The 72089-nt window shown below is 42.2% G+C and overlaps 1 protein-coding gene across 1 annotated transcript; it reads right to left on the bottom strand.

Annotated features, from left to right (window-relative positions):
• Positions 1 to 56822: 56822 nt before the first annotated feature.
• On the bottom strand, positions 56823 to 62895 carry LOC129532531 (mucin-20-like). The gene is given in 8 exon segments (XM_055382149.2): positions 56823 to 57018; positions 57177 to 57516; positions 58165 to 58724; positions 60796 to 61036; positions 61417 to 61899; positions 61902 to 62056; positions 62058 to 62265; positions 62268 to 62895. Coding segments are annotated over 8 exon segments (2619 nt in total). The 5' UTR covers positions 62704 to 62895.
• Positions 62896 to 72089: the final 9194 nt, after the last annotated feature.

The raw sequence follows: 72089 nt of genomic DNA, 5'->3' as shown, positions 1-72089 counted from the left end.
TTTGATCTCAAGGAAACATTGAAAGACACTCTTCGTAAAGGTCAGCAAATAGCCAACAGTTCCTGGGAAATGGAAAGCCGGATTGTGCTTTTCCCCGGGCTCTGACCTAGTTCCTCTTGGGACTGTTGCCAGCTATTGTGTTAAACCGCCTGGAAATGTGCTGGTTTAGTAGTCTGTGGCTCAGCTCTTTCCCATGTATGACAAACCAGCCTAATTCCAGACACTCTAATTCAGACCGTTCTCATGCAGTGATCAATTCATTTATTTACAGTTTAACAGAAAAGTGGCTTTGAAAAGTTGCAAATTTAGGGTGTGGGAGGGTGGGGCCTCAATCCATGAAAGCAAGAAAATTCAATAGAGTCAAATACATTCAATGCACATATCATGTGTGTGTGTGTGTGCATGCGTGTGCGCATGTGTGTGTGTGTGCATGTGTGCACGCGTGTGTGTGTAGTACTGCCCTGTGCATTTTTTCACACTGTGCAATCTTAATGCCTTTTGTGTTCTAAGCACTCACGTGGAGAACACCAGTCCTTGCACATGGGTGCTTAGAATTCAAAAGAAAAGATGGAGTGAGATAAATCATTATGTATCTATGTCTCTATGTGTATCTGCACTCAAGTACATTCACACACACTATGACCCTAGAGAATGAACTAAATTCCAGTGAAAATCAAGGACAGTAACTGCTGCAGACCAGGGACTGAATCAACACTCTGCTTCTGTGGGGCAGGTCAATCTTGATCATTTGTGTGTCTTGAGGGAGAACCTATTGCAGTAGTTGAGTAATGCCCAGAAGGGCCAGGCTGGGGCAGGGACAGGCCTGTGCAGGTGTGGAGTTGGGGCACTCCTAGAACATCAGGAGCTCACGCGTCTGCAGCCCAGGGTTTGAGGAGTGAATGTTGCAACACAGGCACAAAGCTGTTTGGCCCTGGGAACCTGCAGAGAACAAATATTAACTGCAAGAGATATAGCAACAGACAATGCTACCAGGGAGTTAGAGCATTTTATGAAGAGGCTGTCATGGAATTTACCCTTTCTGTCATTGTGTTTTGAAGCAGGTAACTTTTGTAATATAAGAAGTTTCAGCTTTTCCTACTATCAAGTCTTGGATAAAGGAAATCTTATCATGGGTTTTAAGCATTCACTCCAGTTTATAATCATGTAAAAATGTGGCATATCAGATACCTAATGAGACTTAAAGATCCTTAAGACTACACAAGTGTTTACATGAAAATATCTGAATATGAATCCAACATTTTTTGTATCCATCGTATCAAACTTTGATGCAGTTTTACATGTGTGTATGTATATTTACATTTATATATATTTATATGTTTATTTATATGTAAAACCCTTTTTAAAATAATCATGCAGATGTTATGATACCCTTTTTTAACAGACAAAAAAGCCAAGGTTTAGAAAAGATAGAGAATTTGGCCAATGGTTCTCTGAAAATCATTGGAGATCTGGAATTCAAAACCAACTTTTTTCTACTCTGGAGAATATTGATGATCAGTGTGTGTATATGCACACACACGTCATACTGTCAGTATGATATATATAATGTATGTATACACTGATCATCAATATAGATTTATATGTATATAATTATATATATTTACCTTTTTGTTAGAAAATGGTGCTGTTACTGGTTTTGTGCTGACTGGCTCACAGTTGTGGCTACTTTGCAAAATAACTGTTAACTCGTGTTCAGAGATAGAATCCGCTTTATAGACCTGTCTGGAGCTCAAAAGCAAGGGTACAACCACGTAACATAATTCTCTGACCCGCTGAGTCAACTCACAATGTCAAAGAGAAAAAAGTTTAGAATACAAATATTTTTATTTGCTGGCTCTGCACGTGTTAAAGTTGTCAGGGAATTTGTCACTTATTTTTAAGGTAAATGTGTGACTCCAGCACTCAGCACTTTGCTATTACCTTTAGACTGCAGAGTTAAGGGCGCTGGTTCTCAGGATAGATTCCTTCCTGATATCAAGCAGGATATGAATGTGGGCTGCTCACAACTGCTGAAGGAGAAAAATCATCTTCCTTTTGTTGTCCTGGACTAATTAAATTCAAAAACATCTGCTTCCAATATCTTGTCTAAAATATTTTAGATACATTTTAGGAGAACATTATCAGTAAATGTCCTGAATATTGGAGTATTTAAAGTTTTACAGCAAAAAAACATTTAAAAGGCCAAGAACAGGAGGCATTTGAGTAGATATGAGTTACATTAGATTGAATTATTTCAGGCCTGGGAGTCAGCCTCCTGTGATAAGCTGACATTTCAGTGACCATAAGCCTCCCCATTGTCGCTGAGTTTTCAAAGAATTCTGTCCCTCAAGTGACAGAATTGATATCTGCCTGAAACTGACCAATGACTTTCTTAAATCTATTATGACAGAATCAGGGAGAATATTCTCCAGAGGGGTTAACCTTACGAAGTTAACAATGTCAAGTTTCTCTTGCAAGGAAAAACAAAGCAAAAATTCTACATATTTGCTTAAAATTAATAGAAAAAGCTAAGATAATGATTTCTCTGATCTTCCTTATAATGTGTAAAGTATAACATATCTAAAAACAAAACATTACAGAAGGACAAGGAGCATGAGTCCTAAATTGCAAAAGAAGAGAATAAATCCTGTAACACAGAAAAACAAAACCAGTAAGTCATTTACATGATTTGAGGTTGTTTTTGTTTTTATATATTTCTTATTTGTTTCAATGAGCATTACTTCAGAAATTAGTGCAGCACAGGTAAAACTTGCTGATATCAGAAGACTGACTTGGGATTTCTGCATATCTGAAACAGTAATCCCTCAGCTATTGCCGGGTTCCCAGCCCCCAACACCATGGGATTCAAGAGTCCTCCTTTCTCTATTAGAAGCTCTAACAGCAAGTCCACTGGGAAAATGGTGTACATTATTAGGAGAGATAGTAGTTGTTAACAAGATGATGGGCAATTGCAATTTGAATTTTCAGATTTAGTTCAGAAGATGTGCGGAGTGAGTAATTCTCCGTTCACTTTGAACTCACAGACTTCTGTACTCAGCATTTGCTGTCCTAAGCAAAAGCTTTCACTTATCATTGGCCCAGTTTGCTTTTCTCCTCTGGAATGTGGTTTGATTACTCAATCATTTGGTTACCATCACTTTCATAAATTCAACATTCTATTTGGAAAGACTTTTAAAATGAGCCAAGGTACTTCAGAAGGTCTTCCTACATTTGGGTTGGAATATTTTAAAATGTACTTCTATAAAATTAAGAAACTCCCTACACATCCATAATTTTTTAGGTATGTTTCCTGGTCTGCATATTTGGTGACTGCAGGGTGACTGAGGACAGCTGCACCATGGAGACCTTTTATTTTGACAGTGTCAGAGCACAAGGGTAACTGTGCAGCCAATGAAAATATTCACCTGCCCAACCAACCTGAGTGGGATTGTTGTCAGGGCCCCAGATGGAATGTGGTATTGGTTAGGGCTGCCCATTTGCCCTGTCTTTCCTTCCATAGCTGTTCAAGTGAAACTCTTTAACATGGGAGTTTAGAACAACACCAAAGGGTTGCAATCAGTTAACCTCAGGGGAGAAACAGCAAAAAACAAAAGGAAAACCAAGAATTCATACGTGTATGTAAGCACATAGATGTATACAGATGGACTCGTAGACAGTATAGAGTGGTTCTTAAGTGTCCTGCTGAGGCCCTTAAAAGATTATTCGCAGGTTAACCGGTAGATGCATAGTTCTGAACCCAGCGCCGTCTCGTCTCTGGCATCATCTGCCTTTGCATCGTTCTGCAATCACAGGCCGCATGGATTGGGAATTTCTAGGACTACGCAGTTCAGATTTCAGTATTGTGCTGATGGAGTGATTGCAGACAACACTCTGGGTTCTTAGCATTTCCACCTCCATATACACCACTTTGTGTTCTTTATTTCTTGTATAAGTGGAGGCTTTCTAACATATATTTTTAAGTCTCTGAGGCTCTTGCTTTTACAGTTTATACGTGTTTAACTTTTAACTTTTTATTTTTTGGCACCATACTCTAAAGGTAAGATTGATGACTTCATTTATGCAGTCCCCCGCAGCTCCGTAGAACAGCAGTGTGGAAGTTTATGAGGAAAAAAATTGAAGAGTCTCCCAGTGTGAATGGCAATTTCAGCACCCTTTTTCCATCATCAAAATGATGGACATACTTATCCCCATTATCACCGTGGAAACTGTATATTTTGAGCTCTTACCACCTGCCAGGTGATGCTATTCTGTTTATACATTCTTTGATTTGATCCTTCAACACTTCTATAAGATATCCATTTTTAATCCATTTTATAGTTGATGAGACTAAGGCTTAGAAAAGTTAAGCAACATTTGGAGACAAAAGGATAGTGAATTTGATGCTGCTTTGAACAGGCTACAGAGTAGTTGGCTGACTAGGCACAGGGAAAGTGGAAGGAGATGGGTGGTGGAGGAATGCTGCCAGAATCTAGAAGTCATGAGGCATTCATTTGGTGAAGGTTTCATTTGGTAAAAGACATTAATAAGATACAAAAAGGATGAAGACTATGACAATTAAATGCATGCCTACTGTTTTCTATCTGTATGCTAGAGACTATATAATCTCATTTAATCCTCACCCTTCCCAAAGGTAGTGGCAGTATATGCCCCATTTTACACACATAAAAACCAAGGTATTGGGAAAAGTAAGTAATTTCCCCGGAGTCAGAAAGCCAGCGAGTAGGAGTCTGGATTAACCCAGATTTCTTGGATTCTAAAGTGCATGCTCACGTTATTACATTATATCTTCTTCTGGAAGTCATAAAAAATGAAAATAAATGAATGAGAGTTTAGACAACTGTATTAGGAAGTAAAATAAATGAATATCTTTATTCACTATTGTTGTTGTTGTTGTTGATTTTTTGTTAGAAAAGTCTCCATGCCTGAACTGGTTCCCAGTACAACTAAAACTTAAATAAACAGAAAAGAAGGATGTTCTAAGGGAGCAAGATGTGGATACAATCAGGAATTTAAAGTAGCCTTCCCAGTACTATCATAAGGGAAGTGGCTGGGAGATTAACTCAGGAAGAGGTTCTAGTTTTAAGGAGGGGAGAAAGCAAGTAAAGTCCCAAAAGAAAAGGAGAGGTTTTGTTTCTTTGTTTGTATTTAAATAAGCAGACTGCACTGGTTTATTCTGAACCCAAGAAAGTGAGGTTTTTTTTTTTTAATTGGGGGATGGTTTTGAAGAACATTTTGATTGATTGATATATGCCATGCCTTAAACTGTACTTCAATTTGTTCACAAAGGTTCTCATAATGGCACAATCCATAATGAACAGCATTGAAGGCTGCAAGGAGCACTGTGGAAGAGGATTGCTGGAGGCTTAGGAAGGGTATATTAGAACTGAGTGGTTGCATTGCCAGGCTTTAGAAAGCAGCTTCAGGTAAGCGATAGGAGGTGAGGCGTGAATGCCAGGTTTTATGACTGAACAGATGTTGAAAATGGGAGAAAGTGAGTATAGCTCCTTCATGTAATTCAGTAGAGATTATAAGTATAGAGGTGATGAAAGTAACAGAACAAAGAAAGATACTTGAAGAGGGAAGGAATTAGAAATCGTGTGTGTGTGTGTTTGTGTGTGTGTGTGTGTGTGTGTGTGTGTGTGTATATGTGTGTGTTCAGATAAATAAGACTTATGCATGGTTGGGGGCTGAAAGAAGGAATCCACTGGTAGCAGAGATGGACAAAAAAAGAAAAAAACAGATGGAAATCATGTCTAGAATGAAGAAGAAAAAAACAGATGTGTCACATGCATCCACATTTGTTATTAATTCAGATGAAGAGTTGTTTGGAGTCTAAGAGAGTTCGTTTGTATTCTTACCTCTTTGAAAATTGTAAAACAGTTTTAACATTTTTTCTGTGTTGTATCCCAGTCTCTAATACTGGTTCTAATCCACAGTTGGTCCTCAGTGCATTCTGGACGGGAATAAATGAATGAGTGAGCAAGATTTATGGCATAGCCTTAGGGATGAGAAGAGACAACTTTTTATGACATTCTCTTCTTATTAGTAATGACTGCAATTCTATCCCTGTCTGACAAAGGAGAGCAGAAGGGATAAATATTGCTGAACGGAAAGAAACTTAGAGTAGGTGCTACAGAGATGAGAAATTTTATTTGCCGTAAGACAGTGGAGAATTAAAAACCACCAATATGTAGAAATGGGGTATTTCACTACCTTCACTTATTTGAACCTTAGAGAGGGTGTTGAGTTCCCAATCTTTCAGGCCAAATCCACTGACTGAATCCACTTTCTCAGCTCTCTGTGGTTGACTTCGCAGCTGGGTAACTGGCCTAAAACTAAAACACAGGAACTAGACAACTTCCAACATGGAACAATATGTGTGCGATGCATGTTGCACATATTATGTAACATGACCCTGAAAAAAATGACAAACCCATTTTGGAAAATTAAATTTTGTAGAAAAAAAAAGTGAAGATCAACACTATTATGATATGCATTTATTTCTCAGTGTGATACTTTATGAAGTTCTTGTTCCAAATTACTTGCCTTTTGTTCTGATGCCATTACATCTGAAGCACATTGTATTTATTGTAATATAATTAGATTCTATTCAAAGTATGTGTATAGAATTGTGTTGAAATTAGCTTTATTCTAAAGCTGCAAAACATGTTATTCTAATTTACAAGGGTTTTATATGAAATCTGATGAGTGAAAGATCATCTTAATTCAGCCTTTATTGTTGAGATATTTTATTTTAACAAGAACTTTAAGCGAGCATTCTGTGTGCCTGAACAAAAATTATATGAACTCATGCAAATCACTCTTTACAGAGTTCATTTCCATCTGATCCACAGATTCTAAAAAATAAGAACATATCATGATCAAACAGAAATTAATTTTACCTTCATATTATGCTCTTTTTCTTCCAAATATTCAGCTGATTAAGCCCCATGGATAGACGTAGTCACACAGTAGTGTAATAGAACGTTGTCTGAAACAATACACAGGGCAAACATAACCCACCCACAGCATTTGTAATCATGCTAAAAGTAATGTTCGTACTTACCCAGAATTTGACAACTACATTGAATTTGTTTTTTAAGTATTAACCTTATGTTGAATGTTCTTTCTGAATTCCAAGGACTAAAATTCACTGTCTTAAACAAGAACATCTTTTAAAGTTTTTTACTTGAATCCCTATGTTGCAGATAGCTTATTTCCAACATAAGCTAATCAATCTGGGTGTTACTAGAATCATATTGCACTGAGCAGTCCTCTGACTTTCTGTCTTGAGGTGAATCTGAACACACCAGGGGCAACAAGACATTCACAGGGAATCTAAATCTTTCTTAATTGGCACAAATTATTACAACCCCCTTTAATGAAAGATGCTTTATTTAGCGTATATGTATACAACATTCATGTGTGGTCTGTTTAATTCTTATAACACCCGTGTGTGGTAAGCATTCTTCTTTTACACATTTTATAAAGGTGTCAACTGAGGCAAATTAAAATAAGTGTTTCAGTATCACCCATTTTATAAGACAGAGCTTAGACTGTAATCTAGTTTTCTGATTTCCAGTTCTGTGTACTACAAAAGGGACTTATCTCCTTCCAAGCTAGTTGATTCATTCAATCAGCAATTGCTTATTGAGCATATATAATGGTAAGCATGACAGAAAGAAATGAACAGCTCGTTGCAGCTCAGAGTGCAGAGAGGGGAAGGTATAGCTGTGCTTCTTTTTGTAGTACATAATGAAAGAGTAAACATTTATGAATGAGGCATCAGTTAATTAAAAAAAGATGGGGGTGGAAAAATAATTTTCAAAGATTTTATCTCTGCCCATCCCTTTGAATTTACTCACTGGCTCACACATCTAAATGGCTTTTGTTTTTGGGGTGTTTGCTCTGCAATTATGTATAAAAGTGAGGCAACTGAGAGCTTTAAAACTGCAAGATGGCTTTGCAGGAATCCTTTACCTGAGACACACACCTCCATTAAATATATCAAGAATGATGGGTCAGAAGACAACATCAGAGTGCAGCTCCGCAAGTGCCTTCTAAATTGTAGGGAAAAAACTCATACAATGTTCTTTTTATTTTCTCGGATGATTACCTAGGGATTAGTGAGTGACGCTTTTGGAAAGTCTGAATTCGTTGCCTTATGTTCTTATCTAAACATCTTAGTAAAGATTTTTAAGATATCTTTAATTGTAATTGATCAGATTACACAATACAAAGTTAAGAAAAGGTATCCTTTAGTGGCATGCATTATCAATCCTTAAGAAAGGATTTAACATTCTCAGTTTTTTCTAAATAGTCATTGGCTGTCTCATAATTTGAGCCTATGGAGATTGCCTCAAAGATTCTTACGTTTTAGATGGGGATCATCTGGTTTGCATTTATCCTTCCTGTTTTCACTCTACGTCTGGATTAGAGCCATAGGCATCCACTAGGCCATGTCTGGGAGCTCCATATGGAAATCCAAGCTGTCCTATTCCTGGGATGTTTGCTCTTCAGACAAATGTGGTGATCCGAGCACAATGGCATCCCAAGGGCCTGCTTGCTGTCAAGAGCTAGCAGGGAAAGTCGGTTGCTTTTTATTATTATTATAATTATTAAGAGTTTCATCTCATTGGTTCCATTTTGAAGAGAAAAACTGATCTCTGAGTCAGTCAGCCCTCACCTATTGTAGAACATCTAGGACCCTGGATGTTTTTGAGGAACCATCCAACAACAGTCTTGTGATAACATATAACATAAAACAAAACTGTAGTTATAAGAACAAAACACACCACACATTATACCCATGAATTATTATCATTTACTATGTTTCTGACCACTCTGGGATTTTGGTCAAGAAATATTTTGTCCTTCTTTTAGGCATGAATCTTTTTAGGAATGATACATTTATATAACTGAAACAAAAATGTGTGTATAAAGTTTCTACTCTTATCATTGATAGTTTAGGTTTCAACACTTTAAAAAGTTGTAAATACGTTCCAATGCAAAAACAAATGAATAAACATTCATACAAATACACATATAAAAACTTAGAAATGAATTCACCTAATAGGACTATTTATAGAAATAAATCTACGTGACTTGAACAAATTGAAGTACGGATGCACCTCATCATAGCTTTTATAACCTTTTAATTTTACAAGAACCCTCAGTTGTTGAATGTGGATGTTTTCTCCTCTATAACCCACGCATCTCTGCAGGTGCACATTACTTTGTTTCTTGGTTTTCTTTGACTTTCCCAAATACATTTATTCCCCTTTCCTTAAAAGTTGCATGTTTACATTGTTACTAGTGGGGACATTCTTTCAACTTCAAATTTCAGAAAATAGGAAAAACAACACAAAAATACAAAATGCTCAAATTGCAAGAAAGAACTACAATCACTAGCTGCACTATTGTCGTTTTTTTTTTTCTTTTTTGCTTATTTGTTTGTTTTAGTTTCCTACATCAGACACATACAACCAGGCAATGCAGGAAGCTGCTAATGTGGCAAATGTTATATCAGGTAATAACAGAATTGACATTAAAGATTACACATTTTAATCTCCTCGGAGGAACCTCTTAGGGAACATGGAAGATCAGGCTGAGTTAAGGAGAGGCAGTACGTTGTAACCAAACCAGTTTGTGTTCACTGTGGCTATCCGTCCCCAACAACTTCTCAGCACATCCTACCTCTCTTCCTCCCAAATTCTTTCCATATCCGTCACATCTTTGTGTTTCCTCTGCAGTTACATTAATCCAAGCTCTTGTTAGCCCAAAGCTCAACTCCTTACATGACTTGCTCAAGATCTTTGTTGCTATGGTCTCTCCATTTCTAGTCCACCTGTATAATACTGTATTATTAAATACTTTATTCACTATCTCCCCAATCCCAGTTTAAAACCTTCAATGACTTCCCCATGTCTCTCCAGTATCATCTTCAATCTGTGTTTTAACATACACAATATGCCGCAAACACATCACCAACTATGCTTCACCTTTATTTCCCTGATAAGCGTTTGCTCCCTGGCGGGCCTGTTTATCCAGTACTCCATGTGCAGTGTTAGATCAGCGTCTCACGCCCATCATTTGTCTGAATGGAGAAGGAGGCTCCCCACTGCCCTCTCTCTCTAGGAGCCGGCATTTCCTCTCTGTCTGTAAATGCATCTGAAGTGCGGTCGCTACTTCCACATGTGTGTCCCCAGACACACACCTCTCCTCTGACCTATACAAGCACAGCACGTGCTCGATTACTATTTCCATCTGGGTGTCTACAAGAATCTCCCATTGAGGCTATTTAATCTGAAAGTTAGCTTCCTCCACCCTGCGTGGTTGCTCCAGCGTTAATCCAGGCATCATCTTCGATACCTCCCTCTACCTCACTTCCCACAGCAAAACCACACACCTGACTGCCCTGCCTTGCCAACATAGTTCTCAAAACTAAATATGACCCACTCTTTCCTCTGTTACCCATGAGTCCGGCGCACAGTCAGCTCTGGCCTGGGTTCCTACAGTCGCCTGCTGATTCTTCTCCTTGTTCCCTACCGCCTCCCCCAATAGATCACCCCTGATTTACAAACAGTCACCTTGTCCAGGTTACGAGGGCAGCTAGTGCAGCCAAGCTCACACCCAGGTTTGGCTCCAAAGAGTGCTCACCACACTCGTGTGCACGGCTGTGTCCCCCCATCCCCCACACACACGGAGGCACCATCTGATGGGGAAGTCGTTTTCCTCCATCCACACAGCGTCACTTCCACACTGTCCTTCACACCAGGTCTCTCGTGCATTCTATTGATTTTCTTTATCTTTTTTCTTTTTCTATCTATCTATCTATCTATTTATTTATTTATTTATTTATTTATTTATTTATTTATTTATTTGAGATGGAGTCTCAGTCACTCTTTTGCTCATGTTGGAGCGTAATGGCGCAATCTGGCCTCACTGAAACCTCTGCCTCCTCCGTTCAAGTGATTCTCCTGCCTCAGCCTCCCGATTGCTGGGATTACAGGCATGCACCACCACACCCAGCTAATTTTTGTATTTTTAGTAGATATGGGATTTCATCATGTTGGCCAAGCTGGTCTTGAACTCCTGACCTCAGGTTATCTTTCCACCTCAGCCTCCCAAAGTGCCGAAATTACAGTTGTGAGCCTCTGCACCCGGCCGTTCTGTTGCTTTCCTTTTTAAAATTCACTTTCTCCTCTCAATCATAGTTGGCTTAAATTCGATTTTCAAATAGGGAAAAAGCATACCGATATTCTGCCACTTTTTTTCAGTGTGGTGTTCTATATAAAATAGAAAACTCGTAGTATGTAAAATTTCACTATATTCCTTTGAATCATGAGCTAAGATAACATCTATGTAACTTCTATTTAATATCTTAATTCAGATATTCAGATTCAAGGGGAGTGCATTAAAAATTGTACACCTCTGTTGGCTTTAAACAATTTGGCTTTCTAAATATCACGTTAAATATAAATTTTAACTTTCATTATTCTTCTACATTTGTATTTACCTCATGGAAATTAAAAGCTGGTTTATTTAAATTGTATAGGATAAATTATTTTTTATGTAAATGTGATTTTTTAGCTTAATTAGCAAAGTATTATGTAAACATAGGTAAATTATACTTTAAATATTTACATAATGTGAAACTTCAAATTTTCTGTTTACTTGTTAATGTAAACCTGCAAACAGTCAATATGGCTTGTATAATTTATGGCTGGAGATTTTAGGCACAAGGGCCTTTGAGTTAATTATGTGGTTAAAATATTCAGAACACAACTTGTTCAAACTATGCAATAACCAACAAGTCACAAAAATGTTCACAGCATTCCTCAGTGGTCTTTTGTTTGACCCCCACTATGTATAAGATACTCCCCACACAGACAGGAGTGACAGGAAGAGTAATAAAGGATTCAGAGAAATAAATATAAAAAAAAACTTGTGTTTTGGCAAGTGCAGAAGTAATTATTTAAATTCTACTTATAATGATTATTCAACCAGCAAAGTGCTTTGATCAAAACAAATTAAAAATATTGGTCTATTAAAAAATAGATTTCATGAAATAATACAGTAAAAGGAAAAAACTTATATTTAAGGAAAATGTGGAAGTTAAAAAGTTGTCAAAATTATTTCAAAAATCACATTAAGGAAAAATATTCAAGAAAAAGGACCTACTGAATTCTGTTTGGAAATGATTTAATACATTCTTAATTCAAGTCATTCTTCTCATAATTGCTTAAGATGATATGCTAATTATTGGTAGTGTTAAGAAAGAGAATTACATTTCTTTAAAATAATTTTCCAAAATCCTCCTATTCTTTTTTTAAATATACTTACTGAAACTTAAAGCCAATATGTTTAATTATCATTTTACCAAAGATAAGAGTGTCATAATATGGTCATAATATAGTGTCATAATATGCTGAAGCCAATATGAAGTTCATTGCCTTACCGTGGAGAGCACAGCAGCCCTGGTGGCTGAAGTGCCACGTCCTGATTCTCCTGGAGCATCAGACACAGGAGAGGACGAAGCCAGGAAATGTTGCCATCGGGTTTCCCATACTCAGTTGGTTGGAACAAATTAATGGAGGTTTTGCCTGTTTGTCTTCCTTTTCTAGGATGACCTTAAATAGTTATCAATACATGTCTATTAATTTCAATGGATTTTGAAATTGTCCTCTTTAGTAGAATTTAAGGAAAAATTTTCTTCTCTTAAGGAGAAAGTATTTCTCTAAGAACAATCAGAATTACGTCCCTCTTAAGCTTCTAAGTAGTGCTAGCAATGAAATAAAATTACCCCCTTCCCTGTGATACGTGCTAAGTAATATTATGTAAAAGTAGCTTCACTTTTTAGGTGCATAAAATGTCTTAGCAGAGTTACGTGAGTCCCTTTTCCTCAATGACATTTTTAAATAGAGAACTGGGAGCACTGACTATTTAAAACTCTGTACGGTTCTTACAATGCGGAGTCTAATTTTGTTAAAATTCTGTTATTTGTTTCTCGATTGCTAAATAGTCCATTTTAAGGATAAGGCCTCTTCCAGTATTTTACCAACCTTGTGACTACAACTTAAAGTAGAATATGTTAAATACAGGATACATTTATACACACCAGCACATCAAGGGAGGCCTGTGCCTTTATCAGCTTTCCTAAGTCTTCACAGATTTTAGGGAGTGAGCATTGATTTTGAAGAACTCGCTGTGGGGCTCTTTATTGGAATTGTTTTCTTGCTACTCTATGTGAGGTGTATGTCCTACAATTATAATACTGAGGGATAGAAAGGAGCAGTGGCCACGTTTGCATTGCTGAGTGCCAGCTTTAACATAATTATCTTCCAGCAATGCAGCATATAAGTAAATACTTTTAAAAATCCCTCTGTTTGTTGTTTATCTGACGTGGAGCAAAAGTGCAAATAATAACTTGAGTAAAAGAAAATTGATAACTTCATTAAAATTCATTTGTTTTATATTTATTTTCTTCCATGGACATTTCAAATTCAATGATGGAATCATTCTAACTACAACAAAATATTTATTGAATCAGAATTTTAATAAAATTGGAAATTTTATTAGATTATTATTTTTTTCTAATTTGCATCCTCATTATTCATCTTTAAGACTGTTTTTGGCAGGGCGTGGTGGTTCAAGCCCGTAATCCCAGCACTTTGGGAGGCCGAGGCATGTGGATCACTTGAGGTCAGGAATTCGAGACCAGCCTGGCCAAAATGGTGAAACCCCATCTCTACTAAAATTACAAAAATTAGCTGGGCATTGTGGTGGGTGCCTGTAGCCCCAGATGCTTGTGAGGCTGAGACAGGAGAATCACTTGAACCCAGGAGGTGGAGGTTGCAGTGAGCCAGGATTGCACCGCTGCACTCCAGCCTGGGTGACAGAGCAAGACTCCATCTCAAAAAAGAAAAGAAAAAAAAAAAAAAGACTGCCCCTTATGTTAGTAATAATGTAGACAGCATCCATTAGTAAAATAGTTATGGCATCCTTTCGCCAAATATTTCTATTTTTTCATTCTACTTAAAGAATATATGTTCTTTAACCACGCACCAGTGAATTATTAATTATAACCCACTACTTCAATTTTTATATGTGTTGGTTTAATGTTTAAGTAAAATTGATTTAAAACTCCACTAGAACCTACTAGAGATAAAATTAGGAAATTGATGTGTTTTCTTTCACTTAAGTTACTTTTAAGTTCAGGGACGTTCTTTTAGAATTCTGAGAATTCGTGTATTACTCTTGAAGGTCAGGTGAGTACACCTAAATATTTTAGTTTCTGTTGTAAAAGCAAGATAATACAAGACATGAAGAGGTGTACAAAGCTTTCCATGAAGCAGTAGGAGTTATATCTAGCTGTTTGTTTTATATTTTAAAACCTTCTCATGTTTGTTCTTAAAAAAATTAAACACGTCCAATCAAGAGTAGGGTGTTAATTAAAAAGGAGTAAGAGTGGAAAATCTGACACTTTGTAATTTATTTTTAAGGCATGATAGATAATGACTCATGTTTAACGTTTCTTTATAAACGATATTACCTAGTGGCTTTAACTTTCCTTAATTAGAATGTAAGCTGTTTGACAACAGGGCTTAAGTGATAACTTCTCAAAAACAAGCCAAAAATACTTTTTAAGACAATCATGTACTGTAGTCAAAAGTGGAGGTTACACTCAAAGCAGTATCAAGCCAATTAAGACTGTATTCTATTAATGATGAGCTTCCAGAGTTAAACGTAGCAAAAGGTGTATTCAAGTGTAAGTTAAGTTTTGCTCATTCGAAAATTTACATGTCCTATGATAAATCAGTAGCAAATATAATTCCTTTACAAAAGAGGCTAGTAGAGAGAGTAGGTTTATATTATAGCGGTATTCTATCTGAAAGTCAGCAACGTATTCAACAATAATACATGTAATATTCTTTCCTCGGTTCATTGCAATCAGGTCCCCGACCCCACAGCTCTGCAGGTACTTCTCTAAGGTGAGATCCCACCACCATTCATTCCGACAGCCTCAGCTCTCACCCTCCAAGACCGAACACACTCGGTAGACTGAGTGGCATTATTGCCCATAACAAAAATACCCCCAAACTAATGAATGATGTTGTGCCAATAATAATTACAATAATCTTGAGCTAGCTTTCTGTGTTGGGCACATTCTATATGTTAAGCACTTTACTAAGCCCATTAACACACATTTCTTCACTTATTCCTTAGAATAGTGCACATAATTTTATTATCCCCATTTAACCTTTGAGAGAAGAGGTATAATAACTAAATAATGCAAGTCAGAATCCAAATTGTATTAAATCAGAATGCTATATAAGACTTGGATATATGGAATGTGTCACTTTTTTACATGGTTCATTACCTTTTTTAAAAACTATGAAGGACACAAAAATGAATGAAAAATAATGACACAGAATGCTAACCATGTAGCATTTACTAATGTTCTTCTCAGAGAACCTCTGAAAATGTCTTCTCACTGAAAGCCTATGCTTTCCCCCATACCAAGCTCTCTTCTTTCCTTCTTTCTTCTTTCAAACATCTACAAGTTGGCAGGCACCCCACTAATTCCTGGAGAAAATGTGCTGAGCCAGATGGACATGACCCATGTCCTTATGGAGCTTATAGGTAATAGAAAAGGCAGGCAGCCAAACAGATTGTCACCGTAAAGAGTGGGGAATGTCATGCCAAGCAATGTTTTGTTAAGCACTGGAATCCCTGGGAGGATTGTGTTAAGTTTCCTGAATCCTACCTGGTGCTATTTGTCAGAAGCTCTGGTGGCAAGACCAGAATATCTTCATTCTCTACAAGAATAAGGTTTGAGACCCTCAGCAAGGGGATCTGTATGCACCAAGGGAGCACAGAACAGGGGTGTGTGACCCTTCGTGGAATTCAGGAAAGACCTTGGCAGGGGAGTGCTTTTTCGCTGAATATAAAAATGAGTAGAGGGGGAAGATTGCGGGTGGAACACAGCGGTGTCATGGAAACCAGGAGACTAGTGATTCCAGAAGGAGGGATGAGTCCACATGCTGAGGGATGAATGTGTTTGGTCTGGGAGGGTGGGAGCTGAGGCTGTTGGAATGAATGGTGGTGGGATCTCACCTTAGAGAAGTCCCCGCAGAGCTTTGGGGTCGGGGAGCTGATTGCAATGAACTGAGGAATGAGCTGAAGGTGAAAACATGAAGACAATGACTTTGGGCTTTACTCTCAACCTGGCTGGCTGGGAAGGGGAGAGAGAGAGAATACATGTGGGAGGTATAGTCTCAGGAAATGATATTTCTTTTAAGGTTTGAGAGATTTAGTTTTGCATCCTAACCAGTGACATGGGTTGAAAACAAAGAAGAAGATGGATAACCAGTGAAGAGAGATGTTGGGGAATGGATAGAGAGAGACAGAGGCTGAGAAATTCAGTGAGTTTGGAGAGGAAACCTGAGAAAAGGTGTTACCGACAAAGCTCTTCCGCGCAAAAGTAAGACGTTTCCGTCTTCTGTGCTGCAAAGCCAGTATGGGAAATCAAAAGTGAGCTCTAGCATTGCAGGCTTTATTCAATGGCCATGGAATTGAGAAGTGGGAAAATGACTCGCAAATCTACTTCTCAGCTTCTGAGAGCCAGGAAGGCAGAGATCAGTCATCTTTAATGAAGGGATTGGGCATTAAAAACAACGGGAAGAATATTCATGTCTTTCCTGAGAATGGGCAGAGTCCTCCTCACAGCCCCATTGCAGCTATCCTTCCTCTTTCTCCTTTTGCGGTGTCCTCTAGTCATTGTTACTGTGATTGTCAAAGGTCATGGTGCTGGGGGAGTGTCATTTAGCACAGAAATGATATTCTAGTAAAGTTAGACGTTCTTCAGAGGTCAAGTGAGCTGTTCTCTTGGATACCACCGTTCTTAGCCTGTTTGGTCACAAGGGGAAATTTTGACCTCAGGCATCCTTTTTTCTAAAGATGAGCAGAGTTAAGCAGGGTAGAAATTCACCTAGGTCACGTAAGGTAGGCATTATTATGCTAGGTGACAAAGGGAAAAAACGCTAAAATAAAAATAAATGTGAGACAATATAAAAGAGAAAATATAGAAAGAAGATTAAGAGAACGGCAGAGACGGAAGAAAGGCTGCGGTTGGGAGAGTGGGAGGCAGGATGCCAGGCAGACACACGAGAGGAAGAATGAGCAAACACAAAATGACAAAGAGTGAGAATGTGAGAGTATCGAAGAAGAAAGATTTGGGAATGAGAGAGAGACAAAGTTAGACAGATAATGAAATCAAGTGTATAAGGACGGAAATTATAGCCAGGGAAAGCCTCGCCTTGCTTTTTGACACCAGAGAGGATAAAAATAATAGGTTTCATTACAGGTGGTTTGGAAAGAAAAGGGACAGAAGTTGGGTGGTTTCTACTTAATTTAACATTGAGAGAATTAAGAGCATCTGCTCAAAATGCAAGAACAGCTATGTGTGTTAGGTCATGTTCTTTGAGAAGCAAATTCAGACTTGCAAGTGGTTCCCTGGGGAGTGTGACTGGTCCCTGGAAAATCACCTGCAGGAGGGAGAAGGAAGGAGAGTGAGCAAGATAAGTTGAACTGTGAAACCATGGCCATGGTGGACTTAGCCGTTCCTTGGGAGCTCAGAGCTAGGGTGGCTGCTAAGTAGTGCTGAGATGCCCTGAAAGGAGGTGAGAAGAGTGGGTCTTTGTTCCATCCCCGCAACCTCCCATCACCCAGAGATTGAATGCCAGTTGCTCCAGGAAGAAGGGCTAAGCTTGGATTACGCATCTCTCTTGGGCTAGCCCAAGGCAGTCACTGGGGAGGAACTTAATTCCATGAAGTACATATCATTATCCCCATTTTGTAAATGAGGAAACAGAAGCTCAGAGCAATCTGGTAATTTACCCAAACCACACAGCTGGTTAGTGAGTTTAACAAGCTTCAACCCTTGCCTGATTGTTGCCAACATTTACTTGCAGTTTACTCTCTTATGCTATGAGAAACGTGATGAAATTTGACAAGGATGCATGCAAAGTTTTCATCTCAGACTAAGAAATTTGTTTCACAAGTTCATTCACTCAGTTGAAAAAGATGTAAGAATTAATTGACCAGAAACTCAGTAATACTTGTCAATGTGATCTATCTACCTGGGTATCTGAAGAAGTTCAGGTTGCTTAAATACTTGATGAATGAATGAGAAAGAATGAAATCCCTTGGTGCATTAAGAAAAGTCTCGCGTCTGCATTGTACTTTATTCAAGGTTAAGCTGCATCAGTAGAGGAGACTGGATTTAACTCTGTGGGCCCTATTTTAAGAGCTTGACAAATTGGGAGTTGAGCAGTCACTTTTGTAATGAGTCAGAATTCCACGAATGTACAGTCAGAACGAATTAACGAATTAGAGTGTAGTAATAGTAGTATTTTAAGAAAATATGATTTTCAAAGTGATTTAGAAGTCTGTCTGCCTGTATTGAATTTTGTTTTGCTTTCAAATTTCAAGTTTCAGTATTAAAGAATTAGCGCTTAATGAAAAAGGCTTTGGAACGTCTGTCTGATGACAGTTTTTGTGGCCTCGAGCAAGTCACTCCCTCTTGGAGGTCTTCCTTATTTGTCTTTGTTCATGAAGATGTAGCAGAAGAGTGATGTGATAATTTGTGGCTGTAAGGTTTTATTATTGAGTAAATTACTTATATGAACTTTTTGAAAAAAATGCAACTTACATATAGCAATAACATCTACCTCATAGAATAACTAGTAGGAAAAATGAGATTAAATATGGAAAAAAATATGTTTGTTGATACTTGATTGCATCCATTTTTTGTTGAAAACAGGACCACACCTTTATTAGTCCTTGCTGCTTCTTTTAATTACAGTTTTTATTTCAAGGTAATTGTAGATTGACTTGCACTTGTAAGAAATAATACAGAGCCCCCTTCCATCCTTACCCAATGGTAACATCTTACAAAACTAGAGTACAATAATAATACAGCCTGGATACTGACAGGGAAACCCTGGGGACACAGAACTTTTATCTGGCTATCAGGAAGGTTCATGGTGTCTTTATGATAAACATATTTACTTCCTTTAACTTCTGGAAGCCACACATCTTCCCTCCATTTTTACAATTATGTCATTTCCAGAATGTTTTATTAACAATTTGGGATCATATTGGAGCGTTATCCTGGAATCACACAGTATGCAAAAACCTACGGCTGATTTTGTTCACTTAGCATAATTCCCTTCAGATTCCCACAAGTTGTTGCAAGCGTCGATAGTTTCTTTCATTTTCTTCTTCCTAGGCTTGTCCAGCTTATTAGGGTTACAAAGAAAGGATAGGATAAAATTTATATTAGGAAAGAGTTGGAGTATCCAAGGGGTTTTAAACTATCAGCAAACATGATCTCAGCAATTAAAACTCATTTTCTAAATAATCAAAATCACCAAAATGTAAAATATCAGTTTTTTGGAGCTTCTCCATTTTGGCTTTTTTTTTCCTTTCCTTTGAGTTGTGAGATGCCATTCATTTTGTCTTACTCCAAGAAGCTTCATTAAACTTCCTAACTAGATAAGGATGTCCTTATTCTATGCACAGATTTTTGGGGAAGAAGCTCTGTCAGGGTCCCTAAATCAATCAGATGATTCATTTCCAGCTGGGCGGAAGTTGCAGGCACTGCTGCCATCCTCAGCAGAGTCTGTAATGGTGACGCCTTCAAGGCAGGTGACGTCTCAGCCTCAGGGTTGTCCAACTGGTTGGACCAATATTCCCTGATTTATAAACACATTCACTTCCTTTGGCAACTTATTGCTTATGAACTTTAAAATTTGTGGATAGTTTCTATAAGGAAAGATCTAAATTCCCTGTGATGCGCCTGCTGTGGTAATATGGCCATCTCATTCTTTCTGCAGGTGCTTTCCCAAAATACCAGTGTATGCAGTTTTGTTTTTGTTTTGTGTTTTCTTTTTTAAACTGAATGTATGTGTTTGCATTAGACCATGCTTTTGTCATTCTTCTTCAAGATGGAACAGAGCTGTCTTGGGGCACTGGAATTTTTGCTCAGCAGGACTTGAATGGAAATGCTACATAAAAGCCACATGCTTTGGGTAGGGAGGTGGGGGCGGGCAAGATAGCAGAGGGGCTGCTTTCTCTGTTATTGCTAATTGATGCCTCTATTGCTAGTGCTTTCACTACTGGTCTTGCTAATGTTGTGCCATCACTAAAGAGGGCTTGGCAAACTCTGGAAGGCTCGCTTTCATTTTGTCTCTCCCAACGAGGATGATTAAGGAATTGAGTTCCTAACATCCTACAAATTGTCCTTTTCCTTGAGGAAGTAAGGAAAAATAAAAACAGGATTAAAATGTTAGAGGCTTAATGAAAGATGTTTTAAATGATTTAGCAATTACAACAAAATCATGTAAAGGGTTGAAATGAAAATGAGGTTAAAATTAGGAATTTTAAAAATTTAAATCGCATATTGTTTCTAATTCTAGATTGCATTTATGGTTGTAGTTTGTTTTTTTTCTTTTTTAACAAACCAATATTTTTTGTCATTTTTTTCATAAAAGTTGAAAGATTTTTCCAATTTTTGTCTTTTCGCTTTCATTTATTTTGTAGTAAGCGATTACTACTCTACAGAGTAGAACTAACTGAAAAATTAGGAAAAATACATTTTAAAATTCTTTCTCTTTTAATTATTCTGCTTTTATAAAAATAATTTAGTCATAAGAGCAAACATATTGTAGTTCTACCTTTCCGAAGACAAATATTACTAGCCATTTTCATGTATTGATGCATTTGATCCACTAATTTTAAAAGGGTTTTTTTTGCCCACTTCTTGATGGGGTTGTTTGTTTTTTTCTTGTAAATTAGTTTGAGTTCATTGTAGATTCTGCATATTAGCCCTTTGTCAGATGAGTAGGTTGCGAAAGTTTTCTCCCATTTTGTAGGTTGCCTGCTCACTCTGATGGTAGTTTCTTTTGCTGTGCAGAAGCTCTTTAGTTTAATTAGATCCCATTTCTCAATTCTGGCTTTTGTTGCCATTGCTTTTGGTGTTTTAGACATGAAGTCCTTGCCCATGCCTATGTCCTGAATGGTAATGCCTAGGTTTTCTTCTAGGGTTGTTACGGTTTTAGGTCTAATATGTAAGTCTTTAATCCATCTTGAATTAATTTTTGTATAAGGTGTAAGGAAGGGATCCAGTTGCAGCTTTCTACATATGGCTAGCCAGTTTTCCCAGCACGATTTATTAAATAGGGAATCCTTTCCCCATTGCTTGTTTTTGTCAGGTTTGTCAAAGATCAGACAGTTGTAAATATGCGGCATTATTTCTGAGGGCTCTGTTCTGTTCCATTGATCTATATCTCTGTTTTGGTACCAGTACCATGCTGTTTTGGTTACTGTAGCCTTGTAGCATAGTTTGAAGTCAGGTAGCGTGATGCGGAAGACATTTATGCAGCCAAAAAACACATGAAAAAATGCTCACCATCACTGGCCATCAGAAAAATGCAAATCAAAACCACTATGTGATACCGTCTCACCCCATTTAGAATAGCGATCATTAACAAGTCAGGAAACAACAGGTGCTGGAGAGGTTGTGGAGAAATAGGAACACTTTTACACTGTTGGTGGGACTGTAAACTAGTTCAACCATTGTGGAAGTCAGTGTGGTGATTCCTCAGGGATCTAGAACCAGAAATACCATTTGACCCAGCCATCCCATTACTGGATATATACTAAAAGGACTATAAATCATGCTGCTATAAAGAAACACGTGCATGTATGTTTATTGTGGCACTATTCACAATAGCAAAGACTTGGAACCAACCAAATGTCCAACAATGATAGACTGGATTAAGAAAATGTGGCACATATACACCATGGAGTACTATGCAGCCATAAAAAATGATGAGTTCGTGTCCTTTGTAGGGACATGGATGAAATTGGAAATAATCATTGTCAGTAAACTATCACAAGGACAAAAAACCAAACGCCTCATGTTCTCATTCATAGGTGGAAACTGAAAAATGAGAACACATGGACACAGGAAAGGGAACATCACATTCTGGGGACTGTTGTGGGGTGGGGGGAGGGGGGAGGGATAGCATTGGGAGATATACCTAATGCTAAATGATGACTTAATGGGTGCAGCACACCAGCATGGCACATGTATACATATGTAACTAACCTGCAGATTGTGCACATGTACCCTAAAAGTTAAAGTGTAATAAATAAAATAAAAGGAAAAAAAAAAAGGTTTTTTTCTTCTAGGCTCATAGTAATTTTGTTTGTTTTTGTGTGTTTCCTTTTAATTTTATTTTTTAGGTCTTTGACAGACTTTGTTATCAAAATTATGTTAATCTCCTAGAACTACTTAGGCAATCTTTGCCCTTTCTCTATTTTCAAAAGATTTCTTAAGATACTGGGTTTTGTTATAGTTGTTCTTAAATGCTCGGCAGAGCTCACCAGTGAAACCATCTGGGCCTGTCATTTTAATGTTATAAAAGTTTGTAATATCAAATATTAAATTTTTCTTATAGGTCTGCTCAGATATTCTAACTTGTGTTAGTTTTGATAGGTTGTGATTTTCTAGGACTTCGTCCATTTTACCTATGTGGTCATAATTTTGGGGAAAAATTTATTCACAGTATATCATGTACGCTCTTTAATGTCCTTAGGATCTATAGAGATTTTGCATCTTTTATTCCTAATGTAGTTAATACATATCTCTTCTTTTTCTTGATAAGTCTCAGTAATCTTCATCAATTAATCTTTCCCCTAAAATGCCTTTGGCTTTCCTAATTTCTCTATTTGCCTTTTAAAATTTTATATATTTTTTTCCTATTAACTTCCTGGGGCAGAATCTTAAATAATTGAGTTTATATGGTTTTTCGAGTGTAATATAAGCATTTAATCTACACACTCCCACATGAGGACTACTGTAACTAACTCCAACACATTTTGATATGTCTTAATTTTATAATTATTTGGTTTCAACTTTTTTTAACTTTATTTTTAACAATTTATTTGATCCATTGTGTATTCAAGTGTTTTGCTTGGTTTCCAGATATTTGGGGTCTTTAAAAAATACTCTTGTTACCTTTCCCTAATTTGGTCAGAGAAAATACTCTTTAGAATTTAAATGTTTTGGACTTCATTGAGAATTGTTTCATTGTGTAGCATAGTATCTATTTTAGTCAATGTCTCCATTTGTCCTTGAAAAACTTTATGTATTCTGCAGTGGTTGGGTATAGTGTTCCGGGTCAACTAGGTCAACATGAGCACAGCTTCGGTTCCTTTCTGGTGGTTGGTAGGGGGACCCCAGTTCCTTGTCATGTGAGCCTCCCTGTAGGGCTAATTTAGTGTTCCCATGACATGGTGGCTGGAGTCCCCAGAAGGTGTGATCCAAGGCAACAAGGAGGAAGCTGTAAAGCCTTTTATAATCATCTATATTCAGAAATCACAGTTTGTAATTCACACAATACCCTGTTGTTTAACCCTATCAAACCTATTCAACGTGGGAGGGGACCACACAGAGCTTGCATGCTAGGAGACGAGAATCGCTGGGCGTATTTCAAAACGGGCTACCACAATGCGTGTCTGAGACTGTTCCTGCTGCGTAACAAAACGCCACAGACTGGGTAATTTATAAATAACAGAAGTTTATTTCTCACAATTCTGGAGGCTGGGAGGTCTAAGATCAAGAGTTCAGTAGATTTGGTGTCTGGAACCAGTCCAATCTCTCTGCTTCCATAGTGATGCATTGTTACTGAATTATCCAAGGGGATGAACTTTGTGTCCCTCCATGGCACAAGGGAGGCAAAGGCGAAAAGGGGATGAATACTGTGTGAAGCCTCTTTTATAAGGGCATTAATTTGATTCAGAAGGGTAGAGTCCGCATAGCCTAATCACCTCACAAAGGCCCTGCCTCTTAATACTGTCACCTTGGGTCTAAGTCTAAATAAGATTTCTGGAAGTAAACAAACATGAAATCCATAGCAATACCTTTACTGAATTTTTATCTAGCTATCTGATCAAATACTTAGAGAGGGGTGTGGTAATTTAGCCCAGTCTTATTCACCTTATATTAAAATGAAACATTATTTTTCTCTCCTGTGGCAGAAATGAAAGAATAGTCTTCACTGAAGAAATACCCATTTTCAGTGATTCTGTTACTTTTGTCTTGTCGTGCTAATCAAACTGATAAAATTTAGCTTCTAAACTCCAGAAAGGAATATAAAAACTATGACATCATACATAAATATGCAATACAATTTTATCTTCTGGAGAAACCTATGTGTTGGACAGGACAGTCTTGATCAGTATCTTCTTTTGCAAGTAAGAAATTTGCAACCCAGAGAGCTTAAGATCCTTAAGTCCATACAATTATTAGCTAGCACTGCTGGAACTCAAGGCTCAGATTTCAGACAATCGTCTAAATATACTTTACACCACACAGCTGAGTAAGCAGAGAGAGAGAGAGAGATTTAAAAATTCTGAATGAATACAAGACAGTATATTTAAAAGGATTCTCAAAGTATTGGAAAGATGTGGCAATTAGGGAGAGGCACATTATTTTTATAAAGTAGCTAGAATTATTTGCTATTTTCTTCCTTTGTAGATATGACTGAATGTAATTGGGCATCCAGGACATAATAAAGCATCTATCTGTAAAAAGTGATAAATTGTATTTAATTGTCAGATGAACTATCCCTGCCTTTCCCGCATATGTCTACATTCAGGAAGTTGAATGTGTTTTTGCAGAGAACACAAATTATGATTGATCCTACTCTAGACTATGTCAATAGTTAGACTTTTAAAACCATCCTTTGAATAAATAAACAGAAGGTGAGCAGTGTTCCGAAATTATTAATTCAGGATAGGAAGAACAAATTATTGAAGAGACTGCCATGGGTTTCACTTAGGGACTGCAGATTCACTCTCCTGTACACCTTTTTTTTTTTTGCGCCTGCCACAAATCATCCTGAAGCAGGGTGCGGTGCTCTCACTGAGAAGCTGGGGTAGTGCACATTAAGCTTCCAAATGTATTACTGCTCACCGAGGAGAGGCGACCCTGACACATCCTTAAGCATTCTCTGCATTACCTCCCTGACCTCGCGGCTGCTTTGAATAGCCTGGGGCATAATGAATGCATACTGCCTGCCTTTCTCCAGAGATGTCCCCTTCCCCGGATGAGTGCCGTTTTAAATGGAAAGCTTATATTGCAATCACAGCTGCTATCATTACATTTTCTTGTTCTCTGTCCTATAACTGTGGGCTGATTGAGGATCGCACCTTCCTGATTGATTTTACCTTATTTGGACAATTTTTTTAAAGCAGATTAGCTTTTTCAGACAGGTGTGCCACAATGCCCTCTGAAAAGAGAGTGTGTGTAACAAGTCATGTTACGTGGACCTTATGAGGGAGTGTGCGCTCAGGATGAGAGAGGTTGTACTTACTCTCGGAGAGATTCAGCTGGAAGTTCAGGAGCAGGAAAATAAATCACATGTTCAAGATCTGTTTTGTTCCGCATTAGGAAATGGATGTCTATTTCTTGCATTTTAGTTTGCATTCTGTGTTGTATACCACACATCTAGCTCACCTGTTAAAGACACAAACCAAATTTTGCCCTCTTGTATTAAAAAACTTCAGAACACATTAAACATCTACTCACTAAAAATGTTTCCAACTGTGCAATGAGAGTTGAAAGCTGCCCAGGGTGTTCAAGGGGGCTGAGCTTTGAATCAGGCAGACCCCACCTTTCAGGGTTCCCAGCAGACCGGTGGTCCTCATGTCCTAACTAGCTGTGTGTCCCAAAGAACAAGACACTTAGGCCTGCAGACTTTGACTTAGTTACCATTAGTTCACAGGTTACTGTGAATCATACATAAAACGCTGCACGGAATATTTCAGCAATTTGCAAAGGTCACTGAGGTAGCATGTTGTAGAGCCTGAGATTCTGTGAATTTAATGCTGTGTGCATACTCCTGCAATTGTATTAATCACTATTATCATTACTCTCATAGAATGTTTCTCACGGCACTTTGCCAAACCCAGGTCCTGTGAGCAGAGCATCTAATTCTTTATGGTTCTGTTTTGTGTACTTCTGTCCTATTGCATGTTAGCATACCTTGCATTTATCTTTGTAAATTATGCATGGATACACTTTTACCAAATGCAAAAACAGGTAAAGGGATTACATGCATATAATTTTGTGAAATAAAATTCTCTGATAGTTTCTGAATTTTCACAGGAACGCTTTAGGGGAAACAAATGCTGATATAGCAAAGACATACTTTGTCAAGGCTTTGTAAATCAAATTCTCATTGGCATATATGACATGTGGTTGCCCTCTCCAACCACATTATTCCAAACCTACTTACCAATAAAAACACCGTCCAAAAATCAGTCACTTTCGGTAGGTCTCAGGATGGATAAGGGTCATGTAATATAACAGGTAAGATAAACAAGGATCAAGAGCCCACTTAAGAACTCAATCGTAATTTTCCCACTTCTACTGAGCAATGGCCAAGTACCAGTTGTCTACACAGGGCTGAAGTGGAGAGAGAGGAAGATAATGCCCATAATATTAATTTTGCTGAGGGAGAGGAAGATGATGCCCATAATATTAATTTTGCTTCACTTTCTATGGGCAAATGATTAGTTGAAATGATTTCCATATTGTTTTAATACATGAGATATATTTATATAAAAAACTATACTTTTTAAAAAAATAATGCCAACAATATATAATGTTATTAAAAATGTAATAATGCCATGTCATTTTGAACAGTAGACCTACCCGTCTAGTTTTGTAATAGCCGTTGTGTGGCCATCATTTCATTTAAACTGAACAAAAGTTAGGCCATGGATAATAATGTACACATTCAAATGGATAATGATTTACATGTTCATAATTTATGGCAGAAACATCACCTGAAGGTTTGAAATTCTCTTTCCACCGTGGTCAGCCTGAAACTCCTCACAGTTGTGGTTTTCCTGTGGATACGCACCAAGCAAGTACTACAGCTAGAGCTTAGCTTAGAGTTCCCGACTTCGAAGACAGTGTCCTTTCTACTACATGAAGGCAAGCAACAACTATGGTCATGGAATTATTAACCATCTTAGATATTATTTAAATTTGGAAGTGAAAAACTTCTAACATATACTATCTCCTAAAATACACACACACACACACACACACACACACACACACACACACAGACACAACAAGCAATTGTGGGTGGAACTTTGGTTCTCATAGGAGAGAGGGGGATTAACAGTTGCTCATTGAAATGAGCCAAACCCACATTACTCAAGACCAAGATCAGAGCTATTTCCTAAACCAAGCTCCTCTCTGACTACATCTGAACTGGGAAAATGTATTCGTGGAGCACAAAAGTAGCCGGCCCTTTGCAGTACGCAAAATACTTAACATTTGCAAAAACGAAAGTATTGGCTTAGCCTTCCACTTACTTATAAAATAAATAAGGAGATAACAACAATATAACCCTGCGTAAGAAGTAAAATGAAAGAAGTCCCACAGTACACAGATGAGTAAAATAGTGAAGAACTGCAGAGACAAGAGGGATATGGACACACTGGCAAAAGGAGTGGTTCATGGAAGAAATCAGAAGGCAAAGGTGCTGAGAGTTACCTGGTAAAGCCTGAGAGGTGAAGAGCCCATGGGAAAAGGAGCAAACTTTTAGACATGAAGGACCCTTCCTGAGATGACATTAGCTCTTCGTAGCTCAGGCATTCACTTTTTTTTTTTCCCGTGTGATCAAAGTGAATCTATGTGCTAGTCCATTGGAAGGACCCATTCTCAACCCCTCCTTTAAACAAACACAATTTCTTCTGCCTTAAGCACTCTTTTTCTCCCTCCTGTTTCTTGTGAATACACATTCCTGTCTCAGTGTTCTATTTAAATAACACCTGCTCTTAGAAGCTGCCCTGAAACACCCAAGAAAAATTGGTTGGTTCTTCTAAGCTGTTTTATCCACGTGCGTATGAGGTTCATGACAATCCCTTCGCGTACTTTCGAATGACAACCTTAGGTGGAAGAAATGACCATCTGTTTTTTTGTTTTGTTTTGTTTTGTTTTGTTGTTTTTTTTGTTTTTTTTCCCGAGATGCAGTCTTCCTTTGCCACCCAGGCTGGAGTGCACCGTCACAGTCTCGGCTCACTGTAAGCTCCGCCTCCTGGGTTCATGGCATTCTCCTGCCTCAGCCTCCCGACTAGCTGGGACTACAGGCACCTGCCACCACGGCTAACTTTTTTATATTTTTTTAGTAGACACGGGGTTTCACCATGTTAGCCAGGATGGTCTCAATCTCCTGACCTCATGATCCGCCCACCTCAGCCTCCCAAACTGCTGGGATTACAGGCATGGGCCAGGAATGACAATCTTTTGAGCAGATATTGATTTGAACTCCAGCTAATGCATTTCCTCTGCACATGACGTTACTGAATGTTTCCTAACCTCTCTGGGCTTCAGGTGCCCTCCTTACAAAATGGGGATCTTAATAAAACCTTATTGATCATATGTAACGCATGGATAATGTGTGTAATGGCATGATTACTCTCCAGTACATTTTGGAAATTCAATATGTAGAATTCTGATACTTGTTTGTGTAGATTTTGCTTCACCTTTAGTTTGTGAAGTACTCACGGGTAGGATCGTGCCTTACTCTTAGGTAGACTGTAACCATGGTGTGCACCTGTCAAGTAGGAGTCATTGTTTAAAAGCAGGCAGTGATGATGGGTCTTAAGGAGGAGACAACTATTACTACTGCGGAGCTAGAATGAACCCAAGTAGACATTCGTAGAAATGGATGGCTTGTAAATTGCAGACTGAGCAGGTCTACCTATGGGGGTGTATACATGGAACGAGTGAGGAAAACAAACATGGAGACACAGACTGTCATCAGATGAGTCGTAGAGTCCTAGTTGGGCCACTGACCAGCCTTTTGATATATAGAAAAAAAAACCACAAATATTCGAACCTAATTTTCTTAATCTTCAAATGATTTTTTATTATTTTTACAACTCCATAGAAGACACTGAGAAAAGGGGTAGAAAGGCAAGAATATGGCCCTTGTGCCCCAGCCTATGAAGATGGTATTCAAAGGGTCATTAGAAACATTCCATTATCCCTGGCTACTGTTTTCTCTCATGATGTCGCTTCCTGCTACTGACCTGATGAAAAGAGAACATGGGTTATTAATTGGATAAACTATTTTTCATCATTACAAAAATATCCGTTGGGCTATTCATACTATGGAAAGAAAGCAAGTTTACTACAGGAATAAATCAATGTGAACCCACAAGAACGCTGAAACAATGTGTCTGTGTATCAATTTAGCTAATTCTCCATGAAGAAATCTTTAATGCTTTCCCTAATAAAGTGTTTTTACTTTAAAGTGAAGTACATCAATAAATATCTTCAGTGTTTTGGCATCACATGTGCAGCTGTCTTCATTGTTTCAATAGGCACAATAATAATTTGCATGCTTTATGATGATAGAACTCAGAAGAATGGAGCTGCCTGATGGTGTTCTATATCCTGTTTTTAGCCAGAGTTAAAATAGACATGACAAAACTGAATAGAATGCCTGATTACAGATTACATAAATTATGGAAAGTATATTTCGATCCAAGGGATGCAGACATTGCCTATTCACAATTTGTTTATCTGCTCACAGTACAGTACTTGATAAACTCCTATACTTTATTCTCCATGGGCTATATCTACTCATTCAGTTGTTTCCCACCAAACAGTGGACAGGTCTCTATAGACTAAAACATTAGCTTATATTCAATTTATACTGTGTCTTTTTCTCTTTTATATGATCCAGTAGTTGAATAAAAATTGCCTCAAACACCACCCTATTTGAACCGACCCTTGTAATGAGCTGTATAAGTTCCATTCAGGACCACTCTTGTGGTCGGGTCCATACCTGGACACAACAAATCAGATGGATGACATATGATACTGTTAATGCAACATGCTAGGAAAAAGTGAAGTGAAGATAGCTTTTCAACATATATATGTATATATATATAATAATTATTATTATTATCAATTTTAGTAGAGACAGGGTTTCACTACGTTGGCCAAGATAGTCTTGAACTCCTGACCTCAAGTGATCTACCTGCCTTGGCCTCCCAAAGTGCTAGGATTACAGGTGTGAGCCACTGTGCCAGGCCTGAAATTTAAATACAAGGGTTGCCTTAAAGCAGTCTATGGAGAGCAAATAATTTTAAACATTTATTAGCAAAAATATAGCAAGTTTTTTCTCAAAAGGATAGTTAGAAATACATGCGAAATATAGAAAAACTAAAAAAATCTTATATTTCACAACTAAGATTTTATGTTTAAAAAGTTGGATATCAGCCGGGCGCAGTGGCTCACCCCTGTAATCCCAGCACTTTGGGAGGCCGAGGCTGGCAGATCACAAGGTCAGGAGATTGAGACCATCCTGGCTAACATGGTGGCACCTGTAGTCCCAGCTACTCAAGAGGCTGAGGCAGGAGAATGGCGTGAACCCGGGATGTGGAGCTTGCAGTGAGTCGAGATGACACCACTGCACTTCAGCCTGATACACAGAGCAAGACTCCATCTCAAAAAAAAAAAAGAAAAAAAAAAAGTTGGATATCAAAGTCATCATTATGGCACAGTTAGGTCTGCATTATCAATGCATAGTGCAATTATGTAATATGTTTATATGTGTAAGAAAATTAAAAGAAAAAATGATGTAGAAATGCAGCAAAGAGTTGAAAATAGCAAACTGAATTGCCATTGGAAATGTGTAAGCTGATTTTAAAGTTCATTATAGCACTTTCCATGTAAATTATTTGAAGATTTCTCTCTTTGGCATGTAGGCATTTCTTACAAACATATTTTTTCCTACTCCCTACTGGTGGATTGCATTTCTTGAAATAGCGCTATTTTTTTCCAACTGAGAGATGAAAGAGGAATCGGAGAGCCTGGGGACACACATGCAGGCCGAATATGGGTATGTAAAGGATTTTGTGATGATGGCAAGGTCTTCGGGAAGGACATTGCTATATTAGGCATCAATTACAAGTCAGAGAAAGGAAGGAGGCATATTTAGGCTCAATTTGGTTTATGTCTCTGAAAATTCCCATGGAACAGAGTGAGAACAATTTTTGGAATGAGCTGAAAAATGCTTATCATAGGGCAATAGCATTGGGACAAGAGAATAAAGAGCAAATTTGAGAATGGTAAGAAACAAGAATTAAACGCTGTCTTAGGAAACAAATACATGAAAAAGATCAAATATACCTCCCTTTTGTCACCCGGGTGGATCTACTGACTTTGAATGACCAGCAGTTCAACTGACAGCAGGAGGAATTTGACAGGCATAGCAGCGGTTTAGAGGGAATGTGTTGTTCTGACCAGAGTGACTTCAGTGTGATGGTAAAAAAGTTAAACGATGAAAGTAAACTGAGGTGAAGCCTCAACCAGACATTTAAGAATAATGATATGTATAGGATAATCAAATTAATTATTTGATATAAAAATTATTAAGAGCTTATTATAATAAAAGACTGAGGAACCATTAAAAGATACCACTGATAAAAAATATAAATTATATATAATCTATATGTCTAATATATATATATGGTGTATATATATATAAATTATATATAATCTATATGTCTACCATATATGGGTGACAAATGGGCTTTTACACTGGGAGGTATCAGTAGAGAAATGGAGTAGCCGAAATTCACAGAGCTCTCACCTGGATTTAGAGACTTCTCTCTACACCAGTTTTTACCCATTGGGTGCAATTGGATGCATCATTTAACTTTCTTGACTTCATCGTACTCATCAGTAAAATGAAGTAGGGGCTTAAAATATATATCATTTTTGACCAATTATATTGAGAATAACGGTTAGATACCACATAGTACAGTATTACTAGAGTTGCAATTTTTCTTACTATTAGCTGGAATTTATTCTTCATTGTGATGATATAATTCAGAGGAAAGTGTCATCCTTGTGTAAGATTTTTTTTACTGATATCCATGTTATAGTTCAAAATTTCTGTAGTTCTTCAGACTGGAAAGATAATGGAAAACATGAGAAAAGAGTAGCCTATCTTAAGTTAGCGGTTAAAGCAAAGGCATGGCTGGCCTTGCGTGATGGTGCATATTCTGATGTGGTTGGTGTTCAGAGCCTTAGATGTGAGCTCATTCCCCAGGGTGGGTCAGGGCTTGGAGAGCCAGAGATGAGTAGCAGTGAAAGACAAGATATGGCTAAATATTTTGTTTGGAGCAGGATGCATAAGGCCTTGTTAGAGAATAATCCTTATAATAAAGGTAACAGGCAACTATCAAATGTTTTTAAGTTTAGGACATGAATTCTTATTATATTATTTCATTTTCTTTTAGCTATTTGTGTTTTAGGTATTTCTTTTTGCCTCTATTTGTTCATATATACTTACATTTCTAATAATGAATTCAAAAACATTACCTTCTGTCACTATTACAGTTAAAATATTCAATAAACCAGAGAAAGTCTATGCTTATTGTATTAGTCCATTCTTACGCTGCTATAAATAACTACCTGAGACAGGGTAACTTTTAGAGGAAAGAGGTTTAATTGACACACAGTTCTGCAAGGCTGGGAGGCCTCAGGAAACTTAAAATCATGGCAGAGGGAGAAGCAAACATATTCTTCTTCACATAGTGGCAGGAGAGAGAAGTACCAAGAAATGGGGGAAAAGCCCCTTCTAAAACCATTAGATCTTGTGAGAACTCACTCACTGTCATGAGAACATCATGGAGCAACCACACCCATGATTCAGTTACCTCCTACAGGGTCCCTCCCATGACACGTGGGGATTATGGGAATTGCAATTCAAGATGATATTTGGGTGGGGACACAGCCAAACCATATCACTTATCTTTCCATAATATTTATTGGAATTAAAATATCCCCCCTCCACCCTCCCAGAGAAAGAAACAATTCTACGTTTTAAAACTTAGAGGGAAAGAGTACTGATTTATTTTCTTAGTATATATAAAGTACCAATGGATTGGGAAAGATTCCAATTATAATTTCTGGGCTAGAATAGATATGAACTGGCTCCCTGAGGACAATAGCCTGCTTCCTTTTTCACTCTGAGAACCATGAAGGACTGCTCAGTCATCACAACCTCTTGAGAAACCTGGCTAGGCTGGAAAAATTCTGAAAGGGACAGACAACCTGAGAACATGCAAACCGTTTCTACATTGAGAATTTTATATCTATAAAATGAATCCAGTGCTCCAAAACGTCTCACAAATCAAGGCAATTTCCCCAACACAGTGTGAGTTATACTACAATAATAGATTAACTCCGCTATGCAAAACAAGGAATAAATTAATCATCGTTTAATATTTTACCAATTACATATATTCTCTAAGGGGATATCTGACATTTTTAGTTATCAATTCCTACGAAATTCATTTGCCACTTTATTTTACCTGTAACAAGAGATTTGGACAGAAAACGTTTACATTAGTATTAGCAGATATAAAATTTATTTTGGTATTAAAAATAACATTTGAGTTTTTTCTGTTCTTTAGCATGAAGAAAATTCAGCACTTCACCTAAGAGATCTCCATATCTCTTAGGTGAAGGTATATATGTTTTTATATACATAAACATATATCAACAATTCATCTTTATTTTATAATACTTTGTTTTTTAGATTATTCTAAGTCCTTAAGCTGCACATACTAGAATGAAATATTTACATTTTAAATGTGCTACAATGAAGGATTTTCAGCTTAGCAAAATTTAATCCTGCTTACTGTTTCATATCATTTTCATATTTACTGTATTCAATTTTGTTGTTTGTCTAATAATAGTGAGGAAATATTATTCACTGTATGAGCATTATTTACTCATCATTCATACTGGGGTTATTACAGTAAATAAAGACAGTCATGTCCCCATTTGTAGAGTTCATATCCCATTAGGGAAGGTAGACTCAAACTGTCACACAAAAGTATAAATAAATTCAAAGTGTGGTGCCTTATACAGAGAAACTACTTCTGCCACGTGGAAGTTTAAGAGGAGTGTGCATTCTGGAGGAGAGAAATAAAAACTCAGAAAATTCTACCAAGAAAAAGGCATCATGGAAATGATTATGTACCACAGTTATAACTAAAGAGAACTACTGTGCAAGCAATGTTTTTTTTTGTTTGTTTTTCCTAAATCAATGAAATTAAATGGTCTGGAATCTCAATGTCATCTTTATACAAAATTTTAACCTACCATTGTCAATTATAAAAGGACTGATATTTTACATAAAAATTGAGTTCTGCTCAAATGTAGGACAGTAGTTTGAAATGATTTGTGGTAGAATAATTTATGTTGGATCCTTTAACTTCCACCGGGAATATTTATGGTAGCTCATGTTCTCAAATATCATGTTTTATAATGTATCAAACTTTAGATTTTCGTAATTGACTGTAAACAGGTTTATGGACAAATGCTTCTCTGAAAGTAAATAATCATGTACAAAAAACTTAAATATATTCTATCTTGATGAGTTAGACATTGAAAATATTGCTATCATTTATGAACTAAATACTACATTTTACATTCAGATGCCAAATACTGTTAATCTATAGTTTTTATTTTCTTTCATTGTTTAGCTGACACCGTTTCATGACTCTCTTTATGAAATAATTTGTTTTTGCTTTCTCTGGGGTTAAAAAAAGCTGTACAATTTGTGTACAATTTAGCATAGTGACATTAACTAATTTGGACCATACAAGTTATGTATTATATGTATATGTTTACATGGAGAGCATGATCAACTTAAAACCCATTTAAGCTCACTTAATAAATTATATTACAAAATTTGTCTATTCCATATCAATATTAACAAAACTAAATGTCTAAAAGTAGAAGCAATGAATGCATTTTTCTTTAAAGTCATTAAAGCTTCCCAAAGCCAACGACAAACATTTTATTATAGTGATTTATCAAAAGAGGCAACCGTCAAAAACCGTCTGTATAGATTAAGACTACTTGAAATATTTGTATAGCTGTAGACTAGTTATTGACTATATTACTGAATTTAAACTGTTTTAAACCCAACTATTAACAAAGCAATTTTCAACCAATTAATAATGATATAAATAATTTAGCAAAATTTTGTATTTGGGTTCATTTTCAAGTGTATAAATTGCTGAAATGGAAAACAGCTGGTGTCTATACAAGTCAATATTTGCATGTTGGTGAGTTACTTAGAAATAATCTAAATATAACTAAACTTTAGAGAATTATTCCCCAGAATAAATTCATTAAAATTCAATTCATTTCACTTTATTTATCTCAATACTGAAAAGTGAATATATCCCTCATACTGTAGGATTAATAGCATGGTTATTTTTATGCCATCTGGCACTAAGACACATCCCAGGTCCTCTGAAAGAATATTGGATGAGGACAGCCAGAAAATGAGGAGAAAATAGAATCTAAGTAAGACAGTCGCACAGAATAACAAATAGCTCCCAAAATTTCCCTCAGCTTCTTCTAAATTTACTTGTTTTAGCTTCATTAAGTATGACCTTGCTCTTATGTGACTAAGAACTGTCAGCTTTCACAATTCTTCATTTTGTAGTACTTCAGCCAAATTTCTTTACTCTCTTCTTTCAAGTCTAATTTTGGCCTATTTTTACCTTCCCATCATTTAATGCACCTATTGCTTTTCATTTTTAAAAACAAGTTATTGTTGTGAGCTTTCTTTGAAGTGCTTCATCTCGATTTTTTCTAAAAGTGAAATCACGAAAGTGTTCGTGTTCTGCCAATTTCTACAATCATGATGGTAACAGGAAATAAGACATAGTGGATCATAAAGAGAAAACCAGAATGAATACTGACTATCATCTACGCTACACTTATAGGTGATAATTGGGTTGGTCCTTACATATAGAGTATATTATGTAATTCAAGGCATTATCTGATGTCACAAGCAAAAATTTAAAAACTTTTGAAAGAATGTTCTAAGTGGTAATATCCAAGGTTGTGTTGATTTGACTTTTTCCACTGTACATAGAGGTTGGGTTTATTTTCAAGCTTCTAAATTGTTGTAGTGGGAAAGAGGGCTTTTGCGCTGCCTTGAAAGCTATGAGCTTCATACTCAATTTCCATGACTGTGAGGCTCCATGTGAAGGAATTGCAGAGAGAAAGGCAAAAGTTGTAAACACTTAGTTCATTTCTGTATTCCCAATTCACAGAGTTGAAGTCATTCTAGGAGATCCACAGAAATAAAGGGGAAGCCTTCCTTAATCATGTGGATGTTTAATTTTCAAAACATAAACACAGAAAACACAAACACATACAACAATGCAACCTCATATTTCTTTTACATATGAAAATATGCACAATACTTAAAACTATGTGATTCCTGTTTAGAGCTTTCAGCAATTGCATGGATTATAGTCACAATTCCCTTCACTACAAGTGCGAAATAATAAAGTCTATCTCCCAAAGAAATGAGAATTGAAATAATATAATGGTGTAAAATGCTTGGTACACAGAATGCAGTAAACTAAAGGCAGGTAGCTATTATTGAAAACTAGTATTTGTATGTTTGTGTCAAGTACAAGTAAATACATTTTGAAGGCAAAGGAAGGTATTTTTTTTCTAAAAGTGTAATTCAGGATGGCCAAATAAACTCCTATGGGATTCAACCCTTCTTCTCTTGCAACTATGGATGAAATATAAAAATAAATACATAAAACAGAAAAACACCTGGAAACTAGTAGCACTAGGAAGTTCAAAAGAAACAGGCAGATTCCGAAGGAGTTGAACAGCCTATAGCGAATCATCCACTTTTTGACTTTCAGGTCAAGCATGTCAGTGCTGGTGGCAAAACCAAAACTCTATCCTAACATCCACTTTCTTTCTGAACCAACAAAACCACATCCACCAGAAAATGAGGGAAGAATCCCAGAAAGGAGAGCTCTAGACTGGAGAGCCCCAAATTGTGGCTGTAGGCTCTGCCCAGACTTTAACTGACTCTTGAGCTATGCCTAAGTGGAGCAGATTCCAAATGGGATAGCTGAGGACAGAGGAGTTCCGTGAGAGTGGATGTGCACATCACCCCCCACGACAGGAAGTTTTCAGTTTCAATGCAACCAACTTAATTTCCTGCCAAGGAATAAAAAATAAAACCCCAAAGACGAAATAAATATATTCATCAACTTTTTGGAGGAGCATAACAGAGTCTAAAATCTCCAAAAATAAACCAAATTCACAATTCCAGAAACAACAACTAATCACTCCACATATTTCAGCCAGTTTAAAATAAAGAATTAAAAACTAAAAGGCCCCAAAACTGAGACCAAGCTTGATAGGACACAGATGTTGGAATTAGCAGACAAGGATTTTAATGCAGCTATTATTATAATTATGCTTAAATAAGTAAAGGAAGCAATGCTCTTGGTGAAAAAAAGTTAGAAATATCAGCAAAGAAATAGGGGATATAAAATGAAAATCAAATGAATAAATATCTAAACTACATTTTTTTTAAAAGTAGGTTTACTTGGAAGGGCTCAACAGATTCAAAATGACATAAGAGTTAGGGAACCTGATGATGTTAGTCCAGTGGAAATTATCTAATCAGTAGAATATGGAGAAAATAAGACTGAAAAAATATAACAAGCAGGGCATCAGGCTTCTTTGGGACGGTATCAGGCCTAACAGACGTTTAGCTAAAACTCCAGAAGGAGAAAGGAGAGGGAGAATAAAGGAGAAAGTATCTTTACTGAAAGATAACTGCAAAGAAACCGTAACCATGTACAGCACAGCCAAACTGCTTCAAAAGAGACAGAGAAAAAGCTTGAAAGCAGCCACAGAAAATTGACGCATTACATACAGGAAACAACAATTTAAATTATTGCTGATTTTACATCAAACACCATGGAGGCCATCCATAGAAAACCACATCATTAAAGTGCTGAAAGCAAAAAGAAAGAAAACAAAGCAAAAAGGAACTGTCACCCTAGACATTTATATCACGTGAAAACAACCTTCAAGAATGAGGGCGAGTCAGAAAATCAGAGGAAGCTATGAAAGCTATGAGAGCGTGTCAGTGACAGGCACGTGGTGGAGGAAATGCTGAGATGGCTGCTCGGGCTTCATGGAAACAACCTGTGGTGAAAACTTGGATCTTCAGTGACGAATAGAAAGCATTATAGGTGGTGGCTGGGCGCAGTGGCTCACGCCTGTAATCCTAGCACTTTTGGAGACCGGGGCAGGCGGATCACGAGGTCAGGAGAACGAGACCATCCTGGCTAACAGGGTGAAACCCCGTCTCTACTTAAAATACAAAAAATTAGCTGGGCTTGGTGGTGGGCGACTGTAGTCGCAGCTACTCGGGAGGCTGAGGCAGGAGAATGGTGTGAACCCGGGAGGCGGAGCTTGCAGTGAGCCGAGATCCTACCACTGCACTCCAGCCTGGGCGACACAGCGAGACTCTGTCTCAAAAAATTATAAGTGGTAAATATTTTGGTTAATATAAGAAGACATTTTCTCTGAGTTTCTTTAAAGAGCATGAGACTTTTTAAGTAAAAATTACAACATTATGTTTTAGAATTTGAATTGCATGTTTGTAATATATATGATAACCATACCAAAAAGAAAAGAGAAGAAACACAGGAAAACAGAGGTTTGGTATATGCACCTCTAAAATTGCATTCTTTATACGTTTTAAAAAAAATAAAAGTGGTGTAATATTTACAAGAAGACTGAAAAATCTTGGGTGTTTCTTTAATTCCAAGAGTAAACACTAAAACACTGCCAAAAGTATAGTTAAAACACCAATAAGTTAATTAAAAAAAATTCTTAAGAACATTGGACATTCTAAAGGAAGGCAGGAAAGAACAGAAAAACAAAAGTAGAGAAGACAAACAGAAGAAATAATAATGCAATTTTATACAAAGTGGTAAAAAACAAAAACAAAACAAAACACCTTACTGTTGCAGTACCAGATAGAAGACTTTCGTAGAAGTCTTCATTTCAGTATTCTTTCAGTAGTGAGTTGTTGAGTAATTACTTACGTGTTTAACACCGAAACAGGAATTTGGAAGATAAAGGTGAAGTAGACAGCATCCCTAAACTCAAGGAGCTTAGAGTTTAGTGGGAGAAAGAAAGGGAAGCATAACATGAGAATGCAATCCAGTCAGAGAAACAGGGGCCACGGCCCAGGAAGCTGCAGAGGCTTGAGGGGAACACAGGCCAGATGGTGTTAGGCTGTGGCCACCGGCGCAAGATAACATCTGCATGGATGCTTGTGAATGGGAGGCGGAGAGGGAGGGTGGTAAGAACAAATCATTGATCATCAGCAAATGTCAGGCTGTCTGCACATTTACTTACCTAGAGATAATATCCTGTGAAAAACAAAACTGTATTTCCTTTATGGTGAATATCATAGATGCTCATGGAAAACTCGGAAAACTCAGAAAACAGACGAAAGGATAAAGTAAAAATCACCAGTGGTTCAAATACCTGTAGATAAGCGTTGGAATTTTGTTCACTTTCAGTTTTTAAAAATGGTCAAAAAATAATGACCTTCTAATAGACAAAGAATCCACACTAATTTTTACCAAAATTTTTGATTTTCTCATCTGTATGACAATTTTACATTCACGCCTCAATCAGAGTACGTGGTTTTATGCCTACCCATCACAGTATATATTTGCACTCAGTCTCCTATGAACAATATTGTAGTATTTCCCTTCAGGAAATCAAAATGGAGTCCATGACAAATTCTAATAAAATTGTTTTAAGAAGGAGTAAATAGTCTATAGAAGGAAAGAATAAAACGTAAGCAAAGCAAAAATCAACTACTGGGTTATCTTTCCAAGCCATTCAACGTTTGAACAAAGGAGAAAACTTAAATTGTAAATTTTGCCAAAAATTTCTCCACAAAATTATACTTATTTTTTGGTTATTATAACCATATTTTTATGTACATAATCCAGTGCCTAACTAGATGGTGGAGCTGCATTTTGGTACAGCACATGAATGTCACTGATACCATGAATTCATGTCCGTAGTTTTATTATGTAATATTCTAACCTGTACAGAAAATCATCATTTTATGGTGGAGAAATATAGAGTGCAGGCATAGTTGTTTCTTTTTTCCCCACTAGATATCTTGAAATGAGAATAATAGTTTTACCTTTTCCATTTTTTTATCTTAACAAACTCACAGTTCCACTGAAATGGTAAGATTATATGAACTAGATATGTATTCTGCAATCATTACAAACACCTCATTTGAGAAGGTCCATTGGCCTCCCGAGGATACATTTTATGTTTCTGCATTTTATGTCGTAAAAACTAAACCTGTTTTGTTTCTGTAGTGATGCTATGTGTTATGCTGTCATGAAAGACTTCTTTCTAAAAATATACATTTAATTTTCTGTAACCGTGCTTTTCATGTCTCTCCCCAGTGTGAAATAAAAGTCAAACTCCCTTGGCTGACAAATAAGATCCCCTTCCTGCTTTGATCCCCACTCTCGTGCTGGCCTCACAGCTCTCCCGCAATACATTGTTTTCCAGCTACAAAATAGACTTCTCAACTCTCCGAGGAGGGCAACCTTTGAGGGGTTCTCTTCATTTTCTTCTGCTTTTAACACTGCACGGAAGATTTTTCTGCCCTTCTGCCACCCCTTTCCTAAGAAAACCCTAAATGACTCTCTATAGACCCTTCCGTGTGGCTCTGCAAGAAGACTGTCACTGTTGTTTCCCTTTTTTTCTTTTTTGAGACGTTGTCTCACTCTGTCGCCAGGCTGGAGTGCAGTGGCATGATCTCGGCTCACTGCATCCTCCGCCCCCACTCAGGGTTCAAGTGATTCTCTTTTCTCAGCCTCCCAAGTAGCTGGGATTACAGGAGCGCACCACCATGCCCAGTTAATTTTTGCGTTTTTAGTAGAGACGGGGTTTCATCACGTTGGCCAGGATGGTCTCCATCTCTTGACCTCATGATCCGCCCACCTCAGCCTCCCAAAGTGTTGGGATCACAGGCATGAGCCACTGTATCTGGCCCCATTTTAGTAATTCTATTTACAGGAAAACGTTCATACAATTAGTTGTCCAAAGAATAACACTTTCCTTTATCAAATTACACTATCTAATATGGAAAGTTTAATATTCCACAGGACAAGTTAGATGGTGAGACTGCATTTTATTCTTTTTGAATGAACCTAGTTTGTGTAGGGTCATTTTGGATGAATAAAATAATTGAAAATTAATAAACAAAAATCCTATTGTTGAAAATTATTCTGGCTTTAGGTACATGTAAAGCTATACAACAAAATTAAGTTAAATGCATTTAAACATTTTGAAATTAAAAAAACTAATTTATTTCATGTGAAAAGAACTGATATACCACTGTATAACAATAATAAATTCTCTGGGAAATATTCATTAGTCTAGGAAATACTGTTTTTCTCCCAAAATCCAGTTTAACTCCCGAATCACTTTTAAATTTCCTGAATTATACCTTACTTGAAAATGTTACTTAATGAAAATTTAATATGGCGGAGATTTGAAAAAATTCTATCTCGGCTATGATTCTTAGTTTTCATAATTATCTCTCTTGAACATCTGACTTCATGTAGAGAAAAGATGATAAAATAGATGCAAAGACGGAGGATAGCCTTTCACCTAGTATCTTTCATCCTTGCTTTCTCTTTGGTTTTGCACGAAGTGACTCTGTGGAAACACATTTGAGGAAAAAGAGCCTTGTACCCTTATCTGTGTCTGAATTTCAGTCTTTGCCATGTGGCAACACTTGATTTTGATCATACACAAAACTAAGAGCTCATGTTGTCTTGTTTCTCAGTTGTGGAGTTGCTTTAGAATATACTCATTAGGTTCCACCCTGAGGGTATTTACAAAATACAAATAGCATTTGTCACTTGAGTTAAAACGTAATGTTATAGTTAGGTTTGTTCTGTGAGGCTGTGTTAAATCAGCACTGATCAAGGCTACTGTGTATGTTTGTGAGTGGGTATTGTCGCTTTCGCTTTTGGAGCACAGGCAGATCTTGCATTCGTCTCTCGCCCCTTTCCGTATTTGCTTGTGGTTTGGATTGCATCTCAATCTTCACTCGCTTCCCAAACAAAATACACTATCATCTATTTTCAGGTTGGAAAGAATAGAAATGTTCTTGGTTTGATGAGCAAAAACATCCACAAAGAGCTGTTAGTGGTTAGTAATGTGGTACATTTCCCTTCTGGCTATAATCACATGAACTACAATTACCACATCATGTAACAAGTCTTAAATGGTAAAATTTCAGGCAGATACATTTAGAAGTAATCCAAATTGTTTTCTATCAAGTCAATAGATGAATTAATGCTTACATCATTTATTTGAAAAATATTATTGGGTAGCTAGCATGTGCAAGGCACTCTGTGGTGTTCTGTAAAGTTAAGAGGACATGCCAAACATCCCTGCGCTGAGTGGGACTTAGAAATACACACATACAATGACACAACGGGCTAGGCAGCAGAACATCTTTAAAAGCCAGAGATAAATGGTTAAGGTCATACAGAGAAAGAAGGGATACCTCATAGGTGCAATGGGAACAGGAGACAAAGAAGGAAGGAGGCGTTGCCCATGACTGGCAGTTGAAACAGTCCCTAAGGAGAGGTGAATGTGAATCTTTAGAAATAATGGGTGAGTCTTCCAAATAGAGAAAAGAGCTTGAACAAAGGCTCAGGAGGGGAAGCTCAGAACTGTTTTCATTGTTTTGTAAATGAGCCACCTGTTCCTGGCTTTCCCATTCCTTTCTTAGGGTTCCTTCTGAATTCATCCAAGGATATTCGTGGAGAAGGGTCTCCTTCCCCTATTTTATTTTTCACCCAAATTGGAGGATCATCAATGATTTGTCAGTTTTCTCTAATTCTCATTTTTCCGTGGGCTACTTTGTTCTTCTTTGAGCACTCTTTCTTATGGAAGACAGTGAAGGAAAACTTTGGGTGTGTGCGTTTTAAAATATATTCCAAAAAAAGAAAATTCCTCGAGCAGTACAGTTATTTTCTGGAATTCTTATTTGCTGTAGTTCCCCAAATATTTAGCATTTATGTGTTTGGTGACAGAGCCTATTTTTACATAACCTAGCACAGATACATGCGGTGTTCCTACTTTTGATCTTCCAGAAGTTGATAGTGTCATGGCTAAAAGGCATTGCCTGGCCTTGTTTCATGAGCTTCATTCATGAGTCTCCCTTACATAGCATTTGAGCAAGAATACATCTTTTGACAGTGAAAAAAAGATTAGCTACTATCAAGAAACATACAGTTTCTTGATACGGTAACTTCACTTTGAATCAGTGTCATGACCTTTGTGTAAGCTAATGTACATTCAGTTAAAGAAAAGCCAAATTTCCTATTATATTGATTCAATTATTCTCTAGAAGTTTTACAAAATGAAAAGTTTTTAAGATTGTAGGACGATAAACTTTTACTAACTATCCATGACTTTGGTGAACACTAGCCTTATTCTGGTTAAGTGTAAAAGTTCAGTGTGCTACTGAGGGACATGGAGAAGCACTGCCAAACAGAGTCAGTGGTTCTTGAAATGTTAACTGCACTCTAATTGTTGATGTCTTTAGGACTATTTTCTTTCATAAGAAGTTAGGAATGGTTTGTATCAGAAGCGTTTTGTGTAAATAGTGTCAGTAAAATGTAATTTTTTTAAAATCTAAAAACATAAACTAGAAAATGACATTTTTAAATCTTCACAATTTTTATATTTGGTAAAATTATCAATTTTTAGTACATTTTAATCATTTCAGATTTTTTTTTAAACTGAACAACTTAGGTGGATTTGATGAAAACTGACACAAAAGTTAGTGAATGCACAGCGTTAAATCTAGAGGTAAGGTTTTTTTTTAAGCCTAGGTCCTATTCTCAATGGGATTGACCTCTCTATGAGGAAACCCATGTAGACACACACATTACAAACACATTACACTTACATCACATTACTGACATGATATAGATATAAATAACAAGATCACCGGGAGTACAGGAAGACTGTTCCTAAACGGACTGGATTGTTTCCACAGCAGTACTGAGAGATCTGGGTTGTGAAGGTTGAGTACGGATACTCTGGGTGACCAACGCGCCAGGGTAGCAGCAGTGTTGGAGGGGAGAATACAGAGTGTTACTGCCATAGAAACCATGTATGTGAAGGCACAGGTGTTGGGAGCCTTGCCACATTCAGAAATGGCAGTTGTATGACAGGGTGGAAGTAGGAGCTGTGCGTTGACATGGATGCACCCCTCATGGGTGGCTTCACTTGGATGTTATCCCTGCCTCACATTTGCAGGCACATTCAGCTCTAGACAGCTACAGTTTTGATATATGAAAATTTAAAACTTGGGCAAAGCCGGCAGAAGCTTACTTATTCTCTACCTTCTCAACATTTAGGGAGAAAACAACTGCAGAAAACCCTAAACAGAGATACAATTTGTGAAAAAGAGCAGGTGACTATCAAACACCATATGGAGCCAGGAACATGGCAGGATATAAAATATGGCACGATAAAAAAGGGAAGACTGAGGTCAAGTATTTCCATCAGCGAGTGAGCCACTGGGATGCAGAAACAAATCTGAGCCATGGTTAAAGCTCCTAATGTCTTTAGTTTGCACTTTTCATAGTCAAACCTTTGAACTTTACATCAGAGGCAGAAACAATTTTTTAGGACCCTTTGCTGCAGGAGAGTAGATTCACATTTCACATGGGCTTCACGCTTCGCACTTCTCAGGAGCCCTCACTCTCAGGTGGTGTCAGTTGAGCATCTGAGGCTTCTTTAGGTACACTCATTTCCCCATTTTCCCAACACACTCTCTCTTTTTGTTTAATATTTTATGATTTAATGAAATCTGGGTGAAAGATGATTTATCACCTACATCATTGTGCATGATTTGATATTTCAGCTACGTGTAAAATGCTGATGTGACAAAGTCATAGTCTACTCTTGGTTCCTTCTTAGCAGATTCAAAGTGCTCTCAGATAGATTCAGGTTTAAGTGGAACTGAATGAACAAGTAGATACAAAATTTAGATTCAAAATAAAAGGCACTTCACGTTTCTAACGCACTGGACTGCTTACTTAGGTAGCATGCCTGGTCCATGCTTATGCTTCCTGGTAGAATGCCACTCAGGGAGGCAGCACCTGCTGTGTCCACTGCTAGAAGTCACGGAACTGGAAACGTCCGTGGCACCTTGTCAGTGCCAAGGAATATTGCTTAAATTAATGGCTGGTTCTTAAGGAGTATTTTGCTTGGTATTAAAACTGGCACACACAATAGTTTTGTTTTGTTTTATTTAATAGACACGTATAACACATGGTATATGCCAGGCATTGTTCTAAGGACATTGTATTCATTTAATAATAGTAATTTAAATATATATTATAATCTATATAGTTTACTTGTCTGATATTTAAATTTTTAATACACATTTTCTTTAAACATAATTTTTATTTTATCTTTAAATTATTTTTCACATTGTGACTAATTTTTCTTTTTTGGTTTTTTTGGTATATGTAATAACTGTACATATTTATGGGATACATGTGCTATTTTGAAATATGCACACAAAGTCTAATGATCAAATCAGGATAATTATGATATCCATTACTGTCAACATTTATCATTTCCAAATCTTCTAGGCATTTTGAAATACACAATAAATTATTAGCTATAGTCAACTTACAGTGCTATCAAACATTAGAACGTTTTTCTTCTCTGTCATATATTTATCCCCATTAGCCAACGTTTCTTCCTAAATTATGTAACTCACAGCATCTCTTAATACGTGTCTGGATTACCTATTTCCTTATTCCTTTATCTGGATGATGTTGTTAACAGCTTTTTATATAAAAGAATCTTTTTTTGCAATGATGAATAATATTGCTGCAGTTTACTCTTCAGTATTAAGTACACGCTTTCATTTCTCTTGGCTGATAGGGTTTTGACGCACAAAGACCTAGAGTCAGACATCCATGATGCTGACAGATACTGGGTTTGAACAATCAGATTTCACAGAGTATGCAGAACCTACCTTTTTTTTTTTTTGAATTTGATAATGCTGATCAGGAATAATGACAGTGTGGCTTTGCCATCATGGGTCTTGCACAAGGAAGCTGTGTTTCTGCACATGACTACTGAACTGAAATCTAATAAGCGCTATTTTTCCAGCTTTAAGTTCAGATCTGGGATGTATCACTGAAAACTTCTATAGGATATGTTTCATGAAATGGTGTTCATGTCAATGCCACAGGTGATATAAAATACATTTTCCCAGTTAGAATGGTTATTGTTTATTTATTTGTAGTGCATTTGTTTCTGACATTCTGTCAGATATCTGAGATTCTTAGAAAATTTCTAGAATACGTATGTACAACCATTTGGTCTCATTGCCCTCTTATTGCTTGAGAAAAAGCCATTGTCAAATGAAAATTCTTCTGCCACTCTCCACCCTGGACCATATTATTTAGAAGTCCCCACGTGACATGCTCTATCCTGCCAACTTTGGTTTTACTGCAGCATTTATCACATGATGCCTCTGAGGAAATTAGACTTGTGTGAACCTGGCCCGTAGCTTGGAATGCCTTTCCTCACTCCCCTCACTTGGCAAGTCTTGCGTCTTTCTGGTATCAGTGCGTATCATGAGCCTCCACTGACCCTCTGCTGACCCTCCATGCAGTCTCTGTGATGCTTTGCCATTCTCCTGGCACCTGCCTCCACCACAGCAGCTGGCCCTCTGCATTTTCACCACCTGCGTGCCCTCCTCCCCACTAGACCTTGAGCCCTCAGACAGGGCAGCAGGGGGTTTGGCATCCCCTGACTAAGATAATGCTGATGAAGAATCTTTCGTTAGTCATTAATGCATAATTGATTTATTTATTCACTTTACCAGTATGCTCAGAAGTTGTCAAGTCATGGAAAGACTGACCTACATCTATACAGTGTATATTTCTTCTAAAGTGAAGCATCATTTAAAATAAATAATCGACTGCAAATGGAGAACTCCTTTTTAGGTACTGAACATGCAGAGAGGTGACTCAGTCATTAGAATAATTAATTTGGTAAGGAATAAATGTAAGATACTTGAAAAATCATAAGAGATATTTCACACCATCACAAAACAGTCTCTCCACACAGTCCATCCTCCCTTGCAGAATCTGTCTGGTAAACAGGTTCTAGTGTCCGGAACCAGAGAAATTCCTTACCATAGTCAAGAGCATGAGGATTATTATGCTGTAGACTTTCTTCACTGCAGCTTCTCCCACATTCCCTACTTATTTTACAGTTTTTATTTAAACTCCTTTTGCCACCTCTTTGGTTTCTTATACATTTTCAGGGAGCTATAAAAGTTTTACAGGTTGGAAGAGTGCTAGGAAGCTGATTTAATCTGTTCTGCACTTACTTCATTTCATTTTTTTATTTTTACTTCTACTTTTCTTTGTCTCTTTGAATTTTTAGTGGTACCTTGTTAAAGAAATTCTTGTATGATTAGATGTACCTCTCTGTGAAGTCAATATTCCATGCCTGTGTCTAACTTAGAACAGCTCCTCTTTCCTCTCTAATCAGCAGGGCTGGGTTCCTAAAAGGGCTCATGTTAGAACTGCAACTGAGGGATTTTCCATCATAAGGGGAAAGGATGGGGATGAGATGAGCCTGCTGGAGCCCATCTTTATATTCTCAATAAGATATCAACAAAAATAATACAACAAACAAATTATATGTAGATGGCATTTTGTACATCATAAATTAATCACAATGGGTATTGTGAAATTAATTCTCTTTTTTGCTTTTCTTGCTCACAAGCAGCTTGTCTTATCTCTTTCCTCCACACTTTCAATGAGAAGCTTCTATATTGTTTTCTTCTACTGCAAATGGGAAACAGGCTTAGTGGGAGTTTTATTTTTTGCCTTTGTTTTCTTCCTGTCTGGTCATCTAACCTTACATGATTAATGCATTTCTGATTTTAGTCTTTGCCCCATTCCTATCTTTTTTTAATCTCAGGGTGTTGTGTGGTCCCACGTAGATAGAATAATATGCATAGCTGTGATGCTTTGAGCGCGTCTTATTAAAATTCCCATGTGGAGAAGCAGGCATTTCTCAGGCCTGATCTATGTTCATGCCAGGTGCCTCTTCTCCTTTGCAGATCCTCCTCCAGTAGCCCCATGCCTAAGGTGGCTGGGATAGTTCCAAAACCCAGAATGACCTTCCCCTGGAACTCATTCGCACTGTTGACCATTGCAGAGGCCACACTCCTTCTCCGACATCCCCTTTGTTTTTCTATTCTAAAACCCTCAGCTCCTTCCTTCTCAAATAATAACAAGCATCATTAGAAATTCACCAATATGGCCAGAACTTCCAACACTATGTTGAATAGGAGTGGTGAGAGAGGGCATCCCTGTCTTGTGCCAGTTTGCAAAGGGAATGCTTCCAGTTTTTGCCCATTCAGTATGATATTGGCTATGGGTTTGTCATAGATAGCTCTTATTATTTTGAGATACGTCCCATCAATACCTAATTTATTGAGAGTTTTTAGCATGAAGGGTTGTTGAATTTTGTCACAGGCCTTTTCTGCATCTGTTGAAATAATCATGTGGTTTTTGTCTTTGGTTCTGCTTATATGCTGGATTACATTTATTGATTTGCATATGTTGAACCAGCCTTGCATCCCAGGGATGAAGCCCACTTGATCATGGTGGATAGGCTTTTTGATGTGCTGCTGGATTCGGTTTGCCAGTATTTTATTGAGCATTTTTGCATCTATGTTCATCAAGGATATTGGTCTAAAATTCTCTTTTTTGGTTGTGTCTCTGCCAGGCTTTGGTATCAGGATGATGCTGGCCTCATGAAATGAGTTAGGGAGGATTCCCTCTTTTTCTATTGATTGGAATAGTTTCAGAAGGAATGGTACCAGTTCCTCCTTGTACCTCTGGTAGAATTCAGCGGTGAATCCATCTGGTCCTGGACTCTTTTTGGTTGGTAAGCTGTTGATTATTGCCACAATTTCAGCTCCTGTTATTGGTCTATTCAGAGATTCAACTTCTTCCTGGTTTAGTCTTGGGAGAGTGTAGGTGTCGAGGAAATTATCCATTTCTTCTAGATTTTCTAGTTTATTTGCGTAGAGGTGTTTGTAGTATTCTCTGATGGCAGTTTGTATTTCTGTGGGACCAGTGGTGATATCCCCTTTATCATTTTTTATTGCGTCTATTTGATTCTTCTCTCTTTTTTTCTTTATTAGTCTTGTTAGCTCAGAAACTGGAGCTGGCTGTCAGCATCAAAACACTGCTCAGTGACAGGGGCTGTATGGCCTGGGGCAGTCCAAGAAAATCATCCAAGAGTAGAGGAAAAACTGTTCTGAAGCCTTCCGGCCTCCAGTGAAATTCCTTGGATGGGAAACCCTGGGGAGGGAGGGTCCCCATTCCCCCATCCCCACTCACCCCGACAAGGGACAGCTTCCCTGGGGACGTCCTCAGACCCGCCCTGCGTACTCAGATATTTAGAGGATGTTCTGATATTCAGTGATTTTCAGAGTCATGGTGTTAGAGTTACACACATATATGCAAAAATAAGAAAATAAACAAATTCCTATTCCTCCATCTAGAGAACACTACCCGTTTTACCTTTTTTGGTGTTTCTAAGTAAAATCTTCAAACGAGATCATGCTGTTCCTGCTATGTAGTTACTTTTAATTCTCTCAGCGATGTCTTAGAGCACCTTCCTATTTAAACGAGCGAGCGAGCCCGCGTTCACGGGCAGTTTTACAATGGGATGCCGCAAATGCATTTCAAGGCATAAAACAGAGCTCCGCCGCACCCCGCGGGCAGGTGGATCTGATTTTCCTCTGCTGCAGCGTTTGCTGAAACCGAGCTCCGCCGCACCCCGCGGGCAGGTGGATCTGATTTTCCTGTGCTGCAGCGTTTGCTGAAACCGAGCTCCCCCGCACCCCGAGGGCAGGTGGATCTGAGTTTCCTCTGCTGCAGCGTTTGCTGAAACCGAGCTCCGCCGCACCCCGCGGGCAGGTGGATCTGATTTTCCTCTGCTGCAGCGCTTGCTGGGGGCCAAGGGTGAGAACCGCGGGGACGAACTCACGCGCGGCAGCGTCGGGAAACCCGGCCCACAGCGCCACCGTGTGGTCTCCGCGTCCCCCGTCCGGAGTCGCCCTGAGCCTGTTCCCTTCCTGCCGTCCCCAGGAGCCGACGCTCTTAGGGTTTGTTTTCAAACACTCCAGCTGCGCAAGCATCTTCTCAGGACGTCCTGCGCGCCGCCCACACTCTCCTGTGCATGGTCCCCCGGCTCCGGCCGAGTCCCTCCTGGGAGGGCTTCCCCGAGGCCTCCCTCCGTCCTGGGCAGTGGCGGGGCTTGCAGGAGGCCTCGGAGCTCTGTCGGGGCCGGACGGACCGCTGTCCTGGCCAGTGCGGGGACAGAAGGGAGGACGCCTTGGAAGGAGGTGGAGACCAGAGTCGTGAGCGGCCCTGAGGAAGCCGGCGAAGGCGCAGACATCCATCCCGCCAGCAGGAAGCCGCGCCCGGCGCGGTCGTGCTCGGCCTCAGTGATCCGGGCGGGAGAGACCGAGACAGATTCTTCTCACACCCACCAGGGCCCCGGGCCGTCTACACCCGGGCTTTCCTTCCCAGCTTCCCCGCTCTCAAATTCAGCTGAAAGTGGGTTTGTAAGAAATCACGTTTACAAGCAAAAGCCACCCTCCGACCTTCTGTCACAGCAGTTCTCATCGTGTGAGGTCTCCAGCCCCTGGCTCTCTGCGGCAGCAGCAGCCTTGCGCTTTCCGAGGTAATGGCACCCCCACCCTGCTGGGCGCCCGCCAGCGTCTCCCCGTCACTCGAAAGACAGTGTCCAAACCCCTGCCTGTTACCCCTGGCCCTGTGGGTCTATCCCGGCAGCTCGCCAGCTGTGGCCTCCTCAGACAGCCTCCTTTCCCCCAATCCCAGCCTCAGCCCCTCGGACGCTTCCAGGTGGGAAGGCCCTGGCAGGCTCCAGGAGGCTCAGGTAGAACTCGGGTGATCAGCCACCAGGCGTGGTGGCTCATGCCTGTAATCTCAGCACTGTGGGAATCCGAGGCGAGCAGATCACTTGTGATCAGGAGTTTGAGACCAGCCTGGCCGACGTGGCGAACCCTGTCTCTACCAAAAATACAAAAAAAAAAAAAAAAAAAAAAATTAGCTGGGCGTGGTGGTCTGCGCCTGTAATCCCAGCTACTTGGGAGGCTGAGGCGTGAGAATCACTTGAACCCAGGAGGCAGAGGTTGCAGTGAACTGAGATTGCACCACTGCACTCCAACCTGGGTGACAGACTGAGACTGTCTCAAAAATAAAAGGTGATCAGGAAGTCCTTGTTTTTCCTTTTTGTTTTTCCCCCTGTGGAACCCTTTGCTCTGCAAAAGAGAAGCGTTTCTGTGGTGGGGCCCTCAGCTCCCCCCATCCCCCCAGAACTGCTGATCCCACCGTCATGTGTGCATTCTTGAGGCGGCCTGAGACATGGCTTTGAAAAACACTGCTTGCGCCGGGTGCAGTGGCTCATGCCTGTAATCCCAGCACTTTGGGAGGCCAAGGTGGGAGGATTACCTGAGGTCAGGAGTTCAAGACCAGCCTGGTCAACATGGTGGAACCTCATCTCTACTAAAAAATACAAAATTAGCCGGGCGTTGTAGTGTATGCCTGTAATCCCAGCTACTTGGGAGGCTGAGGCAGGAGAATCGCTTGAACCCATGAGGCAAAGGTTGCCGTGAGCCAGGATTGCACCACTGCACTCCAGCCTGGGCAACAGAGTGAGACTCCGAAAGAAAGAGAGAAAGAGAGAGAGAGAGAGAAGGAAAGAAGGAAATAAGGAAGGAAAGAAAAAGAAAAAGAAAAGCACTGGTTGAAACAAGAAAGGAACACAAATATTAAAATCTTAGACTTTTCCGTATACCTGTTGGCCACTTGTATGTCTTCTGTTGAGAAATGATCTTTTGTCCACTTTCTATGGGATTACTTATATATTTTTTTCTGTTGTTTGATTTTCTTGTCTATTCTGGATATTGGCCCCAAAAAGCAAGCGAAAAAATGCTCAACATCATGAATCACTGGGGAAATGCAGATCAAAACCACAATGAGATATCATCTACCCCAGTTCAGATGGCTTTAATTAAAAAAAAAAAACCATAACAAATGCTGGTGAGGATGTGGAGAAAGGGGGCCCACGCACACTGTAGGTGGGAATGTAAATGAGTACAGCCGCTATGGACAACAGGATTGAGTTCTTAAGAAATTAAAAATAGAGCTACCCTATGATCCAGCAATCCCCGCTGATGGGTATTTATTCAAAGGAAAGGGAATCCTGTGTGAAAGGGAATCTGCGCCCCCCTGTTTACTGCAGCACTGTTCACAATGGCAAAGATATGGAACCAACGTGGGTGCCTATCAATGGATGAATGGATACAGAACATTCATCTGTATCCATTCATACCACCAATGGATACAGTGGTATCTGTATGCGATGGAACACTCCGCAGCCATACACAGGAATGAAATCATGTCGTCTGCAACAACATGGATGGAATTGAAGGCTGTCATGTTAAGGGAAGTAAGCCGGGGTGGAAAGACAAATGTACCATGTTCTCACTCATTTGTGGGCACTGAAAGAGTGGCTCTCACAGAGGCAGAGAGTTGGCTGGTGGTTCCCAGAGGCTGGGCAGCGTGTGTGGGTGAGAGGCAGACATAAAGTGAGGCTGGTTACGAGGCACAAACATGCAGTCAGGTGAAGGAGTAAGTTCCAGTGTTCCATAGCACAGTTCACAGACCAAAGGCAACAATCAGTTACTGTATATTTTTCTTCTTTTTTTTTTTAGAGTCTCACTCTCGTCCACCCCCCTCAGGCTGGTGTGCAGTGACGTGATCTCAGCTCACTGCAACCTCTGCCTCCTGGGTTCAAGAGATTCTCCTGTCAGCCTCCCGAGTAGCTGGGATTACAGGCACTTGCCACCACGCCCGGCTAATTTTTGTGTTTTCAGTAGAGATGGGGTTTACCATGTTGGCCAGGCTGGTCTCAAACTCCCGACCTCAGGTGATCCACCTGCCTTGGCCTCCTAAAGCGCTGGGATTACAGGTGTGAGCCACTGCACCTGGTCCACTGTATATTTCAAAATAGCTAGAAGAACTGGAATCTTCCCAACACAAAGAAATAGTAGATGTTCGAAGTGATGGATACACTGATTTGATCACTACGTGCTGTGTGCACAATCAAAACATCACAACTGCCCCATAAATATGTACAATTATGTATCAATAAACACTTTTCAAAGACATTTAGATTTGATTACAAAGACATTAAAACCTGTGACACTTCAAAAAACACCATAACAAAACAAGCAAAATCCAACAAAACCGGAAGCACGCTGTGACAGTTTTGACATCTGATGTCCTCAGTGCCTAGAGGTCTTAGGGGAAGAAAGAAGGCGCAATCGAATGAAGTTAGATGTGGAAATAGAATCACAACAACCCAGGAAGATGCAATTTGAGTTTTAACAATGAGTTTAGCAACCTGCTTAAAATAGTAATAGTCAATGTTGGCAAATATTCAGCGGAATACACATTTTCAGATACTAGTAGCAAAAGTATCGATTAGTATAATTTTGTTCTGGAGAGGGATTTGGTAATATGCACCAGAAGCCTTCCAATTTGGCTGACCTAGTAATGCTGCCTTTAGGACGATAAACTGGCAAGTGGTCAAAATCCGCTCTTCGGCCTGTTGCTGCACGGCCAAGAGCTCGGAATGGTCCGTGGTTACGTTGGAAGGGCTGTGAAAACAATTAGTGAATAAGGAAGAGTGTGCGGTGGAGACCATCTTCCCCGTCCCCGCCCCCAGCACAATACTGACTCTCTAGCTCTCTGCAGAGCACGTTTGCAGACCCCTGATCTACATGGAGGAGTAAACAAGTAAACAACAAAACGGTCCAGGTGTTCATTTTGCAGCATTTAGAAAATGTTGGTAAAAATAAAGAAGTAAAGGGCCTAAATGTCCATCTTTCCAACCTCATGGAAGTAGTTCAATCGATTCTGGCAAATGCAAATCCTGTCACGTTCGGCAGCCGCTACAGGTAGACAGTGCTGCCGAAGAACTTCCCGTAACATGAGAAAACACTCATGAGAGGGTCGTGCTAAGTGAGAGCATTAAGTTATACAGACAACTTTATTCCAATTTTAATTTGAAGGTGTATAAATAGAAATTGAAAGAAAGAAAATACTTGAATATCTTAATTACTGGGTGTTCATCCTGGGCGTGGGGAAGCAGGAGCTGCGGGTGAGGGTGATGTGGGGTGTGAGGGGTTTGCGGGGTGGTGGGAGGGGATCCCTAAAGTGACAGAGTCCTGGGAGCCCAGGGCTTTGACTCACCACCTGGCAGTGCAGCCATGGGATCCAGCTGGCCTCACTGGACACTGACATGCTGTGAGAGCTGGGGTGGGTCCCGGGGAGGGCAGGGCCAGAAAAAGGTGGGGCTGGGGAGGGTGGGGCCAGGGGAGGGCAGGGCTAGGAAGGGATGAGGCCTGGGAGGGGTGAGGCCTGGGGAGGGTGGGGCCAGGGGAGAGTGGGGATGGGGAGGGGTGAGGCCTGGGGAAGGTGGGGCTGGGGAGGGGTAGGTCTGGGGGAGGGATGAGGCCTGGGGAGGGGTGAGGCCTGGGGAAGGTGGGGCTGGGGAGGGATGAGGTCTGGGGAGGGGTGGGGCTGGGGGAGGACCGGCCTGTGGGGCAGGGCCTATGGGGGCATGGGGCCTGGGTCCTCGGGGACTGGGACAGTGTCACTCTTCCCTTCCTTGGCTCATCCTGTGATTCGCAGAACCTCTGCCAGGCCCTGGGCTCCTGCTGAGCTCCTGCTGAGAACAAGGCAGCCTGGTTTTTCTTTGACTTCCTGCCCCCGAGGTTGATGAGGGGATGGAGGGTTTGGAGCAATGGCCCAGACAGAGTGGAAGTTCCCTGGGGAAGAAGAGGGTGCCTGGAGTGGGTGGGTGGTCAGAGACCTTTCCAGAGGAGGGGTCTCAGGGTGAGGGCTCCTCAGGGCCCCGAGTGTGGGGCAGGGTGGGTGCACAAGCAGAGGCCGTGGGGGAGGTGCTGGGCCAGGGGAGGGCAGGGCACATTCTTAGGAGGAGCCTGAGGGTGGAACAAGAACAGATAAATTCTCGGGAGGAATGGGGTCCCTCGCCATGGGGGGTCCTGGAACAATCCATGGAGGCCTGTCCCTCTCCCTTCTCCCACCCCAGTTCCGTGCTTCTCCAGAGGGCCAGGCTGGCCACGCTGTCCCTAACCCACTCCAGGGACCACATGAGTGTAACGTGGATGTTGGAGAGAGCCAGGGCTTGGAAGTCCACAATCTGGCCGTGTGGCCTTGGGATCCGGCAACCTCGCAGGACGCTGTGAGGCGGGGCGAAGGCCAGGTGCAGGGAGGATGCTGTGGGTCCCCCAGGTGCCCTGTGCAGGACAGTAGCTGAGTGCTCCCAGGGGCCACCCTATGTCACACCCAGTGTGCGGGGCCCTGAGGGCAAAGGGTCCAGGGGAGGACATCAGGAGTGCCCTCCCTGTTGGAGGCTGGACTGGCCCTCCTTCCCCACAACTGGGTTTTAGGTTAGGGCAGGAGAGAGGGACTTAGGAATGAACACGATCAGAGTAGCCTCTGCTCCTTCTTCCCTTGGGTCCCCACCAGCCTGGTGACTTGCTGGGGGGACACGAGGAAGATGGGGCGTGGCTGAGGCTTGGGCGGTGGGGAAGAGCCAGCTTGGGCCGGGTGTCTCTCTGTGAGCGGAGGGACCCTGGCAGGCCACGCCGAGGCCTCACAAGGAACTTATGGTTGATGCTTTCCAAAACAGGCCCTTGGCATTTGGGCGACAGCCAGGCAGAGCTAGCCCCGTGGTGGAAGACACCCTGCAGCGCCAGTTTCCTGATGAAAACTTGACGTTCGTGTTTTGAGAGCTAGCTGGGGGACTGGGAGCAGGGTCCTCTCCGAGTGCCAGGTCAGCTGATGGTGTGTGGCCTCAAGTGTGGGGTGGGGTCTCCTGTCCAGGGGCCTGAGCTTCTCATGCCTCTGGGCCCTCCGTGCTCCAGCGTTCTCAGGTTCTCTTTTTTTGGGGGGACCTTGTGGGGGCCACACATCCCGCGTGACTCCCCAGAGGGCTGGACCTGGCTGCTGCCTCCCCCTCCCCGGGAAGCGGCTGGCCAGTGCATCAGGGAACACAGGTCTCTTTCCTCTGTCTTCCTCCATCAGGCTCCGGAAAGCTTTCCCCAGAGAAGACGCCCGACAGCAGGGGCTGCCTCCCGTGGCTTTTGTGACCCAGCCTGTTTCTCCATCTGAGCTGCAACCTCTGGGTGGGGGTGTCTGCACCTGGGGTGTGTGAGAGAGAGAGTGAGGGAGGGTGCCTGTGCCTGTGTGCGTGCATCTGTGTTCCTGCGGGCTGTGCCTCTCTGTGCACGTGTGTGCAGCCATGCATGCGTGTTCACACGTGTGGAGTGTGTGCGTGTGTCCGTGCCTGGGTGTTGCGGGTGGTGAGGCTGGCAGAGCGTCCTGACCCCTCGGGCCCCAGGCCTTGTCCCTCTTCTCCGTGTCCCAATCTTCCTTCAACCGCCTGCCCCGCCCCTGCCTTTGGTGGCCTGGAGTCCCCACCAGCTCTGGGTACTAGGGCGCCGGGCAGCGCGGGAACTAACGGGCAGAGTCTGTTGGGTCAGGATGACTGAAAACAGGCCCTGTCTTCAGTTTAGGCTCAGGCGGAAACCCCCCGGGGGCCTCTGGGGGCTGCGGTCGGTGCCAGGGGTCCCGAGCAGCTGCCTGAACGCGCACAGCGGCTCCTGCTCTGCAGCCTCCGCCCCGTGCCCGTGTTCTCGGGCCGGCAGCGCCCCCTGGTGCCGCCTCGGGTCTGTGCAGGGCCGGGCGGGCAGCGCGGAGCACCTGCAGGCGCCTCCATGGGTGACAGAAGACAGAGGGGCTGACCAGGTCTTCTACAGGTCAATGGGCGATCAACAGCTGAACGCGTAGCAGGGGGCAGCCAGGTGGCCTAAGAGAATTCAGCAAGGCCGACTGCAGGCCGAGAGTCACCGGGAACTCACCTGGAAGGAGTGGATGTGGCCGCCCCAGGACCACCCTGTTTCAGGTGCCCGGCCCTGGCCGTGGAGCCCTTGGACGTATCTGTTTCTTTAGCTGCAGTGAGCGGGGTCCCGGTGCTGAGCAGAAGACCCTGTGCTGCGGTCCCTGTGCTCCCTGGCAGCTGTGGGAGGAACTCTGACCTTTGGGGCCCCTGGGCACCTATCCTGTTGGTTCCTGCTCTGGGCTGCCGAGGGCTGGGTGCTGTGCTGCGTAAAAGGCCATATGGACAGGGCTTCTGTGTCCCCTGAGTCACATACTGCACCCTTATGCTCCCCTCAGGGGCCACACCACCTGCAGTGGTCCCTGGAGAGCAGAGGAAAGGTCCCCCTGGGCCAGATGGGGGCAACTGGTGGGCATCCTGCCCACCGACTGGTTGGGGGGCCTGGCTCTGCAGGAACGGAGGGGGGGCGGGCCAGGGGCTTTCCCTCCAGGAGTGGTAACAGATCAAAGAACATCTACCCCAAACCAGACCAGACTCAGCACACACCTTACCCAGGGCTCCAAAGACACCATAGTGGGGAGTAGAGAGGGAAAGAGACCGACAGAGACAGAGAGAGGGAGAGATTCAGAGCAAGGCGGGGTGGGGTACGGAGGAGAGGAGGAGAGACCCCAGCCCTTCTCACCTCACAGACCGCTCGGGCTAACTTGGCCCCACCCCCACCATCCACCCTCCAACCCCACCCCCACCCGCCCCCAGGGCTGAGCAGAGACCTCTGGGACATGGTCACGCACACACAGAGCCTGTTCCAGAAGGCAGGACCCTGTCCCTGCCCCAGCTTCCGGCTGGCAGGGCTGTGTCAATGACTTCTGGCCAAGCAACCCCAGGAAATGGCATTCCATGGGGTCAGGTGGCTCCTCAGTGCCTTTTCCCGGCTTTTCATGTAAAATCATGGCAGGCAGCATCGGGAAGTGTCCCACACCCCTACAAGCTCAGGGGGAGGCCACCTTTACCCACAGGGCCAAAACGTGGGTGCAGGCTCCCCTCTGGAGTGGACGCGCTGAGGGCACACCGAGGCCCCGGCCCCCTCAGCGGCATCAGAGCAGCACACAGGGCCCGGTGAGGGTGGCCTCCACCCCTCCACCACACCAGGCACGGCTCGGAGCCAGGCCGGAGGGAGGGTGTCAGCTCTGCAATGCATCCAGTAGTTTCCACCCTTGGCTGTGAAGAGCGGCGTTTCCTGACAGAAGTTTCTAGCACATGTGTGCTGGCGAGGATGCGGTCGTCTACTTGCTGGGCACACACTGCGCCAGGCTGAGTGGAGGCCCCCAAAGATGTGCAGCCCCGCAAACCTGTGAGTGCCGCCTCAGATGGCAACATGATGACAGGTCTGGAGCGGGGAGAGTCTCCCGGGTCACCCACCTGCACCCTGTGCTGGGCCAGGTAGTGCCCCCCACCCCACCAAGATTCACATCCCTTCTCCGGGGAAGATGTGCGCGATGTGACAGCCCGTGAGTCCGTCCATTCCGGGGACAGTATGGGGGTCACTGCGGGGGGCGGGTAAACAGAGGTGCTTCAGCCCACAGAAACAAGCTAATTGAGTTTTTCTGTTTGTTTGGTTTTGAGTGAAAACGTGAACATTTTATCCAGCTGCTTTTTAGATTCAAGAGCAGGAGCAGCCAGCACTGCTGAGGCAGTCACACGTATACAGCTTCACGGAGCAAGCACCCAGCCAGGGCCTTGCTGACTGTGGCTGCTAATAAAACAGCAGCAATTTAGTTTCATAAAATTGCTAATAGTTTTCTTAAAATGCCATTGCACTTAAGCATACATAGGGACACCCCCATCGTCTCTGTCCTCCAGTGGGAGGATATGAAGCTGTAGACTGGAGACTGGCCAGGGACAGAGGCAACTACTCCCTGAAATGATGTCACCCTGTGCAAGCACCTTCCCCAGGCCAGGCCAGGCCTCAACACCCCCAAGCACCTTCCCCAGGCCAGGCCAGGCCTCAACGCCCCCAAGCACCTTCCCCAGGCCAGGCCAGGCCTCAACGCCCCCAAGCACCTTCCCCAGGCCAGGCCAGGCCTCAACACCCTCCAAGCACCTTCCCCAGGCCAGGCCTCAACACCCCCAAGCACCTTCCCCAGGCCAGGCCTCAACACCCCCAAGCACCTTCCCCAGGCCAGGCCAGGCCTCAACATCCCCAAGCACCTTCCCCAGGCCAGGCCTCAGCACTCCCATCTGAAAATGAGATGGGATTTCTGAGCCCCCTTTCAGTGCTGACAGCCCCCGGTTCTCCCGGAACAGGAATAAGTTGGCAAGCTTGTCAGAGAAACAAAGGAATAACGCAATGCATCCTATTTTCTATATAGGGCAGGGCAGTGGCCACACCCCAAACACAACAGAAACTGCTGTTTTACTTGGGTCTGGGACCAAGCAAGAGCTTCTCCCAGAATCCAGGCTAAGCCTGCTCTCTCCCGGAGCAGGGGGTAAAATCCCTCAGAACTACTGTATGTTGGGGAGTTGGGGTCGGAGGCGCAGGGAGGCAAGCCCTGACTATGCAATTAAGGAAAACCTATAATTTTTATTATACAAGCATCGTATGTTTATTGCAGAAACTTTAGGAAACACAAACTTAACAAAAAAAAAAGAGGAAAAAATCCCTGTAATCCCAATCCCCAGAGAGACAACAATATTTCGTACATATCCTTCTGAACTTTCTTTTATGCCTAGGAACCTTCACACATTGATTTTTTATTGAAGGATCAAATCATTCCTAATGTTGGATAACCTCCTCATTAAACAGTTGTGAACAGGTTGTCTCATATATTGTGTCCATATTCCCATTTGCCATATTATAATGGTATGTTTGAATATAGTGTCATATTTTAAAATACGTTATAATAATCATTACCATTGTTTGAGTGCTTACTGTGTGTCCGGCAGTGTACTGAGTACTGTGGACACATTATCTCATTTAAATCTCACAGCAGCATAAGTGCTATTATGATCATTTCCTTTTAAAGATAAGGAAACTGAAGCTGAAAGAGTGAAGGAATGTTCCCTGAATTACACATCTAGTTACCAGCAGAGTTTCAGTTTCCACCCAAGTGTGGCCACCTTCAAAGCATGTGCTCTTCAGGAAAGCATTTTCCATAGGAACCTTTTTCCACAGGAACCTTTTTCCCTAGGAACCTTTTTCCATAGGAAACTTTTTCCATAGAAAGCACCATCCCTTGGTAAGGATGTGCAGTAGTTTATTTAACCAGACCCTACTTCTGAAACGTTGTTACTATTATCCACCACGCTGATCTGAACGTCCAGGAGCATATGTATCTGTGCACTTCTCTAATTATTTATTAATTATTTAATAATTCTAATTAAAGGAGGAGAGCAAAAGAGTTACCCCAAGATGGAGTGCCCCAGACTCTCTCCCAGGACCCCTGCCTGCCAGCCTGTCCATCAATTTCACAAAAGTCATAAAAGGATCAATGTACAGTGTGTTTTCCTGTCTGGTGGCTGTCCCCACCGCCTGCGTTTCATGGAAGAGCGATTAAACCATTTCAGCTCCCTTTCCGGGAACCAACTCAAGAAACATGCCACCACCCCACTCTTAGATCTGGAGGACCCAAGCCCTCATATACCCTGTCTGTCCTTTCCCAGACCCCAGATGGAGTCTTCTGAGGTTCTCCATCCCACAGCCCTTCACCTCTATCCTGCCTCCACTTGCCCCAGCAACCTGATCAGCTTCCACAGAATCCCAGGAAATGCATCCAGCAGGCCCCACTTTCATGGGGTCCGAGCCCGTCAGAGAGCAGCAGCTTGGGCCTGATGCCTGCCTGCTGCTCCTCTGTGTGGCTATGGCTGGAATAGAAGCTTCCAGAGCTGCTCAACAGTGAATTTCATAGAAGGTCAGAGCTGGACAGGACTTCAGTGCCCATTCCAACCCTCTCCAAATACAGGTAGAGAAACTGAGGCCCAGAGAGGGACAGGGACTTGCCCAAGGTCACTCGGGTTGTTACAGGCAGAGCCAAGACCGCAAACCATTTCTCTGGACTTCCATCCCCACCCCTTTCCATACACAACCCTCCATCTGCCTTTTCCTGATTTCGCCAAGAACCACTAGAAGATCACGAAGAGGCAACATCAGGAGCAGGCTCTGAGTAGGCTCCAGATCCTTCCTTCCTCTCCACTCCTCAAGTGTGGAGACGTCCTGGAAACTCCTCATCCCAAATCCCCGAAGATCACCAGCAGGAGCCACTTACCTGCACTCACGTCTGTGGTCGGCCTCGTCCAGGCAGTGGTGGGCGTGGCTGTTGGGGGCTTCATCGTGGTCTTCGCTGAGGTTGTGGTCTTGGCTAAGGTGCTGTTCGTCCCTCGGCTGCTGTTGGTTGTAGTCGGAGGGACAGAAGGAAGAGGGTCCCTGCTGGTGGGGAAGGGCCCCTTGGTTGTGCTGTCCATGGTCGGTGTCTCTGAAGGGGTGAAGTTCTTGAGGGCGGCTTCCGAGGGGCTGTAGGAGGAAGCAGAGCTCCCAGCAAAGGAAGTTGTTTTGCCCACTGCTGACCCAGCCTCTATGGAGACCGGAGCTGCTCCTGAGACTTTCACGTAACTTGGTGTCTCAACAGAGAGGGCTGAGGTTTCTTCCAGGGGATTCCTGCTAACTGTGACCAGAGCTCCACTGAGGGTCGTGGCCCTGGGTGCTGTCACTTCTCTTTCTGTGGCGCTGTTAGTGGGGAGTGGGTTCCCGTGGCATCAGGTGCAGCTGACTCTGTGGTGCCGGCTGTGGACAGGGTCTCGGCAGAGGCTGTGACCTCAGTGATGTGTGGTTTTGCATCAGTGGAGTCAGGCAGAGCTGGTGGATCGGAGGTGGACGAGGCCTTCACCCCTTCCGTGGGGATGTGATCTGTCTGAGGCCCCAGGGATGCTGGAAGTCGTTGTTTCTATTTCTGTGATGCTGCAATTGATAACCTCAATGTGAGTGACAGTCACCAGGGCTTCAGCAAGGAGAGTGACATCAGATCCCAGGGACCATGATGGGGTGATGACTGGATGGGGGCCGTCGGAAGAGGCACCGCTCTCTGAGGCCCGTGACGGGGTGATGACCGGATGGGGGCGTCGGAAGAGGCGCTGCTCTCTGAGGACAGGCCCTTAGCTTCTGTGGAGGTGTGAGCCAATGTCAATATGTCCATTGTGAGTGTCTTTGCCTCTTCAGAGCTGTCATTGGTGCAAAGGGTGTCAAAGATGGCTTCCTCGGGATCACTGCCTGTGATGGTCTGAACTGTGCTCATTCCAGCTCCCTCGGGGCTGCCACTGGCGGCTGATGTCTCCACGGAGGTGGCGATCAGCACCATGAAGTTGGGAGATGTTTTTGTGAAACTCCTGGTCTCTCTTGCAGGGGAAATTCTCTTGGCTCCCCTGGTCTCTGCTTCTGGAATGGGGCCGGCTGGGGTTGAGGCCCTAGAAGAGGTCTCAGTGCTCAGCGTTTGAGTTTCCAGAGCAGCGTGGCCTGGTGCTGGAGTCATAGCGGGCACTTCTGTGTCGTCCGTTGTCATCGCAGTGTCTGCTCTGCAGGTGCTGGGGCCTGTGTTGGTTAAGACTGACTTGGTGAGCCTGGGTTCCAGTGGACTTCACACAAGCTATTGCGTTTACACCCTGGGCACTTCTGGGAGGAGGGTGGGGCGGGGGAGTGCCGTTACCTCATTTTTCATCTACATAAGCGAACAAGAAGGAGGCAGTCCTGGGAAACCCAGGCCTGTGTGGCAGCCATGGAGCTGGAGTTGCCATGGCTGGTGTCCTCTGAAGCCCTGACAACTCACTTGGGGCCAGCAAGCCCCAGGATCTGCTGGCTATCGGCCTGCGTCTTTAAGAGGGCATGTGTGGGGCCAGCGTCCACCTTCCAGGGTGAGCCAAGAAGGCAGACCAGCGTCCAGGACTCGCAGAGCTTTCTGAACCTCTGTCCCCTTCTCCGGATACTTTTCTCATCCAACACATACTTCCCCATGGAAGTAAAAACCCTTAAAAGACGAGAAAGGCCTATGATTTTGCCTTTTGGGGTAGCTGGGTGGATCGAGGCAGGGGAACCTCCAGAGACAGGGTGGGCAGTGCTGCTGCCAAAGCGAGGGAGCCGGCAGAGTCCTTGGGGCTCCGGCAAGGGAAAGAGGGCACCCCCCACCCTGCCGAGGCCCCTCCTGAATGAGGGCTGAGAACTGCAGGGTTGGAGCCTGGGAACCATAGAAACCGTGGCCAGGCATTTTCCACGGGACACCGGGAGCCAGCTGAGGCAACACCTAGCTTTTCAGAGAGCGGCTGCCGGCACTTCTGCCTGGAGCAGAGGCCTGTTCCCTTGACTGGCCCTGAGGTGGGAGGAATGGGAGGCCCCGAGGGAGGCTACGGTGGGATATCTTCCCCAGAGACAGGGTCTTGCTCTGTTGCCCAGGCAGGTCTTGAATTCCTGGGCTCAAGCGATCCTCCTGCCTCAGCCTCTTGAGTAGTTTACTACAAGATCTTTTCTGGCCTGAGAAAGGGGGCCTCCCCTGTCTAGAGGGAGATCGGGCTCTCCCTGTGAGTGGGCCAAGGAGCCTCTTGGAGAGGGTTTCTAGATTTAGCAAATAAAAATACAGGGCACTCGGTTAAATTTGAACTTGCATTTCAGATAAACGATGAATAACTTTTTAGCATGAGTATTTCTCATGCAATATTGGCTACGTACTTACACTTAAAAAAAAATTGTTGCCTGAAATTCAAATGTAACTGGATGCCCTGTGTTTTATCTGGTAATCCCAGTCTTGGAAGGAAAAGGATCAAATACGAACCCCCTAATTCTCTGAGCCTTCTTGGTCCAGCCCACACAGCTGGAAGCCCAGAGTGGTGCCCTTGGAGCCTGACTTCCCCTGGCACATTTTCCGGCTTGTCCAGGAGCCCCGGGGTGTCCTTTCTGCTGTGAAACCTCCTCATGCTCCCCAAGCCCACAGCCTCTCGGGTCCTGGGGGGTCTTCTCAAATACAGCAAATCCCGGCCCAGCCCCTCGGTAGCTCTGGAACACTGCGGCTCTCCTGGTACAATCTTCAAATCTGGTGGAGAGGAAAGCGTGTGGACTTGGGACCCTGAGTTGGAGAATCTGCTCTCTGCCCTGTGACCCTGGCCAAGTCTCTCAGCTCCAAGCCTGCATTTCCGCACCTGTAAGGTGGAGCTAACGGGACACGTGCAGCGCAGACCAGGCCACGGTGAGCACAGGCAGGAGGCCACGGGGTGCAGTGCTCAGGCCTGTGGGGAGTCAGATCCTGGCTCCGAGGAGTTGTTACTGGATGCCCAGAAGCACAGTGGCCTCACCCTTAAAGCAGTGGAGGTGGGGGGTGGTAAGAACAGGGCGGATCTTGCAGGGCCGTTGTGAGGATTAAAAATATAATGTATAATGATGCGTCAAAGTAGGTTCCTCAGTCCTAACAAATGTGCCGCTCTGGTGGGGGACATTGATGATGGGGGAGGCTGTGAGTGGTGGGGATGGGAACTCCAGACTCTCCACTGCAGCTTTTTTTTTTGAAACAGAGTTTCACTTTTGTTGCCCGGGCCAGAGTGCAATGGTGCGATCTCAGCTCACTGCAAACTCCACCTCCCAGGTTCAAGCAATTCTCCTGCCTCAGCCTCCCGAGTAGCTGGGATTACAGGCACCTGCTACCACCCCCGGCTAATTTTGTATTTTTAGTAGAGACGGGGGTTTCTCCATGTTGGTAAGGCTGGTCTCGAACTCCCAACCTCAGGTGATCTGCCCACCTCGGCCTCCCAAAATGCTGGGATTACAGGTGTGAGCCACCGCGCCCGGCCTCTCCACTCGAGATTTAGAGCGAGCATAGAACTGCTCTAAAAATAAATAAATAAATCCTTTTTTTTTAATGTATGTGATGAGTTTGGCACAACTCCTATTAGCGACAGGTCAGGGTTTATTCCCGTCTTTCACAAAAGCCCTGCCTGTCAGCATCCACCCTTCCCAAGCAGTTTGTGGCAGTTGGACTTTTCACACGAAATCTGTATTTTGAAGGAAATCCATGCTAGGTAATAAACTTAGAGGAGTCAGAATCTTGTTAAGCCACATTCTTCAGCTTTCTGCACAATGATCACCAGCTGGCACCTCCCTGCAACCCCGCGCTCCATGCCCCACTTACTGTCCCACGTTCATAAAGACAAACTCTCAGCCACCCCTTACGATGGCAGCGTCATGGTTGATTAGTGTGTACTGCAGCGCCAGGCACGCTTACACTCACACACACCGTCATGGTTGATTAGTGTGTACTGCAGCGCCAGGCACACTTACACTCACTCACACCGTCATGGTTGATTAGTGTGTACTGCAGCGCCAGGCATGCTTACACTCACACACACTGTCATGGTTGATTAGTGTGTACTGCAGCGCCAGGCACGCTTACACTCACACACACCGTCATGGTTGATTAGTGTGTACTGCAGCGCCAGGCATGCTTACACTCACACCGTCATTTGCACACTCTTTATCAACAATAATAGCACTTCACAGGTAGCACTGTGATTCATTATAATCAACCCGAGAGAGCCTGCCCTTGCCCATGAAGGGTGGCTCATACTGAAATTCACACCCAGAGCCCCACTAGGGGAGAGGCCCACCAGGCCCTTCTAGGCCTCCTTACCTGCAGAGCTCCCAGAGACCCCAACCTCCCAGCAGAAGAAAAGGGACAGAGTCAGACCCCAGAGAGCCCATCCTAGCCGGCCACCGCCGCTCCACAGAACTGCTGGCTGTCTCTCGCGGGTACCTTTTCCTGCTTCCTCAAACCGGGGAGGAGGGGCAGCCTCCTGCCCAGGTGTGTGACTGAGTAGTTTCCAGGATGTGGCCAAGTGATCACAAATGTGCAGGCTGAGGCTGTCAGCAAGCTGACCCCCCGCCTTCCTTGCCCAGTAAACACTCCACTGAAATTTGATTTGAAGATGTGGAATCAGTAGCTTTTTTTTTTGACATGGAGTCTCTCTCTGTTGTCCAGGCTGGAGTGTACAGTAGTGAGATCTCGGCTCATTGAAACCTCTTCCTCCTGGGATCAAGCAATTCTCCTGCCTCAGCCTCCCGAGTAGCTGGGATTACAGGTGTGTGCCACCATGCTGGGCTAATTTTTGTATTTTTAGTAGAGACGGGGTTTCACCATGTTGGCCAGGCTTGTGTCGAACTCCTGACCTCAGGTGATCCGCCTGCCTCAGCCTCCCAAAGTGCTGGGAGTACAGGCGTGAGCCACCGTGCCCAGCCAAATCACTTCCTCATCGACCCCTCAGTCTTGTGCTGGGAAAGCCACAGGAGCTCACGTTTCACCACCACCCCATCCCGTGCCTGGAGCTTGGGCTTTGAGTCAGACCCGGTTTCATTCCTGGTCCTGGGCATGATTAGCTCTATCACTGAGGGCGAATTTCAGAGCCAGGCTGAACCTTCACTTCCTGCTCTGTAAATGGATAAACCTGCCTCGCTGGGCTGTTGTCGTGAGGATCACATGCAATAGTAAAGCTCTTACACAGTGCCTGCTACACAGTTGATGCTTATCAAAAATATATACCTCTTAGGTGCTCAGTAAATGAGCGAGAACCCTGACATCCATTCTGATCCTCAAGCGTTGGGGAGAAGAGACGGCTCCCCAGTGTGGGACAACTCTAATTGCTAACATCCTTCCATCTTCATCATCCTGTGATTCTACATCCCAGTCAAAGCCAGGAACATTGGCCAGGCCGAAGGCACGGGGCTGGAGAAGAGACTAGCTGGGAAGAGAGAAAAGATGAGTGCACTCATCTGGTCTCAAGGCCTAGGAAGAGAGGACGCGTGAGGGTGATGACTCAGCCAAGCTGGAGATTCAGCCATGAGAAGGTACTTGCAGTTACCAAATATATTTCCAAACTCCCTAGAGAAGAGTCTTACTCCCTCCATGTGCCACGGACGTGAACTGTTATGGCCACTGGCCAGTGACCAGACAAGGTATCTTGGGAATTTCAGGGCAGGAGCGCTGATGAAGGCAGCTCTTGGGTAGAAGAAAGCCTGCTGGATCCGCATCAGGGAATCACAACATCTCAGAGCTGGAAAGAACTTTAAATCCAGGCCGGGTGCAGTGGCTCACACCTGTAACCCCAGCACTTCGGGAGGCCAAAGTGGGTGGATCACTTGAGGCCAGGAGTTCGACACCAGCCTGACCAACATGGCAAAACCCCATCTCTACTAAAAATACAAAAACTAGCCAGGTGTGGTGGTGCACGCCTGTAATCCCAGCTACTTGGGAGGCTGATGTCGGAGAATTGCTTGAACCTGGGAGGCGAAGGTTGCAGTTAGCTAAGATTGCTCCACTGTACTCCAGCCTGGGCAACAGAGCAAGACTCTGTCTGAAAAAAGAAAAGAAAAAGAAAATTGGAAGGTCCAGGTTCCATTTCCAGCTCTCTCCTTAACACTGACCCAGGAGCTGTGTGAACGTACAAGTTATCTGCCGTCTCTGGGCCTCCGTCAACATGATCTACAAGGTCCTTTTGGCCCCGTGGTCTGGGGTTCTGCATTGGGTGTGTGACATTGTCTTCCAGAAATTTACTCTTAGCACTGACCAAGAAGCTGTGTGAACGTACAAGTTATCTGCCCTCTCTGGGCCTCCGTCAACATGATCTACAAGGTCCTTTTGGCCCCGTGGTCTGGGGTTCTGCGTTGGGCGTGACATTGTCTTCCACAAATTTACTCTGCTCTGGGCTGTGCTGCTGGGAAGAAGGAGGGAATGGGAGGAGGAAGACTCCCCAGAAGAGGCTGAGGGGGGTCCATAGGGGACAAAACCCAGCACTTGGGGTGGGGATCTTGGACACCATTGATCTGTAGGCTGAGCCCCTTCCATCCTCCACTCAGCCCCAGCTCTTTGCTTATCAAATGAGACAAGGACTCCCCCTGGGAGGAGTCAGGTAGGGAGAGGAGGCCAGGGCCACAGCAAGGACTGTATTCTCTTAGACCCCATCTAGTAGCTGCGACCCACTGTGAGGCTTAGCCCAAGGGAAGATGGAGAAGAGACTAAGCACCAATGCAGCTCCTCTCAGCCACCCCAGCCCTCCTCCAGCCCTGCCCCCGCAGGGATAGGGGCTTCCTCATTCCAGCAGCAGGTGAGTCCACCCCAGCCTGTTGCAGATGAGGAAGTGAGGAATCCCTGGAAAGGAAGCCTGGCTAAAAGCTTCCCTGGGTTTGCTGAATTTTGGACCATTTTCCTCGGTATTTGGGAAATTTACAAGACTGGGCAGATGACTGTTAGCCCTGGGGGCCATAAGAGTCTTATGCAGAAAGTTCCTGGGCCATATTTTAGCCAAACTCAGCTCTCACCTTGAATGAGCGTAGGAGGCTAGTTCATTAATTTAACGCATGTAGGGAATTCCTTCTACATGCCAGACATTGCTCCAGGCACTTGGAATACATCACTCAGTAAAAGAGATCCCGGCCTTCATGGAACAACTCTCCTAGTGAAGAGAGACAGCAAACTGTGAACCCCGAATATCTCAGGCAGGTCTCAGTTCATTTAGAAAGTTTATTTTGTGAAGGTTGAGGACTCGCGTCCATGACACAGCCTCAGAAGGTCCTGGTGACGTGTGCCGAGGTGGTCAGAGCATAGTTTGGTTTTACACGTTTGAGGGAGACATGAGACATCAATCAACATATGTAAGACGAACATTGGTTCAGTCTGGTAAGGTGGGACAACTCAAGCAGGGAGGGGGCTTCCAGGTCACAGGTGGGTGAGAGACAAATAGTTGCATTCTTCTGAGTTTCTGATAAGCCTCTCCAAAGGAGGCAATTAGATATGCATCTATCTCACTAAGCAGAGGGGTGACTTTGAATAGAACGGGAGACAGGTTTGCCCTAAGCCGTTCCCAGCTTGACTTTTCCCTTTAGCTTCATGATTTTGGGGGGCCCAAGACAGTTTCCTTTCACATTTCCCCCTTTTCTTTTTAAAAATCTTTTGGAGAAAGCATTTTAGAAGAAAATGAGTCTCTGGTCTCAGGTTTCATCGGGTCTGTCATGGCTAGGATGGTTTATTCCTAGATAGGTAGGTCCCAATAGCTACCCTAGATAGGTAGCTCATTATTAGCAGGTTGAGAATACTCATGTCCTATGAAGAGAAAATAGGAGGAGGAAGGGAGAAAAACAACAAACAAAATAACGATCCTAGAAAATTGATATAGGCCACATTACTCTGAAGTCCATACGTCAGTAGGCAGGTATGAAAGTAGCTTATATATGTAAACAGGTTGCTGTTATTTTCTTCTGAAGTTTAAGTTGTCTAGCTTCAGTTCACAGGGCTTCAAAAAGCACAGCTTAGCTTTCAGTGACTCCAAATGAGGAAAAATGGGAAAAAAGAAAGGGAAAAAATTGAAAACGTTATATTGAAGACTTGTAGCCAAGAAAAATTAGAATTTGGTCCAAACTGCAGAAAATAATAAAAATGGAAAAACATTAGGCAAGACTAGAATCTAACAATAGGTGTACTATAGTTCTTAAAACATAGTTTTTCTCTCTCCAGTTTCTCATTTTTACTAAAGACAAATCATGGTAGGACTGATTTCCTTTATTATTCTTGGCCTGATTATTTGTATACAGTGCAGCAAGAATAATTATTTTTTTACACAGGCTTTTAAATTGGCTTTGATGAAACTTTGTTCCATAGAAGGAATCTCAGAAAAGACTTGTTTAAAGCTGAGCCCTGCCATGGATTTGTACCATCAAATACCTATGAGTTGCATGAATTCCTCTCCTTTTGAGGGTCCAAGGTAAAACTTGGGGCTCCTGGGCCTGTCGGAAAGTGACATTCTTTACTTACCACAGGGCAGGAACCCTGTTCAGCGACTGTGTAGACAGAGCATGTGGCTTTTACTGGCTTCATAAAACAAGTTTAATTCCTTAAAGGAAAGCACATCATTCTAGTCAAAGTGCTGGTAAAATAACCAGTTTCTCCAATTGTGTCCTGTTACAAATAAAAACAGATTATTACTGCACTTATGCAAATAACTATATTGTGATAAGTTAAGGATATTCACAAACAGTTGCCAAATTCTGGAGAAATCAGGTAGAGAGAAATGAATATGCTCCAAATTTTGTTCATAGGAGTACAATAACTTGTTAAAAGCTGTCAATAGCTCAAAAGAAAAGTTTCCTTGACTCTGAAAAAACAAAACAAAGGATCAACAACTTTTTTTTTTTTTTTTTTTATTGATCATTCTTGGGTGTTTCTCGCAGAGGGGGATTTGGCAGGGTCATAGGACAATAGTGGAGGGAAGGTCAGCAGATAAACAAGTGAACAAAGGTCTCTGGTTTTCCTAGGCAGAGGACCCTGCGGCCTTCTGCGGTGTTTGTGTCTCTGGGTACTTGAGATTAGGGAGTGGTGATGACTCTTAACGAGCATGCTGCCTTCAAGCATCTGTTTAACAAAGCACATCTTGCACCGCCCTTAATCCATTTAACCCTGAGTGGACACAGCACATGTTTCAGAGAGCACAGGGTTGGGGGTGAGGTCACAGATAACAGGATCCCAAGGCAGAAAATTTTTCTTAGTACAGAACAAAATGAAGTCTCCTATGTCTACTTCTTTCTACACAGACACAGCAACCATCCGATTTCTCAGTCTTTTCCCCACCTTTCCCCCCCTTCTATTCCACAAAACTGCCATTGTCATCATGGCCCGTTCTCAATGAGCTATTGGGTACACCTCCCAGACGGGGTGGTGGCCGGGCAGAGGGGCCCCTCACTTCCCAGTAGGGGTGGCCGGGCAGAGGCACCCCTCTCCTCCCGGACGGGGCAGCTGGCTGGGCGGGGGGCTGACCCCCCCACCTCCCTCCCGGACGGGGTGGCTGGCCGGGTGGGGGACTGACCCCCCCACCTGGATCAACAACGTTTTAAGCAAAAAGTCAAAAAGATTACCTCAGTCCATGCAGTTAATTCCTGTTCTACTTGATATTCATGAACATTTCAGCTCTCCATGAGTCCCGAAAGTTTTTCCTCTATTCTAATGTCACAATCTCCAAAGTTAGCAGAAACCTGCATTCAAGAGCACCTTTTAGAGTTTTATAGCTGATTATAAAACCACCTTCTTTTTTTTTTTTTTTTTTTGAGACAGAGTCTCACTCTGTTGCACAGGCTGGAGTGCAGTGGTATGATCTCAGTGCACTGCAACCTCTGCCACCTGGGTTCAAAAGATTCTCCTGCCTCAGCCTACCAAGTAGCTGGGATTACAGTTATGTGCCACCATACCACACCATTATGTATATTGCTTGTGTACAATGCCCACTGTCTGGCTGATGGGATCACTCATACCACAAACCTCAGCATCACGCAATATACCCATATAGCAAGCCTGCACATATACCACCTGAATCTGAAATAAAAGTTAAAGATATTTTTTAAAAATTATATAAATAAATAAATACAATTGCTAAAAGAGTGGTAGATGCCTGTAATCCCAGCTACTCAGGAGGCTGAGGCAAGAGAATCACTTGAACCCAGCAAGTAGTGGTGAGCCAAGATCATGCCATTGCGCTCCAGCCTGGGCAACAGAGTAAGACGCCATCTCAAAAAAAAAGAAAAAAGAAAAGAGTAGATGTTAAATGTTCTCACAACAACAAAAAATGATAAGTATGTAAGATTCTTAACCACAGTTGATGTACCTCACAGGAAGAGCTTCTCTTTCAAGATGTGTAACTGCCCCATGGGTTCTTCCTGCCCACTGCACAAAAAAATCAGTTCATGGAGACCATGGCATTGCGGTAAAGAAAGAGGTTAATTGACATGATGCCAGCCACATCATGTGGGAGGCAGAGTTATTACTCAGATCAAACTCATCTAAGTCTTGGAGGTTAGGGATTTTTCAAAGGTAATTTGGCAGGTAGTGGGCTAGGGTATGGGGGGTGCTGATTGGGTCAGAGATGAAATCATAGG

This window comes from Gorilla gorilla, chromosome 2 (genome assembly GCF_029281585.2).
Source record: "Gorilla gorilla gorilla isolate KB3781 chromosome 2, NHGRI_mGorGor1-v2.1_pri, whole genome shotgun sequence".
Taxonomy (NCBI): domain Eukaryota; kingdom Metazoa; phylum Chordata; class Mammalia; order Primates; family Hominidae; genus Gorilla; species Gorilla gorilla.
Note: the sequence above shows the minus strand (reverse complement) of the source record. Positions and strands in the feature narration are given on the sequence as shown.